Source organism: Aspergillus thermomutatus, assembly GCF_002237265.1.
Source record: "Aspergillus thermomutatus strain HMR AF 39 chromosome Unknown NODE_192, whole genome shotgun sequence".
Taxonomy (NCBI): domain Eukaryota; kingdom Fungi; phylum Ascomycota; class Eurotiomycetes; order Eurotiales; family Aspergillaceae; genus Aspergillus; species Aspergillus thermomutatus.
Genome location: NW_020798241.1, coordinates 1 through 58,774, shown reverse-complemented (window position 1 = coordinate 58,774; position 58,774 = coordinate 1). Strand labels below are relative to the sequence as shown.

Genomic DNA, 58,774 nt, shown 5'->3' with positions numbered 1-58,774 from the left:
GGTGGTTATCATCGGTCTGAGGACGGATGCTATTGTTCTAGTTATGTTTTTTTTTTTTTTCAAGCAAAAGGCGGGATACGAGGTTCGCCTTAGTTTCGGGGGCTCGGGGATTTGTATAAGGGACAGGGGGGAGGGGGAAGGTTAGTGGTTGGGTTGAGTGGTTTTGGGGCGCTAAGATGCTTTATCATTATTGCCATTAGTCTGATTCTGGTTCATGTTTGAAGGCTGTTCTGGATTGTAGAGCTCGTACCTGGTTGTGCTCTCTGTGTCGCTGCCGCTGGAATCGGGGGAGATGGAGTCCATATTGTCTGTAATCCGTGGACAGCTAGTGCGTAGGAGAGTGAGTTATTTGAGATAGATGTGAGCAGAGTACAGGAATTGATTTATTCGTTTGGTTGAGATGAGTGCTAAGCTTACAGTGCAAGACTCCAAGTGCTTACGGCCTATTTATACACCAGGAGGAACACAGTACAACGCAACATATTCCCAATGTGGAACAGATCGTATTCGTATCTTAAGGTTGTTGCTCAAAAGACAAGACAAACGGATACTCCATCGACTAGTTGTGATTTAGATGCTGGACTAGAACCGCTCCATTTGGCTACGAGTACGAGCGGAGCGACAATTCGGGCAGTTGGAGGGAGAGGGGCTACTTGCTTCTCTACATTCTTTCTGCCTGATTGTGCTCTCAGAGGATTAGACTTTGATGGATCAAGCTTAATTATTTTTGGCAAGCTGTTTAATAAGTTGTCTTGGATCTTGCTGGTTTCCCTGGAATTCGGACAGGCAGCGAGATTCATCAAGGCCCAATCGAAAAAGTGGGTAAACGAGTACGAGTCGCACGGACAATTGCACAGGAACGCCGAGTGCCAAGTCAAACGGCTCAAACTATTTTTTGGTTTGGTGAAACGGGTGGATTCAGGTGATTTTTGTTGTTGTGGCTTGGGTGAAGCCATATCCGTGCCTTTGTTTTTACTAGAGTTGCATAACCGAACCGCTAAAATCGAATCCGACCCTCACCGAACTCGCGGTGGTGCGGGTTCGGTGCCTAGCCTAGAGGCAACATGGTCCTGGGAGAATCTCCCAGACATCCTCTACACCTTTAAGCCTCCGAAGGTTGCAAAGCAGCCCGAGCCAGCCACAATGCCATACCAGATCCACGGAAAGTTCCTGCGTGAGCTTCCCATCCTCCCGGACAATATCTCATCCGATGTCGAAGAGTTCCGTGTCGAGGCTTGGATGCGTCTCGACAGGCGCGTCCGCCTCGTCGACATCACCCAGCGCATGCATCCAGAGTTTCGGATAAAGCCAAATGCGCTTCAATAGCGCGGTGTCCGGTTCCGAAAAGCATTCAACATGCTTGCTTGGGGCACAGGGAACAAGAAGACTCTTGAAACCGAGTCTGAGTTGGCAAAGGCGACGGTGGCACAGGGAATCAACCCGGGTGCTCATTCCACTCGTGGGATAACGCCGGGGTCGATCTACCCTGAAGCTGGAGAGGCAGGGGGGAGAATTGCGCTTCCCGAGAAGTACGGAAAGTGACAAACTCCGGCGACTCATGCGGCCCTACAGCCAAACAATACTGTGCTCGTGAGCGAGCGTGCCGGGGATGCCAGGGATGGTAGGCGGGTCGCCAGCTTCTAGGAGGCCATCGAGGCTTGCCTCTGGAAGGCCGTCGATATGGGGCTGGCGACCCTTCGAACCATTCTTGACTTTGGCATCGAGGCATATCTTGCCCGAGACAAGATCGTTATGGCAATGCGGGGGAAGGAGGTCTTTCATTCGGGAGCTGGTTTCAGGACGCCAGTCACTCTTGTCTTCGATAAGTATAGCAACAAGATCGGGACATAGCGAATATCAAAGACCTTGTCTTTGCTCTACCTCGCCGAGCGCCCCATATTAACATAAACATGGACTCAGTTTCTCTAGTATCCATCTCTCGTATTTACTAAAGCTCATGTTTGTCTTCAGGTGCCGCTCTAACTACCATATGGATAACCTATGCCGTTCCGCCTCCCTTCTTTCCCCTCGAAGGTGCTGTATTGACCGAAAACAGAAGAAGCAAAAGGATAACCTACTGTTTCTACTGGCTTTGTAAAAGATGATTTCGTTCCATTTACATAATGACACTTTCATCTACATATGAATAGTATGGACAATAGAACCACCTTTGGAAGTTACCTTGATATCACAGAATAATCATTCATTTCAATGAGTCTATTCATGCCTTCTATTCAAAACGTAATGTAAGTACATTTCCAGTCATCGCTCACTTCTCATTCCATAGCTAAGGTACTGATATTCAGGCTATGCTGTTCGCGCTTCCGAGCAGATCTCAAAGACGTCGTCAACTTCGTCCCAGGCATCTTAAACCTTGGAATGTTCCAGACTAATTTCGCGATGGTCTCCATATCCGAATTGTCCAGGACAATGTCCCCTTCGCCAGGATTGGCGGGTCGAAGGAAAAAGTGCTCGAAGGGTAGCGTCAGAGGGTATCCTGTCACGCGAATGGGATCATTGACTGTCTTCTGGGACATGACAACACGCTGAGTTATTTCCGCGACCTTCTTGTTTTCATCCTGTCTTGTTCCCCGTGGGATTGATTCCCAATTTTCGATAGTGACTTCTCTTTCTGTTTCGTGAACAGTAATATTAAGAGCTGTCTTCACGGCACCGCCTGCTTCCAACAGCCACCAGCGAGCGTCCTCCGCAAGCTTCGACCTGTTCTGAGAGTACGCGCATTCGATTACCACTGTAGGCCAGCGGTCAGAACGGGTTTGCGGAAGGACTGTGGGGCGGTACGACTGGTCAGGTTTCTTCGTGACCCCGTTCGATGTAATCGCGACTTGTCCCATCACTTGTAGCTCCAAGTGCAACCCATTCATGGACGCACACTTGCGAAGGAACATAGTATTGAGGGCATGATGTGCCTGCTCATGGGCTGCTGTGGTCATCCTCACAAGAAGTAGAGTAAGATCTGGAATATATTCAAAATAAGAACTGCTGAAAAGCTTTTTGCATGGATCAAGGCTTGAGAAAGTCTCTGAAAATATTTGCTCGTCCACATTAGAAATGATAATAAACTGGCTTCTACTGCCAGTCGCGTCTTCCTCGAAGGCATGATATTCACTGTCAAGGACTTTAAGGAAATGTTGTTCTCCGCAGTACTGATATTCACTGGTTGCAGGACTAACATGCAATAGCTCCTGATGGCTATTCTGCCTACCTGCTTTCACTGCCATTATGACTGAATTGCTGACTCTGATGGTATCTGCTTGTGGTAAGAGGCAGCTGAAGTCAAAGTCAGGGTGCTCCTCCCTAAAGAAATCGTTCCGGTTACTTGTTTTGTCACCCTATTGGATTATGCCCCCTGTATTTTAATGTATACATACATACTCTACAGCTACGTATGCTTCGGCTGCTAGGTAAGGTTTGGAATATGATGTCAATGTCACCGCATCTCCCAAAGTGATCTCTACACCATCAAAGTTACCGCATGCTGTAAGCAGACCTTAGCAATTTGAAACCCTGTATAAAGAGGTGTAACCTAATCCTAGTTGCGGACAACTGGGATGCCAAATTTGACTGCCTTCAGGAAATGGATCCCATGCCTCAGGAATGGAGCATATCGGTATACAAATGAGTGAATCATGCAAGGCTCACAAGGCACCCCAGCGATCATCCACTTGTCGCAGATTTTCGAACTGGTCTGCCCACTCATCGTGCATAGCCTCAATCGTGATTCCACGGTCTTTCGCAACCGCATATAGCCGGTCACAAGCAGCTCGAGCTTCGCGAAGAAGCGCCTCTGGCGCCGGAACCTCTTTCTTCCCATCCTTGTCACCCTCATAATGCAAGTCGAGGACAAATCCCAGTTTCTTCAGCCCCGGAAGATAATCCTTCGAGGCGAAGGACTCAATCCACTTCTCCCACTTGTTCGACTGACACAGGGATGCGGGACCCCGAAAGAAGAGGGTCGACAAATTCGGCGGTAACTTTGTGTATAGGTTTGGCAGATACTCCTCGTCCTCGAAGATATCTCCCACACTCAACCGCAGCGTCTGCAGATTCAGCAGATGAGGGAGGACAGCCACGAACATACTCTCTTTCGCAAAGTGGAAATCCAGCCCATGCGTAGAGCGCAGCGTCAGCGTCTTGAGATTATCAACCACATGAGGCAACGCCACCGCCAGCCGGCAGAAAGCATCCAGTGCATCGTTCTCCACAATCTCCAGCGTGTCCGTGGTGACCTGCGCAGGAGGCCGGTTCGCCGATTCCACCTGCGGGTTGGGCTTGGAGTACTTGTCTGTCATCCACTGCGCCACCAGTTCAGGGATATACGTCACCTCCATCTTTCGCTCCTCCGGTGTTCCCTCACCAACCGTGAGGGATCTCGGCGTTGCCTCCCCGCGCGCAATGGCTTCGCGATTCGCGCGCTCCAGTTCTGCGTTCGTTGGACCTTCGAATCGTAGATCAGAGGTGAAGATGAGAGCGAGATGTTTGACTCGGCCTTGGAGGACGAAGGGTGTTTGGAAAACCTGGCCCGCAGCGGAGCTGACCTCGAGCCGTTCCAGGGGCCAGTGCAGGGGCATCTCTTTATCGTTGAGCCCCTCGTCAAACCCGCTGTCCATTTCCAGGTCGCGGATGTTGGTAAAGTGCTCGCCAAGGATTGACCATTCCTTGTCCGAGGGAGTGTTTTCCTCGATCCGCAGAGAGCTGGTGTCCTGGGGGATGCTCTTGATTTGTGAGATGAGGTTGGCTTTGTGGTTGTCCAGGTCCTCGCTTTCCGGCCCTTGTACCCGCACTGTGGGGGTCGAGGATCCACCAAGATTTGGATGGTTCTGAGTAGCATCTACCGTAGCGGCGCGTAGCTGTGTGAAAGCCGGCCATTGTTTAGGCTTGCCACTGGGTTTCCTAAATGGTACTCCCATTTGTTGAGTTATCCTCGTGGAGGGAAGCGACCAAAATCGCCCCTTGAGGCAGGTGGATAGACAACGACCGTGCTACTCTGGTCAGCTTCAAAATTTCAATGGAGGGGTATAGGAACTCACCATGTTGATTTTCTGTAGTGAGCAAGGGATGAGGTGTTGCTCCCGGAGTGGTGTCGTAATTCAATATCCCATTATCGTCTTATCCTTATCTCTTATCGCTTATCTTTGTTTGTTTGCTCTGTTTGTTGTCAATGCCTGCTGCCTGAGGTGGCCTGGATTTTATGGCTCTGATTTAATGGCCTGGAGCATTTGCTGTGGTCTGTGGATGATGGATGTCACTTAACCTAAATAACTCCATTCACTTTACTTAGCTTGAATATGATGAATTATAACCTTAGTGAATGATTCTCTATCCTGATCCCCAAGGCAGAAATATGGATAAAGCCCTACAGGTGATAATATTAACTTAAGATTAGTAGATAGGGCCTACTGATGTTAATTTACTTCAACTAAAAGCTATGTATATTCTAGAGATTATACTTAGTCTACTATACTTAAGGCTTATATAATGATAGTATAGAGCTTAAAATCTAAAGTAATCTATATAGCTTCTATGCATTCACAGATTAAGAAGTATTCTACTTTAATAAGCTGCTGACATTCACCCTGGGGCATTCATTAGTCTGGGTTCTTGACTTTATATTATTCACTTATCCGTTGTTGATAGATGGAAGAATATAAACCTGCCATTGCCCATGACTTTGCTTCTTTCATCCAAAGCAAAATGTCATCTTCAGCTGAGACAGCTGTTGGGACGCCGGAGCGACTCTATAATGCGACTGCATTTCCCGTGGAGATTGAATTCATCTAGCATGCTCCATACTATTTCAAGTTTGAACCGTCTTGAAGAGATTGTGTACAAGCAGGACCTCAAACCCTGAAGGGAGTCTCCCGGGCACCCAGCTCGCACTTCTCAAATCCTCTCCTTTTCTTTTCTTTTCTTTCCTCAAGACCACAATGTGTCGAGGGCGTTTGCTTTCTTTGCTAGATACTTTCAGTGTCGCTTTAAGAAATCATATTGATTCTCGGGTTTCTTTCTTCAAAAAAAGAAGACATGGAACCAATTGTGATCTTTATTGCGCGTGCTTCCGCGGCAAACGGCATCCCTCTATGTCCAATCTTTGACCAGGCTCACGATACGGGATTCGTGTTTATACCAGCGGATTTACAGTACTTCATCCATTTCGAACTCAAGGACAGCGAGAGAGGAAAACCTTCTTCCTCGGCAAGTCCCAACAAGTCTCATGTATAGAGACCATCTGTTGAAGCAAGAAGCTGTATAGAAGCATCTCGACAAGAGCTGGAAAGCTCTGGAATTTGGTAAGTTGGGCCAGTTCATTGCTTTGGACTCAGATAACCTTCTAGGACAGACTCCACTGCAAGACAAGCACATCAGGGCCTCGAATGAATGATGCCAACGCAGATTCATGACGCTCACCAACCATGGGTCCATAACGGGAAAAGCCATTGATGTTTGACCGGAGCTATCACTTTCAATGACGCCAAACTGCTGACAAGCTAATCATATGGTTTGACGCGGACAACTTTCTTTCAAGGGCATATAATGGTTCTCGAAAGGAGCCGGATCTTATCGTCCGCCCAGGATTCAGAGATTCCCCAGTTTTGTAATTGAATCCGGATGGTCAGAAAAGTCAATGCAACGCCTACGGGATGCTGCTTTCTGAAGAATAGAGAGCCAGGTAAGATTATGTTCCTTCTACATCAAGTAATTGCACCTAACAATATGTATCATAGGTACTCTTGCAACAGTTCTAAAGGCATACTCCGTTATCTGATCCCCACTTTGATCCACGCCGGCTGTATAGAACTATAGATGGATAACTAAATGGGTTCAAGAAATGGTACCTCAGACGACATTGAGCCAGCAGGAGATGAAGTGCTCGTTGACGGCAATGGCGAGGTAAAGGCGGTTCTTCTGCTGAAATAGCAGAAGGCTGAGGGAACAGACACTGTCACAGGGAGCGCAGAGTATTACACTGGACAGAAGCGGAATGCCAGTTCTTCGCGAAAGTATACTCTATTTCCAACGCCTCCAATACAGGCACAATCCCAAGTGCTGCCTTCCACTCGACAAATTCTTTTCGGGAACAGTATGGCTCCAGGCACCAATCCAATGGCATCTCCACTTCGCTTCGACGAACTCCGGGACATTGCAAGGGACCTCTTAGCCCTCATGGGACTTGTGCCAGCATGAGTGGTCGGTCAATCTGAAAGTGCCCTCGGCGTCGGTTCGAACGTGGAACTTCCGACCAAGCACCATCTCTATGGACATTCCGAGGAAGAGAGTGCCGCGGTGCTAGAATACCTTGGGTTAGAGACGTCCATGGCCAGCCAGATCTTCGAGACCTTTGCGGGTACCTGGTGATCCTACACTCCGCCTGGCCAAGACCACTCCTGCGACAACGCTCAGGAGCCGATTGAGAGCGATTGATTAGTGAGTGCAAATGGTTCACAACAATGAGTGATTTGGTGGAACTGAAACCAAGACTGTCGCAATGCTCACTCGGCACCTACCATGTTGTGAAAGAGGGAATAAATGTGGTGTCTCCAGTATGGGCTAAGGAAATCAATATTTTCCCCATCACACTTGGTCCACATGGGAGTAACCTTCCTGATATTAGATTGTCCCTATCTGTGCTCTCGCGTCTTGACCTTGGACTTGAGGTTGAGCTCCCTAATGGACAGACAGTCATTGGAAAGCTGGAAGACTGAACTTGGGATCTGAAGCCTAAAGAGCCTACGGAAGGTCGCAAGCCCGAAGCTTAATCAACTGCACTACACGCGACCATTATTAACTCTCCTCCCAAACCTCCTGTGCCGGAACCGACTGGCGAGCCAAAGAAGTATGGAATGATGGTGGCGTTCCTTGGGGATATGCCCCAACAGAACTCGAATGCTGGGTTTAAAGGCCCGACGGCAAAGCGTTCTTGCAGACAGTGTCTGGTCCATGAAGATCAGCGACACGATCTTTCGTTTGATATTACCCGGAAGGACGGTATCATCACCATGTCCTCTACACTCAATAAGACATTTGGAATATCGCCGGCTCTCTGTCGGTCTTTGGTTTCTATGTCGATGTCGACGTGGATACACAAGTGCCAGCCTCCACTGATGAAATTCGCCTTTCGTTGGAGGTGTTTGTCTGACGACAAGCTATAAACCCTGGAGAACATTCACACTCGGAGTATAGGAAAATGCGGAAAGGCCAGAGATGATTTCCGCGAATTTGGCCTGCTTGTGTCGTTGAGATTGGGACCTCAGAGTCTCGAGCACGTTTAGCCATTGAGTATCCAAACGGTGATTACCGTCTGCTTTAAGTATCTGCAAGCGGAGACAGACGAGAAACCATTGACAATCTGCTACCATCACCACATCTAAATCTGCCTCTCACCTGTCAGTCAACGCTCATGCCAACAGAAGGATTCGGACGTTCGCTCACGTCAGTCCAAGAGCAGTCTATCACCGACCGAGAAGAGACCAGGGCATCGATTGACTATTCGGAATTACACCAGGCCTTAATCTCACAACCTTTTCTCAGCCTACTAGCTGAGAACATACAAGGCACTCTACGTTGGGTGCTCGAGTAAGATCACCAGAAAGAGCATTCAACATCGTTACGCGATTAGAAAAGGACAAAACAGACCCCAGGTTCATGCTGTCCTGTCTCAGCCTGGATGGAAAGTCATTGCTCGCGCCAGCCCCGTACTATCTTCTCATGGCAAAGGCATTCGCGAATATCTTCTGAAAGAGGCACATAGCGCCCAGGGACAGTCAGTAAGTATTGGACTGCCCTTCCTCCCCCAAGCTCCCCACCAACAGTGGTCATCATCAGCCACTACCATGGTGATGGTTATGCCATTAAAAACTCCGTATCAGCTCCCTCCTAATCTACAGGCGTCGCCCCTTTGCTCTGGCATCTACTCCTGCGGTTCTTCCTGCCATCTCCGAGCCCGGACTGCATCCAGACTGGCGGCGCCGGTACATATCAAAGTTCCAATTGAGGAAATCCGTGTTTAGGAACGTTGACTTCTGGTCGTTGGCTGATATGTTGGGGTTGTTGTTAAGCCCGCTCGGACCGGCACAACGGCGTGTCTTTGTGCCTAAACTGCCATCAAATGTTTGGCTGTGATATTGATCCCGGATTTGTTTTCTTCCCATCGGACCTTGAGTTTTTCATGCTACAAAACGCAAGTCCTATCTCCCACTGACAGCGAGGTTCTGAAAGTGGTGCCAACAGCTTTGTGCAGCTCTCCCCCCGCAGTACTCCAATGCGGGAGGCTTCCGACTTTAGGACGCCTTCAAAAAGCATCATTCGCTCCCATGGAAGAGCAAGAAGAGGGCCAGGTCGAAGCATAGATCCGAACTTCTTGCAAGTCATCGTGCCATCGGGCGGAATCTTCATCTCAGCGCTGCTGGCGACGTGACGACGTGACGACGTTTGATATCATAAACATTCTGTTCATGTAGGTTAGATTAAGCTGGGTCTTTCGACTGGAGCCGGATAGGGTCCTTTTAATCTGAGACAGTCGGCACGTTTGTCACTACGAGGTGCTTTCTCCTAACTTCCGAGCCCTTCGCATTTGAACTTGTCCGGGGGATTATGATGGAAATCGTGGCATTGGCGAAGAATGTGATTCTTCCTGCTCTGGCCCTGAGCAACAAATTTACTAGCACAGCACCTTCATACATGTCCTTTTGAGATTCTAATGAAGGAATTAGTGTTTCGATGTCTTCATCAAGAAAGAACCCAATCTGTATTCTCATTTCAAAACAGTTCATGCTCTCGTCCTTTGTTAAATAGTTATCAAAGGTGTCAAGTAGAAATACTGCTTACTTCTCAGTAAGAACTAGTGCTATATTCCACTAGATTTTTCAAGTTTTGACAAACTTCAAATGATTAGCATAACAGACCCCCTAAGGTAATACTACACAAGCAGACGTAAGATCAAGAAAACGCAGCAAGCACCCCAACCACCGCGCCAACCAAAGGCAACGCTCCCCGAACAGCATTCAACACCCCCCATCTCCTCAAAAGCGTCTCAACATCTGTCCGCGTCCCCTCGATCTCATCCTTGGATCCCACCTTAGCCTCCAGCGACCGATTCGTCCCCATCATACACGCAAGCGTAAACGGAATAATCCCCCCGGTCAACACCCCAGCAACACCATACAAGAGCCCGCTGTTCCGCGCCGTCAACAGCGACAGTGCCGTGCCCTCGCGGACGGACCAGGCCAGGTAGAAGAACACGGCTGCAGTCGCGGCCGCAATAGGCGGGTTCTGCGTCTTGCCGCACGTGTAGATGTTGGCCCAGAGCTTGGCGGCGGTGGACGGGGTGGCTTGTTTTTCGTGGAGGGATTGGAGGAGGGCGGGGGTGGTGATCATGCTCAGGGAGAGGATGTTGCCTGGTTGTGTCTGTGTTAGTGTTGGTCTTACACTCTTACTTGTGGGAGGGTGAGGGTTGGGATGGACCTGATAGCCAGGCGGCGCCTGTCAAGCCTAGGACTTGCGCTGTGCGGAATGCAGGTGGGAATGCAGGTGGGAATGCGCTCATTTTGACGGTTGTAAGTTTCTTGATGTAGAGGGATAGAATGGTTGTGGATAGGGTCTGGGAGCGGTCTTATAAAGACGGGGTTATGACGACATGGATTTTTGACTTTGGATTGATCATGGGATCACTGATATTTTATATAAGCATCCAGCCTCCTGCTGTATTTAAGCTTTCCAATAGTCGGATCATGCCATTCTTTACTCGAGGGTACTGGGTACCTATCTGAAGCAAGCAAGGCAGCCAAGGCTATTTATTAATCCTCGTCGGATTTTGCGGCTTTTGGAGTCCGAAAGTGTGGATCCAGAACAACACAGACAGAAATAGAAGTGATTTCTTCGTGATATCACATCTCGCAGGTACGATACCTGGAAACTCCTATGTTGATCGGATAGCTTAGGCCTCTTTTCGAACGATAATCAGGCATGTTGAAGAAGTGAAAGAAGATCATAATTCCAATGGGACGAAGACGGATTGTTCGATGCTGGTCGCAGCGATTTCGATTGGGATCCAGGAAACAGAAGGCTCAGCTGCCGCGACATGTTTTCGGCTCGGAGAGTTTTTCCACACGCAAAATACTTTTCAGGTTGAGCGAGTGACTGATTTAAAAGAATCTAGTACACTGCCTTTTCCCTGTCCATGAGATAGCTGCTGGAAGCACCAGAGATTGGCCTCACTCGAAGTTGTATAGACTCTAATCCCCTGGGAGAGCAGAGCTGCGCATAATCTAAGAGGCATTGTGATGCAATGCCATCTTTCCCGAGTAGCTAGATACTCCGTCCGTGGCATTGATAGTGTTCATTGTTGTCCATGTAAACATCTTCTCCCCCGTAGCGCATCTGGCAGAATTGCCTGACTACATGTCTGAATCGATCATGTTTGAGTGTGTTGGCAATCCGGCTCAAGTCAATCGTCTCTGGTAAACTCGGCTGTGAGAAGCTTGTGTTGTTGATCAGGAGAAAGACTCAAAGTGCCGAATGCTTTGAAGTGCGGAATATCCACTACTGTTTGCTCTTTGGACATTCTGACGATTGGCACAGAGTACAGTGAGAGATCCCTGGTGCCATTCACACGTTCCTTTGAAGCAAAGAGAAAGGAATATGCACCTTGCTGATCCGGGAATCCTGAAATACTCCCATCTCATTGAAGGATCCTTATTGTCTCTGATTAACCGCAGGTAGGCTTCAAAGGCGGCATTGAACCGTTCCATGTTTCTGAAGATCATCGCGTTTCCTTAGGATCCTTCTTTTTCATCAGTGTATGGACACCGCTGATCTTGTTCAGGGGGGTGCGTCGAGGCCAGAGAACATGGAATGTAAGGAATTGCTGGGGTGCGATTGAGGAACCAGACTGCGTAGCTTGTATTGTGTTGACTGTCTGATTTATTACTTCATGGTCCCTGGCTAAATAGCGCCACTGAGCTGGGTTTGTGGGGATGGACCTGAATTCAGGAATGATTGTCTCTAGGAAAGGGATCTCAAAGTTGAACAAGTACTTGGACTCTATTGTAGAAACGTATCGTGTGCTGCTAAAATTGCGAGTGCATGGAGGAGAGAATGAGATTCTGACTGTGTGCTTCAGAATTTCATCAAATTCGCTTGATTGCAGCATCACTCTCAGTCCGTCTTCAATCGCGAATCTCCTGATCCCTAGTTTGAAGGATGCTTTTAATTTCTGGATTAATGAAGGATCCACTGCCCTATTTCTTGAATTTCTCAGGCCAGCGACATGGCATTTCCTTGGTTCGTCAAGTCAGTTGATTGACAGTATCGACTGGGAAGGAGAAAAAGCCAACCGTTATGAAGTGTTAAAGGACCGTCTAAGTGCTTCTCAGAACAGGTTCCTCTTGAGCCAGTATCCACCGGTCTTGCGCATCAGAAGAGTCTCTTCAAAGACTGGTACTGAATATGGGAAAGGTCAGACATAATGGACGAGCATGAAAGCCCCAGAATCAAGTTGAGCTGAAGCACAAACTTTATGTAGCCAGTGGCCTTGGGTCCTCAGCAGGTGTCTGGTTCCTTAGTCCAAGTCCCAAGTATTGTCCCTCCCTAGGTATAGCAGTAGTTGACGTATCTAGCTTGAATCCGCTTTTGATTGGGTTTCCCGGCTCTCCTCGTTGGGCGCGATTTGCCTTAGATTCTTGTATATTCGCCAACTGATCGGTGCCCCCGCAAAGAAAAAGACATACGCCTCCGTTGATTTGCCATCAAGCTGATGGACGTTTGAATCCCGCATTGTCTTGCTGCTGTGGCATATCACCAAGGAATGACATGCATGGCGAGTAGTATTGTCGTGATCAAGAATTGGCTTTGTGAAAAAGAAGACTGTCTGGAATTTATCCAGTGTGTAGTTTTTATCAAAGTAGGAAGCAAGTTTGTTGGCATCTGTGCAGTCAGACATTCCAAATACACCATGGAGGTTTCAGTCCACTTCTTTCTCTTTCTGAACATGCTCCTAGGGATTGATTAGAGCTTAATAGAGGATAAGATAATCTAAGAGACTTACCTGCATATTCTTGAGCGATGCTGATCTTGGAAAGAGGAGTCAACGTATCCGTAGAGCCCCTCAGAGGGGTTCCTCCCTAGCTCAATTCCATATGGATTGCGCCTAAGATATCTGAAAACGGATCTGACCGTATTGGCGTCATTCTCATCTCGTTATGATGCTTCTGATTGCAAGCGGCGGGTCGGATATCGTGTCGCATTTAGGCCAATGTCTCCAATTCTCTGCACCTCCCATTCTCTCCGTCCAGGGAGTAGCTCCTGCTCGACCATGATAAAATTCTGGCACATGTTTGGACCCTTGGCCTGGTAGTTGGCTGGGACAAAGGGGTTTCGCAGCTCGCGGCCCTTCTTGACAGGATAAACTAGGTGAAATGCCTGTTTAGCCAGGTAGCCACCGTCGTGGAGCGGCTGCATGAACTAGTCCTCGTTATTGTAGCACCTTAGAATTGTATAGTGGTGCGCATACTCTCCGTGCACGCGGGAGTCGGAAGACCGGCTGTGCCTTTTTATTTTATGTCTGTGGTTGGCGTCGACGTATCCAACGATCACGCCTAGTTTCTGCATCAGATCTATGCCTTCGTGCGGCTGGTAGATGACTCCGATATCGATGGTACGGCGGAAGGATCGTATAAGATGAAAGTGTTTCCAAAGGATCTTGTCTGGATTGGATGTGAATCGTGCCAGTTTGCCGACGACGAACGAGGTATCAGGCCTAGTCTGCAGCATTGGATACATGACCGAGCCGATGCCTGCGCCATATCTCTCCTTAAGTTCTGGGTCGTGTCCTGTCCGACTTGGTGAGTTTTGCCCCCTCTTCCATAGGAGTAGCGGCAGTTTTATTCGAGTCAGGATCAAAGATGTCGACCGATCGCTAAAGACACCAGCCTGCAAGTAGAATGTGAAATGGTTCCATATCGAATTTGCTTCGATATTGGGGTACCTCCTCTGATCGATCTGCCACATTGCGTGGACTGAGAAAACGACTTGGTGGAGGCATTTCCTGAGCTACAGGTGTAGGTACCTCATCATCAACTTGTAGTTCATCTGTCTGTGCTTCTTCAACCACCTCATGGATCATCCTTATCGCATCATCATGAATGATATCCTCATCAGGAGAAAGTGTCGGCGTAGGATCATCAGGTGAAGGGAGGTTATTAAGGACTTGCTGAGCGATGGAATTTGCATCCTAGAAATATTAGTTATTAGTCGTAAGGTACCACAAATTCCCTTACTCTTGTTTCTGCTGCTATGCGAGGAGTAAAGGAATCTTCGGTTATGCTCATAGATGAAATACTCCTTGTTTCGAGTAATGGGCTGATGTATACACCCTCCTCTTGTTCAATACTAGGAATAGGCACTTCTGCGCTGAGATAGCTTCACTTGCCGTTTCTCCAGTCCATATCGATTTTCATACCCAGGTAGTATAACGCTGGGCCGATGAGAGAAGCGTCGAAAAGCTTTCCAATGGCGGCGCACACCCCTTCGGCGATTTGTTTAGTCGGACCCCGTTATCCTCCCCAGGTTGAAAAGGGTGTCCTTCCCCTTTTTATGGAGGAAACTATGTCATACCGTAATATGGAGGGCGGGCGTGTGATAATTATCTGCGTTCGCATTCAGCTTCTGTTTGATGGCTAGTAGCCAATCTTCAAAACTAGGGTCTTGCCATCTCCTAGGGGAGGGGGGTCAGGTGTCTTTGCAGACTTAGTACTGGCGGCTATGGGAGCCTGGGAACCAGTGTTTCCTAATCCGCGGGCCAGCTGAAGGGCAAATCCATCTCGTTCACGGGGTGATCTCCTCCAATTCCTTCTCGGCCTCATTGCGTGCGTGATTAGCAATCTGGAGCTGTTCGATAGTCTGGTCTTGTTCTAGGGTCATGGCTTCCTTATATCCATCAACTGTCCATTGATGAGGGTTGCGTCGTCCCGGTACTTGTCTGCTTTCGCTTCCAAATCGGTGTAGGTAGAGGGGGTAGAGGCACCTCATCGCTGAAGTCAGTAAACTGGTCTATGGTTGGATTTATGTGCAAACTTACCTTCAGCAAACAGAGGCCGGATGGCGGAAGCAGAGATCAATGGATGAGATAGGGCAAACATATAGAATTGCAGAGGATATGGAGAAGTCAGCAGTAATTGTTGATCAACCTATTTCAACTGAGACAAGGAGAGCTTGGGCAATTTGAACAGTGGTGACATACTCTTCACCAGCAAGGCAACCTAGTCAATGCTGACCTGGCGATAGATAATTATTCCATGGACCTCTATTATTAGTTTGTCAATAACCGCAAATAAAAAATATCCATAGGGCGTGACAGCTGGATAATCTTCGCTGAGTAGGTTTGCGAAAGCTGCCTCCAACCATATAGTACTCTGCTCAACAGGGCCATTCGCCGTTTTGTAAATAACAGGGAGAGACCAGCCGATGTAGTCTGGTTGAATTCCCAAAATGGCGAAAGCTGACCACCATAAACGGCAGAGTTCAGCAGGACACTGAGCGAAGCAGACAGGTATTTTCTCCATGGTCTGACAGCGGCTGTTTCGAGGGAGGCCTTGATCAATCCCTCTGAGTCTTGCCCTCACTTTCCCTGAGAGAAACAACAGGAATTAGATTGTCGCCAGGAAACCACCGGCCGAACATGAAGTACATCATGAAGGGTTTGTTCCGCCTGTGTTCGTCGCCAGCAATATAAAGTGCTCAAGCCCCTGCTAACCGCCAGTTCATATTGATACGTCATTGCGTGATGATATAGAACCTTCACCCAGTATGGGGTATGTTCAAGATTAGGATCCGTAGTTGTATCGTAGATGGAGACTTCTATCAATGGAGCATCTGTGGTGAAAGCTGCCCCACAATGATGGCAGGTGGACATGGTTCCTATGATAATGTTTGTTAGTCTGATGGTTCATGTTAAGAAGATAGAAGGAAGGATGGGAACTTTAACAGGAAATAAACGATGGAAGGTAGAAACAGAATAATGAATATCAGATAAAGCATAAGGAGTAGGAAATCTTACCTAATAGTATTATCCCTATTCAGTAGGTAGAATGAAGTGATATAGTTGAGTAGCTTGGAACCTTGAACAGGGATAGAGAGACTGATTAGTTCTGGTAACAGAGAGAAGTTAAGAAGTTGGGTTGAATCAAGAGGTAGAGAGCAATGGAAGTGTTCAGGGAAGGATATAAAGAAAAGAAGAAGAGGAGAGGGAGGAAGGGAAGAGAAGGGGGCTTTTATATTCCAGAGATATAGCAGGCAGACAAGGTAAAGGTGAATAGAAAGATAGGAGCTCACATGTCCAGATTGAAGGAGATTGAGGACGCGAGACTGAGAGCAGATCAGGCCAAGGCTGTCACAGTGTCTTGGACTATTAGGTATGATCCCATAGTAGAGAAGTTGTATTGTCGTTATCAAGCATAAAGCATTATTATAGACGAAAATATACAGGCAAATCAGCGTTAAGGGAGATCTAGAATGTCACCTAACCATAGCTATCCTGACACCTAGACTTAGAAGTATTACTTGTCAGACAGAGATGAGGGAAAGACAGCAGTATTCATGCCTTATATGGGTGAATATAAGCATTATTCACTGCTCTAGGGGCTCTACATTCACTTCCTTCTTTGAATACATTGCCTACGGCTCTAGACTCTTCTTAGTGACGTATTCCTTTGTGGTGAAGGAATGCTACATGAATAGCCCCAGATGAGGAATAAGCCTGCGGTAGTAGATCAGAAATCATTAAAGGATCCAACATGGTCTAAGAGCGGCAGTATCCTTAATGGGACTACAATTCTTTGCGATGGCTTAGACCAGATTTCATTATTCTCCGCGGGAGGCCACCGCAAAAGAAGCCAAAAAGTGGGAAAGATAATGCGGGTCCTCTTGATTCAAAGGCATTTATCTTCACTTGAGTCATGGTTAGCCTAGACTCTCGAGACTTTTACTCTGGCTTGTAGTCGAAGTATAGATTCAGAAACGTGTCCAGTTGGCGTAGGTCTGCGGATCAAGCTTCTCGGCTACAAGCATCCCCACGTTACGTTACTCCGCAGACTAGATCAAGGGAAACCAATTCTTCAGAAGCCCAACATGCCAAGAATTGTGCGTCTTTCCAATGGGATATCGCCATGATTGATAATACAATACTCAGCTAACTAAAATCGGCTATACGCGGATGACTCATACGCGCCTCAATCCAGCCAAGCAGACGAACTAGTAAGACAATAACCGCGGGGATGAAATTTCTTGATGCAAAGTGATCACTCTACTCACAAGTCAAATCAAATCAAGTCAAAGGACCAACATGGCCTGCACCCTGGTCCCCATCAACCTGCACAATCCAGCCGAGTACGCCGAGCTCCAGTCCCAGCGCGTCCAATGCGGCTGGGACGCAGACGACACCAAGATCCTCTCATGGCGTGAGAAACAGGACCAGAACCTTAAATCGTTCTTTTGGATCACACTCCCGGCCACATCTACCCCAGGAGACAACACAGACAACCGGACAGAAGAGAAACTAGCTATCCGCGCGGGCCACATCTCGCTGGACTCCTATGCTGACCCTCCAGACCCTGAGCTCGCCCGCGCTGACAAATCCGTCCTGACGATCCAGAACTTCTTCATCCGCCCGGAGTACCGGTGCAACGGTCTCGGGGGGAAAGTCATGGATCTGGTCGAGGGAATGGCGAGCCAGGAGCCGTGGGGTAGTCCGGCCTGCCGCTTTGTGACGGTCAATGCGCTGAGCAGGCGGTATTTCTACGAGGAGGGGCCCGAGGGACTTGGGCTGTGGGAGATCTTGGAGGAGAAGAAGCCGGCGATGTGCAATGTGGATTGGTATGCGCGGCGGGGGTATGTGTGTTGGAAGTCGGAGCCGCGGTATCGGGAGCGGTTGAAGAGCGGGGAGGAGATTATGATCATGGCGGATTTTTTGAGGAAGGCTGTTACTCGATAGACGGAAGCAGGTTTGGAGTCGTCTCGGGTGGATGCTATGAGCATGGTTGGGAGGTAAGTGGTGATGATTGACGATGTGAGGAGGAGATGTACATAGAGTTGATTGTCCTTGCAGTCTCAAGGAAAAGCATAATGCAATAGACCACCCCGTGCAGGAGGCAAATTTTAGAGTACTGATAGTCTGAAGTAAGCTTTGTCAAGGGTTGACCCTTAATTGAAGGAAATATGATATCACAACTGAGAGACCCCTTGCTTTCTCCGGCCACTATCAGACCATGCCTGCTTTTGACCGTTGATCTATTGATCGTGCCTAGACCGTTGAGCGCCTTACTGTATACATGATCATCTCGCCCCAAGCAGAAAATCAACAGCCCGCCCATTTGCCAGACAAGATATAAAAGGCGTCAATCATCGAGCTTTCCCCCATCATCATCAACACACTCTTCTCTCAACTCAAACAAACCTTCTCAACCCTCAAGTCCAACCCTCCAAAATGCAGTTTTCTACCATTATCTCCCTCCTCGCCGTTGCCGGCATGACCGTGGCTGCTCCCGCTGTCGACCGTACGTCTCCTCATGCCCAGCAGAGTAAAACACAACTAACATATATCAACTAGGCCGCCAAACCAATGATCTCGTCGGCGTCAATGTCGACCATACCAAAATCCCTGTCAATGTTGATGTTCCCGTGAAGAACAACGACATCGCCAACAATCTCCTCGAGGACGGCGTGAACGTCGACCATACCCTGAGCGGTCCCCTGAACGTGGGTGCGCTGGGCAACGCGGGCCAGTATGCCCCCAAGGGCGACGTGCAGCCCTTTTAGATGAAGTCGTGCAGGGAAGGTATGTAATTTGTGCTTAGTAAGTGGTCACGGCTAATGTGTGTTGACAGATCGGAGACGAGTAGATATTCAGGAATGGTGATTCGGTGCTGTAAGTAGGTCATGATGCAAGTAAAGGGTGGTCTTCTCTTCACCGTGTGATATAGTCGAGCAACAAGAAGAAATGACTTTGATTATCGGATAGAGGGAGTTGAGCACAGAATCATCCTGTAGGCCCAAACGAAGCCGGACGCTGGACAGTACAGTCCATATTCAGAAATGCTGACATCAATAATACCATATAAGCTTCAATAAAAGGGCAACCCTCAATGGACCGTTGCACATAATGATAGTACAGAAACTTGAAGCAGATCTTTGAAGCAATGCAACGTCAGACATCCCTTCATCCCAACCAGAAGTCCACACTCATCTATCCTTCTGCAGAACGCTATGATATCCTGATTCCAGCCTTATTTCGTACTACGGCCAAAATCAGTCTCATCTCAATCTCGGTCTGAAACAAACAAATTTCCAGCTTGGAATCATCTTTGCAGCATGCATTTCTCTCAGTTCTCTCTCTCCTCGCCATCACCGGCATTGCTTTGGCCGCACCAACGACCAACCGCACGTCTATGAGGGGAAATAACACACATGAAGACAGGAACTGAGTCTTCCAGACCGCTAATCTTTAGTCCAGGTGGTCTTCCGGCGTCGTTAGAAGATGACCAGTTATATATCCGGGACTTTGCTCATTGTACAAACAAACTGCAGATATCCGATAATCGACATGCCGAATCAATCTCGACTTATGCAGCATGTACGGGAAATTGCCTGGTAAGACATGCTAAAGGGTCAAATAACGATAATAACATCGTAGGCCAATCAATACCGATAATTTCCTTGTCAATTCCTTGTTGTTCATCTGCGCAGTCTTGGGTTACAACGCTAAGTGCATACTCCGCTGATAGCCATCCTCCGTCTACAATTGTTTGCTTGGCAATCGAAAAGCAGACAACTTGAATGGTAGATATCGTGCTCAAGATCTATCTCCTGAGTATTCTCCGTCGGGATTAAAATGATACAATCATCTTGGCTCGGTTGCGGGGTACATTCCTTAATATTCAAGGTATTTAAGGCAGGGTGGCCGTAGCAGGTTACCCCTGTCACCAGCTGCGATCAAAATGAAGGTATGTGCTTGTATCAAAACACCAAAAAATGCCATATGACTGACAATTTAGTGGTCAATCCTCCTTCTTCTCGGCTGCGCTGCCGCCATTGACGTCCCTCGTCAGCCATATGCTCCCACTGGAGGCGGCAAGAAACGACTGACCTTGAATGAGACGGTCGTCAAGCGAGCCATTTCCCCCTCGTCGATCTCAGTCGAGTGGATTTCCACCTCGGAGGATGGGGATTATGTCTACCAAGACGAGGATGGCAGTCTCAAAATCCAGAGCATCGTCACCAACCACACTCAAACCCTCATCCCTGCGGACGGAGTGCCAGAGGATGCCTACAGCTACTGGATCCATCCCGATCTCTCCTCAGTCCTCTGGGCCACCAACTACACCAAGCAATACCGGCACTCGTACTTTGCCGACTACTTCATCCAGGACGTGCAGTCGCTGAAACTCACGCCCCTCGCCCCGTATCAGTCAGGCGACATCCAGTACGCACAGTGGAGTCCCACCGGCGACGCCATCGCCTTTGTCCGCGGCAACGACGTTTTCGTCTGGACCAATGCCTCGACCAGCCAGATCACCACCGACGGCGGGCCGGATCTCTTCAACGGCGTTCCGGACTGGATCTACGAGGAGGAGATCCTGGGTGACCGGTCTGCGCTCTGGTTCTCACCCGACGGGGCGTACCTCGCCTTCCTGCGGTTCAATGAGACGGGGGTCCCGACCTTCACCGTGCCGTACTATATGGACAACGAGGAGATCGCGCCGCCGTACCCGCGTGAGCTGGAGCTGCGGTATCCCAAGGTGTCGCAGACGAATCCCACCGTCGAGCTGAACCTGCTGCAGCTACGCACCGGTGAGTGGGCGCCTGTCCCGATCGATGCGTTTGATGCGCAGGAGTTGATCATCGGCGAGGTGGCGTGGTTGACCGAGACGCATGATATCGTAGCTGTCAAGGCGTACAACCGCGTGCAGGACCAGCAAAAGGTCGTCGCTGTTGACGTGAGCTCGCTCAGGACCCGTATCATCAATGAACGTGACGGTACAGACGGATGGCTGGATAATCTGCTGTCCATGGCGTATATCGGGCCCATCGGCGAGTCCAAGGAAGAGTACTACATCGACATCTCGGACCAGTCAGGCTGGGCGCATCTCTGGCTGTTCCCTGTCGCCGGAGGGGAGCCCATTGCTCTGACAGAGGGCGAGTGGGAAGTGACCGCCATCCTTAGCATCGACAAGCCGCGCCGGCTGGTCTACTTTCTCTCCACGAAACACCACAGCACCGAGCGCCATCTCTACTCCGTCTCCTGGAAGACAATGGCCATCACCCCCTTAGTCGACGACGCCGTCCCCGCCGTCTGGTCCGCCTCCTTCTCCTCGCAGGGCGGATACTACATCCTCTCCTACCGCGGGCCCGACGTGCCCTACCAGGACCTCTACGCCATCAATTCCACCGCGCCCCTACGCACCATCACCAGCAACGCTGCCGTGCTCGACACCCTGAAACAATACACCCTCCCGAACATCAGCTACTTCGAACTGGCCCTCCCGAGCGGCGAAGCCCTCAACGTCATGCAGCGCCTCCCGGTCAACTTCTCCCCGAAGAAGAAATACCCCGTCCTCTTCACCCCCTACGGCGGGCCCGGCGCGCAAGAAGTCTCCAAGGCCTGGCAAGCCCTCGACTTCAAGGCCTACGTCGCCTCAGACCCAGAGCTCGAGTACATCACCTGGACAGTCGACAACCGCGGGACGGGATACAAGGGCCGGTCCTTCCGCTGCCAAGTCACTAGCCACCTCGGCGAGCTCGAAGCCGCCGACCAGGTCTTCGCTGCGCAGCAGGCCGCCAAGCTCCCCTTCGTCGACGCAGAGCACATCGCCATCTGGGGGTGGAGTTACGGCGGCTACCTGACGGGCAAAGTCATCGAGACCGACAGCGGGGCATTCTCGCTTGGTCTGCTGACGGCTCCGGTGTCGGACTGGCGGTTCTATGACTCGATGTATACGGAGCGGTATATGAAGACGCTGGAGAGCAACGGGGGAGGGTACAATGCCAGTGCGATCCGGAATGTGGTGGGCTACAAGAATGTGCGTGGCGGGGTGCTGATCCAGCATGGGACGGGTGATGATAATGTGCATTTCCAGAATGCGGCGGCGCTGGTGGACACGCTTGTTGGGGCGGGAGTGACGCCGGAGAAGCTGCAGGTGCAGTGGTTCACGGACTCGGATCATGGGATTAGGTACCATGGGGGGAATGTGTTCTTGTATCGGCAATTGTCGAAGCGGCTGTATGAGGAGAAGAAGCGGAAGGAGAAGGGGAAGGGGCATCAGTGGAGTAAGAAGTCGGTTCTGTAGTTAAGACTTATGTGGCATTACGAGTCCTTGTCTGGACCTAGACATCGGCAGCAATGAGTGTTCAATCTCACTTCTACTCACAGAGCCCAGATATGTCCAGTGCTCCATTCCTGCAGCAAGACTCGGTTGCAAGTCGGAGGCAGTAACATCATTTTCCAAGTCTTTGCGAACTGTCTAAGGTTTGATTGGCGGGTCTTGGAAAAGCCCCTGGTCTCCGACGCGTACCTGAATAGTCATCTTTCGGTATGAATTTTCGTCCAAGTAGCATCGTGGTCACTCCTGGAGGGGTTCTCCTGGGTCTTCGGGAGATGCAGGTTGAACGATGTGAGGTCCGAGCAGGACTGTTCTTGTCCTCTTTGGCCGCTATGCCACACGTAGTTCTAAAAAGGAGACTATTGACTCGACGATGAGAGAAAGGGAGTGGTGAGAAGAAAGCAAGTATACAGGTAGTAGTTGGTTGTCATTCCCAAAAGGGTAAGTGGACTAGAATGATCACCCTGTCACGTGTAGACTAATCTCAACAAGGTTAGACCAGAAGTAATATCCCAATGAGGTAATCAGCTCAACGTGACCAACCCATGTTTCCTCTTTGGGACTGAAAACATCATCCAGTCTTCGATTGACACATCCAAAAGGATTCTATGTGATGGTACATGATCTAAGTTGTTGACTGCGTTTCTTCTCGGTTCGATGGGCTCCTGAGACTTGTGCGACCATGAAGTATTCTGAGATGGTCAGCTTACAGATCTTCAACCATGTAGCGACGCGTCTGATCATCATAAGCAGTTTATGGCATCAAGCAATACAGAAACTTCTCTTGCTGATCCAACGCAGACAGCACTAATGGACCGATTTCCTTCGTCAAACTCTGTCTGCAGTTCGTCTTCTGATAGGCAGAGAAGACAAGGCAGCACTCAAAGTGGCTGAGAGGTCTGCCTGCGGACGAGGCTCCCCCGCCGTATGCGCCTCGCTCCGTGTATTTAAACCCCACGCGTCTCGCTCAAGCGACCTTGGAATGCAAATCTTAAGAAATAGAGCTCTCGTAAAATGTCTCTGTCAGTGTCAACGGCTGAGATTCTGGTATCTGACCTCCCCACCAAATCTGTCACTCTGACTCCGCTCAGAGCGACTGTTGTTCGTGAAATCCAGACTACTATCCAGGTAAGTTGCTGCCTACAGGAATTTCTAAGTTGTATGCTGATTTTTTACAGCCCGGTCAGAATGAAATCACCATCCTTGGCCTCGATCCCCAGGTTGACCCGGATTCCATTCGTGTCGACGGCTCCGGTTCAGCAACCATCACCGACATCCAAACCGACAAAGTCCCTCGCCGGGAGAATTTCGAGGATGTTTATCCTGAGGATTCCGACAATGAGCTGAGCGACGCGCTAGAAACCGACTCGGATGGAGATTTTGGCATCGATGATTCGGAACTACAGGCGGTACGAAAAGAGATTGCAGAGGTTCAGGCTACCCTCGCCAAAGCGCGCGGCAATCAATCCATGTCACTCAGCGTCTCGAATATCATGGAAGGCTACGGGAAGAAATTGAGCATGGAGAATGCGGACGCGGCGAAGTTGAATGATTTCCTTCAGCTTTATGTCCAGCAGCACTCGGTCGAATGCGAACGGCACCACAAGTCGACAGTGGAAATCCAAGAGGCTGAGAAAATCCTAGCGCGACTCAATCGGAAGCGAGCACGACTGGAAACCGCGTACAACAAAGCCAAGGAGGCAGCTCTGAAGGATGCTCGTAAGGAGCGCAGGAAACGCCTGCGGGAGCGCGAAGAAAGGAAGAAGAAACAGCAGCAGTTGCGAAATGAGCGAAGACGGTTCTGGACCGATACCGTCAGTCAGGTCGTGGTCCATCTCGACAGTCACTCGATCATGACTCCGGGATCGAGCCGACGCAGCTCGATTGTGGAAAAGGCTGGAAGTAACACCGATGTTGTAGACGTGACACTGCGTCTGACATATGTGATCCCAGGTCCGCGCTGGGTGTCTCGCTATGATCTCAGGATCAGCACTCCTTCTTCGTCCGCTCGTCTGACCTACCGCGCCGAGTTCCACAACTCGTGCTCGGAGACATGGCGGGACACCCAAGTGACCTTGTCCACCTCCCAGGCTTCCTTTTCGGGGCTCGAGGAGCGCATTCCTCAACTGCAGGGCTGGCATATCAAGTTGGATCCCAACAACGCAGGCCAGCCTTCGTGGAACAACATTCTGCGCAGCCTCGACGAGCCCGGTCAGTCGCTTCAGGCTCACGCAAGGTCACTTAAACAACAGCTTGTGGAAATGGAGAAGGCCAATCAGCGGCGGCTCGCCAACGTGCCTCAAGTACAAATGCAGGCACCGCAGGTTGCACCCGCATCACTGTTCGGACAAGCTCCACCGCGACCGGCCGCTCAGCCTACCTTGTTTGGCGCTTCAAACGCACAGCAACAGCAAATGCAAAGTCAGCAACAGCAAATGCAAAGTCAGCAACAGGCTTTGATCGAGCGGGTGACGGAGCGGGGAGAGAGATTGGATGCCCTCCCTCCGCCGGCTGGGTTCGGGATGGCCATGCGGGCACAAGGACAGATGGCAGCGGCAGCCCCATCTAGGAGCTCATACTTCAACTCCGCCGTCAACAGAGCGCTCGGCTTGAATACCGACAACGACGGAGACGATGATGAAGAGGACGAGGACGAGGATAGCCAAACCATTGCGGCAGGCAGTCTGGAGCACCAGGACTCCGTCAAACAAGACTACGGCTTGACTACGACGTATGACCTCCCCGGTCGCCGTACGCTTGTGCCGTCGAGCGTGCATCGGCGCCACGTGCTGGCCGAGCTGGACTTGAAGTCTCTGGCCCTCACCCATGTCATTATTCCCAAGATCCGCGCGGCGGCCTTTTTGCGCGCCCGCATCCAGAACACGTCCTCTGTAACCATCCTCCGCGGTCGAGCGGGGATGACGGTCGACGGCACCTTCTTGGGAACGACCAGCTTGCCCAACTGCGCGCCGAACGACTCCTTCAATATCTCCTTGGGCGTCGATCCATCTATCCTGGTGGCGTACGCGAAGCCGTCCGTCCGCCGCATTGGGGGCGGCTTCTTCAGCAAGGAGCACACAGCAGTCTTTAGACGGACATGCTGGGTGAAGAACACCAAGAGCATCGCTGTTGACCTGATTGTGTCCGACCAGGTGCCGCTGAGCGAGGACGATAAACTGCGTGTGCAGATCCTCGAGCCGAAGGGGCTGGAAAGGGAAGGCGATCCGGTGGAGATGGCGATGGAGACGAGCAAGGGCAGGGGGGCAGTAGTCTTGGGGAAGAACGGCGAGGTCAAGTGGATCTTGAAGTTGCAGCCGGGCAAGGAGATACGGTTGGCACTGGAATATGAAGCCAAGGTTCCTTCGGGCAGCCAGGTTGAGATTGTCAAATAAGCACTTCCAATTGAATTCCATAGCTAGCTAGTCTATCAGTCTATATGCGTCATGGTTTATACAAATTGACCTCAAAGTGATCACATCACCAGTCAAAGCTCCCCGGCATCCGCTGCCGACACCCTTGATCACCATTCCCCTCCGTACTTGCATCCCCTTTCTTCTCAACAGCACCATCCCCCCACCTCTCCCTCCAACACGCCAACTCCTCCCGCCACAGATCATTCACGCACGGATCACACGAGCTCCCACAGCACTCGCCCAGCCCCGGCGGCGGCGGCGGGTCATCATATTCTCGCTCCGCGGCCCGGAGAAGCTGTTTCCGGCGGGTGGTGGTCAGCCGCTTTGCGTTCTTGATGCGCGGGACGGAGGCGGGGGTGTAGAGGGGTGTTGGCTTTTTTGGCTCTGCTTCTGCGTCTGCGTCTGCGTCTCTGGGGGATGTGAGCGTGAGCGTTGAGATGAGAGAGGCGAGGGTCGTCATGTCTATGCTGTTAGCTTGGATTTGGTCAGTTTGATGCCTCCGTACCTGGATCAAGGAAGAATGATTTCCCGGTGTTAGTCAGCTTTTGTCACGATGAGGTTTTGTCGTGTCAGGTTGGGGTTGTGGGATGTAGAGAATGGATTCATGGCATGATGCGTTTAATTGTCTTCACCTGGTAGATAAGAATCTAGTATATTACTCTTAGAGACTGTTCCGGGAGTGCCCGAGTGCCTGTATTGACTGTGGAGTTGCGGAGTGTGGGGTATCACCATCAGACTTGGCTATGAGATTCAAGATGAGGATGGCTACGGGTGTTATGGAAGTGATGGTGAGTCTACTCTCGTGCGTTGCTTGAAGATATGAGCAGAGTTGAAGGGTTGAAGTGGCCTATGCTATGTAACTTACTCGACCCCAGCCAGGCTTTGGTTATGCCTGACACATAGCACAGCGGTAGACACTGGAAGAATATATAACGTGCCTAAGTTTCCTTGAATGAGTGCACATCACCTTGTCTAGTAGTAGGATCAGTCTTAGATCATATATAACCACTATCAATGCCAAATATATATTGAAAAGGTACACAGTGCCCACACCATTGACTCTATTCCCGTACTTTATTAGGAGCAGACTCTCTTTGATCTCTTAATTTTACTCACACTGGGCCATCCTAATTCCTCATGAGCATCACGTGAACCAGGCCATCAAAACAACGCTACCATTCCTCCCCCTTGCAAGGTACATCAGAAATATGCATCACTCATTCCTCAGTGCATATCCCATTACTCCTTAATCTGCTAGAGCAAACACTAGCATATGCTTGCAGCAAGAGCAGATGATGACCGCCGATCCTCGCATCAAATCAAATGAAGATGTCCCTGTATCTAGGGCGGTGACTCGGCAACTGGCAAGCTGCAAATCCTGCTCAGCCTGCCTTACCGGGATTCAGCTTCAGATTGTCCAGTCCGTGTCCATAGTCTGTGTCTGTACTTGCTGTATTTAAACAAGCTATCATTCTGCATGCATCCTGTATGCATTTATCCATTCACAAAACTCATTTTTCTATCGCTGTTACAAGCAAATAGTGGTGATGATCCACACCGCAGCACGGCTGATTCCAAATTCAAACGGAAACAAACAGCGACCTCAAAGCAATTTGCCTCTGACTGCTTGATAGAGTTCTTACAGGAGTTAAAATATTTTCATTATGGAGGACTGAATGCTGGTCCTCGGCTCGATTCTATTGTCCATACGGAGTAGATAGTAGAGTAGACGGAATGAAGAACGCCTCATTCTCTAGGATCCGGGGAAGCTCGCGCCAATCATCATATCCACCGTGGCATGTTGGACTCCATATCTACTCCGTACGGAGTAGACACCTTGTATTGAGTCCACTTTCTGTACGAGTACAGAGTACGGAGTAGACTACTGAGTGACGACTGTCAAGCTTCTCCAGATCAGTTGGTAGATTCGCTCAGTGCTACTGTGATTGATATGAATAAGGAAGAAATTGAGGAATCGGCTCCGGACGGAGTGAGTGGCCATTTTAAACTCTATATGTACAGTTTATTTGGTGATTGTAGATGATTGCTGGCGGGAAAAGTAGTACATGATATATCAAAAAGACCACCACAAATTACCTCTAAAACACACACCCCCCGACCCAACGCACACAACGCCGGACGGAGAAGCTGAAAGCAAGAAGTTTCGGTCTTGTTCCTTCATCAAGAGATGATGCCGCGATTTCTCGATTCGATTCGATATGATTCGGTCGAAAAAGCCACATCAAATCCTAGGACCACACGGGGGTCACGTTTAGACGTACTTGCACATCATGGCAACCATCAGGTCGAACAGACCAATGGCTTCGACGAAGGCGAAACCCAGAATGGCGTAGGAGAAGAGCTGGCCACGCAGAGCAGGGTTGCGGGAGACACCGAGGAGGAGGGCACCGAAGACGAGACCGATACCGATACCGGCACCACCGAGACCGATGGCGGCAGAGCCCATACCCATGTTCTGGGAGACCTGGACCATGGCGTCGGCGATTTCAGAGGAGTACTGGCGGCGGGACTGGACGTTGGCGAAGACCTGGCGAGCGTTGGCCTGGATGAGGCTAGGCTGCTGACGCTTGATGGTCTGGAAGGGGGTCATGGGGACGGCGGTCTTTCTCTGGGTGGTGAAGGTACGCTTGGGAGCCAGCTGGAGACGAGCGGCAGGGCGAGCAACCTTGGTGGTTGCGGCCATCTGGGAGGCCAGGCGAGAGGCAAAGACACGAGAGGAGGCCATTGTGATGGTTTGATGGTTTTGTGGTGGGTTTGAGATGAGGTAGTCTCAAAGAAGGCAAGATGGAGTGTGTGTAGAAGGGGGAAAGGAAAAGGGAAAAAAGAGGAAAGAAAGGAAAAGGAGATTTGGCAGAGGTTTTTGGGGGGAGGAAAAGGCGGGAGGGCAGGATGCCCAGAGACCCATCTAGGACATAAATACTTCCATGCCGAATTTTCACCAGTCGCTGTTAGTGTGTGATTGGAGCCCTAGGCTCTTAGGACTTCCTCTCTCTCTCTCTCTCTCTCTCTCCTGCGTCTCAGTCTCTCTCATCGACCAGACAACGGATGACTTATCGGGTTCGTCCGGGTCACGGCCAAGGTGGGATTGGTCCTGGTACAGCCAATTATTCAGGGTCCTTGCAGGCCGCGCAGCTCCGTAGAGTCCACCAAAGTCTAACGTAGCCATCCACTTGATCTTCTACGGTCATCATTGATTCAGATTTGCTGCTGCTATCTAACTACACACTTGTTTAGAGTCAATTGACAGAAAATCAAAACCATTGACTAAAGACAGGCAGAAAAAGGAGAGCTGAAGGGGAATGTGAAAGGCTTTTTTGCTCTTTTTTGCTCCTCTTTTTTTTTTTTTTTCTTGCAGTGGGCCAAATTATGGGTCCGATGATACGGTACGGCCCACTCGACCCAGAGCAGTCGGCCAATCAGAACTAGCGAAAATGCAGGACGCCGTGTCGGAGTCAATTAAACCGGGCCGATTCGGGCTGCGGCTCCACCAGAACCGGAGGTTGAGCGCCAGAAATGACCAGAACAGGAAGAGCCGGTCGCGCAGGAATGGAGCTGGGTGAGCCACTGGCTTCGGCTGGAGGGAAAATAGCCTCTTCTTCCGAGGGAAACTGGCAAATGTCTCACCGACTGGGTTTTTGGGGAGTTTGTTTCCGTCGTGGACCTGAGCTGTGAAAGGGAGTCCTCCTCCTCAGCTCCAGCTCCAGCGCCAGCTCCTGTCGTGACTCGTGAGAAAGGTTTCTGTCAGTGACCGGAATCGAGAGGTCGAATGCGACTCGTCCGAGGGAGCTGCACCCGTTATATATCCCCGGATGCACCAGAGGAATTCGCCCTGTTTTTGGTCCGTCCCAAGCAGGCTAGAATCGCTCCGTTGTTTTAGCCTGAAATTTCGGCGAGATAGATCACCCTGAGGTCACCACCACAGCAGTACTCCATACTACTAAGAGTCTACGTGTTCTTTGCTAGGAAGTTGATATCAATATCAATCTCTTGCCTTTCAAATAATATCTATCTACAGAGTATTTGAACATCTGATCAATTGATGCTTCGTGGTGTTGAAAGGCTGCCAAGGTCCTGCCTCACTTCTCAGCCTCAGTTTCCAGCGGTGATCAGGATCATCATGACCTGGTGATTGCATATGCAGGGTTACGTAACCCTGTTGAGCCGTCTGTTCCCTGCCAGTGCTTGAGGCATGCGCACACAGGGATGGATTCCTCATCTCCCTTAAGCTACCGACTCTGCCGATTTCCTCCGATGCTTCCCTCAACGCTTGTTTCCTTCAACCTCAAGAGTCAAGAAAGAGTACTCGGTACATCAGTAGATTGATATCCAGTTCAACAAGTCGTGGATTGTGTACACTATTTCAACGGCTAATCATTATTAATTGCTGACCTGCAATCGGACGTTATCGGAGTTGTGGTGCCTGAGGCAGCTAGGCAGCTTATTACCTGTTTGGTTCTGCGGAAGCTCTTTTCCTCTAGCCGAGGTTACCATTCACCATCAGCAGTAACAATAGGCATAGTGATACTAGGTTGGTGCTTCGAGGCAGTATTTCACGAATCTCCTGTTTTGAATTGCTTCTACAAGTCAGGATAATTTACTAGTATAAAGGAATAAGGGTCAAAGGAAGATACCGCATCAGTCTTCTAACTCTGGCATCATGCCAGCTATCTAAGGAGAATCAAAGGCTTCCTAGCATCAAGACGCGCAGACAAAGGAGTCTTAATCTAACCTAGCCTAGGGCCCTATATCAAATAGAGAATACGTAGTTGATTTTTGATCACATGATGGTTGAATTGTCTTCATAATAATGGCTGCTAAAGGTGTCTATTGAGGTCGAGGTGTGGATATATATATTTGTGCTGGAGATAGACTGACAGATAGATCATCCATATCATTGGTCAGAACAACCTATTTTGACCATTAGTCTATCAAGATGGCTTTAGCAAGCTGCAATAACTGGACCAGCAATTCAACATGACTATAAGAGCGAACAAGCCAGATAATCATGCTTCTTCTATACCAACACTAAACAACACTAGATGTCCCAGAAATATCATCTGCAGAAGTCAAAGAATTATTCTATGCTGAGACCAATCATCCAAGTCAATCTGCCGCCAACCCTCAACCTTTGACTTGTGATATGATAAGGCAGTCTTGGCTAGAGAAGTGGCATTGGAGATTCAATTTGCAGTTTATGCCTGCAAATAGTGCAACATACACTGGTGAATTCAGGACTACTAATTTCATTCTATATTTACCATCACAGTTACACATGGCGCCAATGCTTACTTATGCACTAATTGCTTGAGTTTGATTGAATCAAGGGCGAATCCTACTGGAATGCCAGGGGGAAAAACCCATCCAATGGCACACTGAACACTCTCAACATTATAATCTGGTTCCTGCTTCTGCCCAAACATCTACAAATCTCTATCCTCGCAGGAATCTCATGAACCTTATCGAAGGTCAGAACCCACTGCTGGTGAGAGAGCTCCACCGCAATATGCTTCAAGATTCCAACATGATGTTATCCAGACAGGGCTAGGATGAATACTCCCGAGTACAAGCCGCAATAACAAATCACAAGCGTCGCATTGAACTCAACCCTTACAGAATGGCAGGCGGCTCCCTTCAGAGACATGAAATAGAAAGACACCCGCAGACGTGATCTACATACCTTCTGCTGTCTACGAGTCAGTCGCTATGTTGATTGGTTATCCACTGGCTCGACTACTACTACTACTACACTGGCAGTTCGGATTCCACAGATCGATCTTGGATGCAACCTGTTCCTGTACATCACTTTGATTCGATCATCGGTGTAAATCTTGCTTTCGGTAGCAGGAGCATACGTCTCTGAGTTCATGAAAAGCAGGATATGCCAGCTGTCGACAACATTCTTTGGCGCCAAGAGTACCAGCTCGGCGCTGGCCTGAGCATCAACAACATCAACAGGTTCTCTGATAGGCCATAATCTCAGCATCAAGATACATAAACAGATACATTCAATAGTATAATAGTCCCTGTCAGACCGAGCTGGCTTCTCCGCCGCCGGCCTTTTTCCCCAACATTCTTGCACCCGTCGCCATCAGCATGACATCTGTCACTGCCGGTTTCCCTGTAGGAGGAGCTCAGGGCTCGAAAGCTTCATTACAAGACGCTCCAGGGCGATCATACGATGATGGCATGTACCATCTTGGTAATGCTCGACCGGTAGTCGTTGCAGATCCTCTCAGTGAACTCAGTAATGCAGAGACGAAGCCAATCGCAACCGCAGACGCAACCCCAAACCTGCTTGCCGCGCAGGGATGGACCGAACCTGGAATGCTTCGTGGACCAACAACAGACACCACGGTGGACATGGAACCGGCGGCTGTAAAACCCGCCGTTCTTCCTGCGGATCCGCCGCTGGATCTGCGAAAAGGGCATTTCGACGAGCCGCTTCGAATTGTTGCCAGTATGTCCACCTCGACGACCGCGTCTTCATCAACCACATCCTCGACCAGCTCTTTCACCTCGATGATCAGCACCACCCTGCATACCACCTCAATACCGACCACCACGCAGGCTCCGTCTACCACCCGCGTCTCCCATCCCACCTCCACCCCAGCCTCCGCGGCCACTCACGCGGGCACGTTGACTCGCGGCGCCCAAGCCGGCGTTGTCATCTCGGTTCTGAGCCTCGCAGCCATCCTGATCGGGGTGATCTTCTGGCGGCTGCATCGCAAGAAGCGGGCTCTGCAGATGTCCATCCGAGGGGAGAAGCTCCCTCCCCCGCCGGAGAAGCCGAATCCGGTGTACCGATTCGCGTCAAATCTCTACACAAGCAGCACATCGACGCTGGTCAACGTAGCGGAGATGTTCAAGGCGTCCAACCGGGACAAAGTACCGTCCATCAACGACGGAAGCAGCAGCATATACTCGACCAACCAGACACAAAGCAATCTGTTCACCTCGTACCGGGCCCAGCTCTGGAAGCATCGCGCGCACACCGCGGCGAGTCGCGCGCGCCTGGCCAGTTCCTCGACGGTGCACCTCATCGCGGACAAGGCCAGGTCATTACGAGGCAAAAAACCGACCCCCGACAGGCGGAGCCGCTGTTCGCACGGCTATGCCTTTGCGCAGGAGTTCCAGCACGTGCCCCCACCGCAGCCGACGCGTCTGCAAAAGATTGTCACCGATCTGTGCGCTAATGGGTCCTCGACGGTCCGAACCGTGACGGCGAGGTTCAAGGCGCAGGCTCAGCCGCAGCCAAAAGACAACGCGTCCTCGATGTGGAGCACCATGAGCAGTCGCAACCCGTACTCGGGAGACTACGATGCGCACCAGTTTCAGCCTCCTCCATGCAACATCAGCGATAGTCTGGACCTCGTCAAGGTGCGGAGTGTCTCCTCTGGCACTGTCGCCATGAGCAACCCCGCGGAGATCAGCGTCGACGCGCTGGCGGGACGTATCTCGGGCGAAGGAGAGCACCCCCACCAGGAGGCTGCCCGGGAATCAAGCCCCTCGCCGTCGCAGTCCACCACAGCTCCATCCCAAACGCCGCGCCAGCGGCAGTCACCGCCGCCGCCCGAGTTCGCGAGGGAGGCAAGCCCCGCGGAGTCTGGGCGAGCCCCGTCGCACACGCAGCTGGAGGTGCCGTCGGTGAAACTGTGGACAAAGCAGGTGTACCGGGTCGAAATGGACTTTGCACCCCGCAGCGACGGCCATCTGCACGTCAGCGACGGCCAGATGGTTCTCCTCGAGCAGATCTTCGATGATGGATGGGTAAGTTCCTCCAATCCCGTTCCCCCATGATTCTAAAACGAAAGACCACGAGTACTGACTCCGACTCCTCAGGCACTGTGCACCCTGACCGAAACCGAAACGCAAGGCCTCATCCCGCGCGCCTGTCTCTCCACCTGGCCGATCAAGGAACGCCGCCAGTATGCGTCCAGCAGCACCGCCTCGGAGCGGACCCCGAGCAGCGCGACGGGCGCCTCTCCCACAGACTCAACATCCCTCCGGTTCTACCGGCAACACTCCCGACCGGGGACTCCAAAGCCAGGCCCCGAGTCCAACCCGCCGAGCGTGAAGAAGCAGTCGATCTCGCCTTCGCTGTCGACCGTCTTCCGCCCATAGCCTTAGCCTTAATGCCCCCCTCTGATTCTTGTAGATACTTGCCGTGTAGATCTTTCACCCCCGACCCATACGGTCCTAATCAATGTTATGTACATATCAAGAACCCAGTTCGAAGCGGCTTCGTGCCGGCCTCGCAGACAGTTCGCTCGGTGGCGCCAACGCCTCGAGTTCCGCTCGTCTGGCTCCAGTCATCGAGGCGAATCTATTCTTTTCCCTTTGGCTTTGGTTCCTGGCTTTGCCTGCAAGTCTCCGCGCCCTGAGTAGCAGTACGACGAGCACGACAATGATGATCCCCGCTCCCGCCGCGCCAACCCCAAGACCCGCCCTCGCGCCCGGGGACAGGCGCGACCGCGGGTGCTCCGCAGCTGTTGTCGCCGTGGCCGAAGACGTAGCTGACGACCACGTCGCCACAGCCACTGTCGAACTCGAACTAGAACTCGAACTCGAACTCCCAGAAGTAGAGGTCGGCGAACTCCCCCCCAGCACCCCCGGCGACGCCAACGCAAACGTCCCACTCGAGCAGCAATCCCCCTGACTCAAACTACGCTCATTATCGTGACAACAGTAGCTAGTCAACGCAGCGCCAGCCCGATAGATGATTTGTTTTATTTATCCAAATGCAGGATCAATCGCATCATTATATACAAGTTTCGTCATAAACATATCTTGGGCACCAGGACCACTTGAATTAGTCCACATCGTAGTTCCGCTCTCCTCTGTTATACAAAGCCTTGATGGCAACATTCATTATATCCATGAACTTGTCACGTCCGAGGTAAACATCATCGGCATGCCAATCGTCGCGTGCCGTCAAAGACATAGCCGGCTTCGATGCGTGTGCACTGAAATACAAATGTCCCAGTAGCGAAGCAACATTCCGGAAGCCCTTGTGGTTCAAACCCGGCGGGAGAATCTCGACCATCGCAGAGCCGGATGGGAGGAAGATACCGTGCGTGAGACCGGCCCCGTGCACGCCCACCAGGATATCAGACCCCTGGACAATCCTCAGCTGCTCATGGAACGGGATGCGGGCAAAGTCAATCAGCTGAACCGTGACATGGGGAAACTGCGCTTTGACGGTTTCGAAGTACTCCTCCTGATTGATCAGCTTTCGGCTTTCCCTTCGGTCGATAAAGGTCAACACGATCTGGGGGCCCTGCCGGGGCCTGCGAAGTTCCACATGGAAGTGTGAGAGGACCCGTCGGGAAAATGTCCGGACCAACGCCGAGTCTTCGCATGAATGGATCTCCCAATCACCCTGCCAGAGGGGGTTCGACCCGCCCGCCAGGGGAACGATCAGGTTCTCGAACTCGGTGGTTGGAGGCAGATCGCTGACTCGGAGGGGTGGCCGCTGAGCAAAAATCTTCCACAGGTCAAAGTAGGGCCCATCCTCGATCTCATCCAGGATGACCACCTGTGTGTTTGCGATGTCGACGGTACTGAAGAACGGTCTGTGTGGGCTGAGGCCCGCAGTCATGCGGAGAACATCTATGGTCATGGTCATGGAAAAGATCTCCATGAGAGAATGCCAGACATTCCACGCCCCTTCTCGCTGAATGAGGATTGTGTGGTTCGAGACCACGGGAGGAACGGTATGGTCAAGCGTGCCCTGGAGGGAGACGGCCTTTTGGAACACAACGCCAGGGCCTGTCCCGTACCAATAATTGTGAAATTTTCCAAAGGGGGGTGCTCCTTCGCCGTCTACACCTCGCAATTGACAGCTCATGATATATTTCTGCTGAGCAGGATCATACACGGCTCCGTGCCCGAAGCAGAACGTGTCGATTCGGTAGTCCGACGCTGTTTGGCTATGGAAGCAAGTCAAGCCCGAGGGCGATTCTGGAGTGCAGTACTCGGTTTTCGAGTCGCGCAGCTTCTCCAGATATGTGATACCGAATCGATCTGCGCAGTAAGATGGCTGGTCGGCCAGCGCCGAATACTCAGCGGGCAGAGCAGGCGCCTGTCCTGCGCTTGGGAGAAGGCCCTCCGGATCGGAATCATTTCGAGGAGGGCCCGGTGTGGAAGCTGGCAGCGGAGAATATTGAAAGGGCGTCCTTGTAGCGAATTTGACATGCAAGAGGAAAAGAACAAAAAGCACAGCAATTACAGTGGCACAGAGCCGTAGGACCCGACGTTGGGATGTGAGGCTTAACCAGGACATGAGACTCTGGCGGCAATAAGTTCAGACGGAATCATCAGCCAAAAGAACAGGTGGACACTGAATAGGAGGTCATCATGAGAGGAAGCTGAAAGTAGCGGCTGACTCGATTTCGAACAACCATTCTGCCTAGTGCGCCAAGAAGAGATGGAGAGAGAGAGGAGGGGCTGAATTGCTGTTGGACTCTGGAGTCTTTGGACAGTGGAGCCTGTCGATAATAATCAAAAAAAGGGAGCATGCAGAGGTCCGTCAATTTTTCTGTGGCGTAGCTAGCCTTGATATGGAGATAGATGGGCAATCAGCAAGTCCCTGAGTCCCTGACGCCAACACAGCCAACTCAGAAAGGTTCATGATTGGATTAGTTCCGGCTTTCGTGGCCGCTGCTAAATCTGCTAATTAATCAGTAGCAACGGACTAGCAGCATATATCCTGGTCATTCAAGGCGAATCACGGGGAGCGATTATGCGCCGGGCATGTGGGGCTTTGCTCAGCGCCAAGGTGTGATATAGAGCTCGTGGGGGCTGATTTGAACCATTGAGATATATGAACCAAGGGCAAGAAGGGAGACTGAATCATGATTTTACGGTCTCTGAGAGAAATCGATATGGAGGTGGAAGAGGAAATAAGGTATAGGTAGGCAGGCACCCATAAAGTGTATCCAGATTCCCGGCAAGCTGGGCTAATAAGCTTATTAATACTGTAGTACGGAGTACACTCCGTAGATATTGAGTATCGAATCTTAACTACAAGTAGCGGGGATCTAGATCTCAATATGAGTGCTATAATCCCGTATCCTCACTAGGTCTACTCTGTAAAGGGCTTAATAAAGAGTAATCTGACCCTGTCTATGCGAGTGGCATCTTTAATAATTATGCAACAGACAGGGTTCCCTGAGCTTTGTAGTGCTGATGGCACAGACATGGTAAGAAGTGACTCAAGAGCATACAACTGAGATATTATCTTAGGTAGGCTATGGTCTGTGGCCTAGGTATGGAGCAAGCCAGACCTAATAGCCCATTCGCTATTGTTATTGCGGGCCGCCAGTGCAAACTGTAACCTGAAAAGTACAAGCACAAGCACCATGGCGCCGGCGATCAAAACTCATGGCAGCTTGGGCCAATCATAGACTATGCACATGGCGGCGCAGTCAACTCGCGTCCTGGCGGTAAAACTGGAAAAGGTAAGTCGTTGGGCAGAGTATTATTATTAATAGACACAAAGTACGGCGTACTCCTTAATCAAACACTGGCCGAGTGGATTGGCTAGAAGTGTAATAGCACAATATACCCCGGCCATATTGGTTCTTAGGCGCTTTCCTGGCCATCTTCCTCGAACAAAAGGAAATTGGGCGACGTTGGCTCGGACCCTAGAAACAGTAAGACAGCCTCGTGGCAGAACTCAAATTCTTCCTTTCTTATGCTCCATGTCTACCTGTGTTATGTGTAACTATTCAAAACCAATCTGAGGATGATTGAGATGCCGGATGATCGAATATCGTTTTCTGCTGCTCCTGTGAGCTTCCGTTTGCTCTCGTTTCTTCTCTTCCTGCTTCTAATGGTCTCCTCCTCTGGCGCTGATTGCGTCCCATCCCCGTTCAGTGTGGGGGTTGGCAATGTGTCTCTCACCAACAACCAAGTCGCACGCGGGCTCGAGATCTCTGTAGGGACACCTGCTCAGCCGTTTGCCTTCCTTCCGCAGTGGTAATCCCCTCCTTAACAGAATGGCACTCGTGAAAGTACAATGTCTATATCTAACACGTTCCAGGTCACTGAACAACACATTCGTCTATCCCACAGACTGGGACTGCGGGACCAACTGGGCTGAAGCAGGCTGCATGACCTTCCGCGGAGGATTGTTCGATAAATCAAAGTCAACTTCTGTGGGAGCGACTTCTACAGACTCTTATCCGACAGACAGTTCGCCATATCCCTCTCTAGAAATGTTCAGTGATACCCTAACCCTCACATCCAGCATCAATGTGACCAAATTTCCCATTGGAATGCCAAAGTCAGACTGGGGAGAGCAAGGATACCATCCGCAGGCGGCTATAGGACTGGGCCGCAATTCCACCTTGTTGAATGCACTCGTCAGTACGGGCAAGATCGCCTCAAGATCCTGGGCCATGTTTTGGGGCCGTCAAGGGGCGACAGCAGACGCACAGATGGACGGCAACTTTGTGTTTGGTGGCTACGACCGCGCCAAGGTCTCTGGGGCCAACTTCACCCAGGGCTTAGTCTATTCTAACCCGGCGTGCAGCACTGGTATGCTCGTAACCATCACCGATATTTCACTGAACTGGAGCAATGGTACGACCACAAGTCTTTATGACGGGACCCAATCGACCGCCATGTCGGCCTGCATTGTTCCGGATTACCCCGTCCTGATGACCATCCCTTATGAGCCATATTTCAAACGATTCTCGAGCGTGACGGGGGACAACATTTTCTCCTTCGGCCGCTCATTCGGCATCAATTACTATGGGATGCTGTATCCTTCGGGTGAAAGCCCGTGAGTTCGCCCCACTATGAATTCGAATGCGGATGAGGAGAATATGCTCACCAGAAATTGCAGATACTCTGGCGATCTATCCATCACCCTTAGCTCAGGCTTGACAGCGCGCATTGCGAACAATCAGCTCGTCATTCCCGAGCTCACCATCGACGAAACTTCCGGAGCAATTTTGGCCAACGCGTCCGCTCCCGAGCTTGTACTCAACTCCATGCAACAAGTAAACGCCGACGATTTGCCCCAGCTAGGCCGCCAATTTCTCAGTAGTGCCTACGTAATGGTCAATCAGGACGCGGGCCAGTTCACCCTGTGGGCAGCCAAGCCCACAACCGAGGAAGATCTTGTCGCCGTCAATACGGACAATCGCGTCTATGATTCCTTTTGCGCGCCAGGAGTGACCAATCTCATCACTTCCACCCAATCCACCAGCAACCCGGATGCCACCAAGTCGGCCGCGCCTGACAGCAACACTGGACAGTCTCAGAAGACCGAGGGTGCAAGCACCGGGCTATCCTCTGGGGCGATTGCGGGCATTGTAGTGGGGGGAGTGGCTGGTGCAGCCTTGGTCGCTGCTGCTATACTCTTTGCAATCATTAGAAGAAGAAGAAGACAGACGAAACTGTCACCTGAGACTGCGGAGGCGCCTGCAGAGCTCTTCGCCCCGAAGGTGATTGATCAGACACCTCGTGCCCCCCAGGAGCTCCCCGGGCACGTGCCAAATGGAAGTACTGAGAGGTGGGAACTGGAATGAGGAACGGAAGTAAATATTGCCTCAACTCTATGATTCTTTCTGCATATAACCCCTGTATAATAAGGCACTTTTTTACCCGTGCAAGGGCTTGCTATTTGCCCATAGTTGAACGTTTTAGCTGGTGTCTCCGATGGCTTGCCAGGCCGTAATGCAGCTGTTTCAGGCTTCTTACAGATAGAAAGCTTCCCAGACTATCTGGACACTCAACCTTTCGATCATTTCTGAGCAGCTTAGATCCTTGTCCGAGTCCCTCCATTTGCGCCATTTGCTGTGACGAGACACCAATGTATTCCATTGAGTCCGGAAATGGAGAACTCATCCAACATGAGAGGTACGTTTGCGGCCCCGGCCTGGCAAGAACGAGACAATTGTGTTCCAGATAGGTTCAGTCCTTCACTTCATCCGGTTCAGCAAGCTTAAGGAAGTTTATTTTCCTTTTTCCACCGACTTCAAAAGGACGAACGTTCGGTACCACTCATCTCCAGGTTGTGACAGGGTCTTCCACTTGTATTCGCCGAGCCGATGCTCGGCTCGGCCACGAAGTACAGCTGAATGGCTATCGACTGGATGAACACATGTCACCATTGCCACAGATATCAGATACATAAAAGACTTGCATTTCACCGTACGGCAGTGCAATCTCAACCCAAGCAAGTCAATCACGCCTGACGTCCATCAAAATGGCCCCTTCACGACAAGTAGTCAGCGTCGAGTATATCGACCGAATTGCGATTGTCACGCTTGACAACCCCGACAAGCTCAATGCCTTGAACCAAGACGATTATTACAGGCTGGCGACGGTGCTCCGCGAGATTGCCGGACACGAAGAGGTAGTGATCACCATCCTGATCGGCAAAGGCCGGTTCTTCTCTGCGTAAGCATTCCTCCACCCATTGGAAGCTCAGATATCAGTCTAACACTCCTTCAATCGTCCCCGTAACAGCGGCGCGGACGTAACCCGACCCCCTCCGGACCTTCACGGCATGGATCCTCGCCAGTACTGGATGCGCGCATTGGTCCTCAACAACATCGACCTGGCAGAGGCATTCTATTCGCACCCGAAGATCCTAGTGACCGCGCTGAACGGGCCCGTCATCGGCCTCTCTGCGGCGATGATTGCGCATTCGGACTTCATCATCGCGAGTCTTAGTGCCTATCTGCTCACCCCATTCGCATAGCTAGGTCTGGTCACCGAGGGCGGATCGAGCTTCACGTTCATTCCCCGTCTAGGGATCAGCAAGGCTAAAGAGGCCTTGCTGGGGGGCCGGAAAATGTCGGTGGAAGAACTCCTGCAGACCAGATTCGTGAGTAGGATCTTGGATGGTCAGGGCGACGACGCGAGGTTCAGGCAGCTGGTACTGAAGGAAGTCGAGAGCCGCTTTGGAAGACCCCTGATCGATTCGAGCATGCTGGATATCAAGAGGATACTCCGTGAGCCTGGGGACCGTGAATTCCATTCTCAGGCTGTCCAGGAATTGTTTTCCGGGTTGAAGAAGTTTATGCAAGGCATTCCCCAGGGAGTTCATGAAAATCGCTACTGGCCAGAAAAGACATCGTCTCTGAATTGCACAACTGGGATCATTCCAAGCTTCTACCGGTCTCGGACAGGTTATTCTGGTGACTTAGTCAAATGCTTAGAGGAAACAGTCCCCGATCTAATCAGTCCTGAATGTCAGTTCTGGATCTCAAAACTTCTTTACGCTGCCTCGTATGTAGATGTATTCATAACATGTGATGCATCTTCAAATACATTCCCGCGTACCTCGTGGTTTGCATTTGCGGTAGAGAACCGGAGAGCCGTAATCCCGCTACGATTGACCAAGGAAATGTAATGAACCTAGCATATCCAACGGGTCCAAGGATGTAATCAAGTCTTCAAGCGTACGAGGATTCTGAGCCGCATTCAAGGAGTGATCGGTTTCGCTCGTCTTGTCAAGCGAATGCTCTTCTCTTCTCACTCCGCTCCCTTCGGATTGCCTTCTGGCTCCAGCGCCCAGTTGGCTCGACTCGGTCGATGGCTTGACGATCAACCGACTCTGCGGCAAGAGAAGATCGAGATTTAGTCGTCTGCGCTTCGGGAAGTGACGTTCCCATCGTTGAGGCGCATTGGCGGCCTGGGTCTCTGATGGGTTCTTGCATCTCGCGAGCGCCTCTTCCAGCGAGGACTCAAACCACTTGGTCGACAGATAGATGAGCTCCGCCCCTTCTTTGATGGGCCGTGCTATCGGCCAAGTCTCTGAAACTTGCTCGAGGAATTGTAGGCACCTTTCAATATTCCGTTTCCACTGCAACACAAGGGTGGGACTGGCGGAAATACGCTGGCTTTTGGCCGCGGCCAGGACGGTTAGAACACTGCAGATCCTGCCATCCGAGGTCAGAAGAGTCTTTTGCAGTGAAAAAGCGATTGGTACAAGGCAACAGCTCTTTACACCTTTTCGTTGATAGCGTTGATTGACTCAAATACCGTCATGCGTGGTTTGAAACAAAGTGAATGCTAAGCGCAAATGCATTCTGTCACTTACACGGACGGGGGAACATGGTTGACCTGGCCATGAGCTGCTATAGTTTCCAAAATGAACAGAATCGTCGAGGCAGCCTCTAGAGCCACGGCGGCTGAAGCCGTGGGCCGAGCTCTTGTGGGAACCAAAGCATGAAGCTGGCACACCATAGTACTATGAAATGCAACCCAAGTCAAGACAGTCCCTAGCAGCAGGTCCGTTTATAGCCAGAAGGGCCGAGTACTTACTAGTACACTGACTGTAAGATGCCCGGCCAGAACTGATGGCACAATGGGGACCATTGCATCTCCTCGGGGCAGGCCAGCATCCAGAGACAGAGATCATACTCCCATTGTGCGAATTCAGCGGCACTGAGCAAGCAAGAATCATTCCTCCTGCGAATAACCAGGTCCATCATCTCGCATAACCGGACGTATTGGAGAAAGAACGACACTCCAAAGGTATCCGCATTTGACTGGTCATCGACGAAATCATCTGCCGTGAGGGACTGTACGTTGGTGAATTCCAGCTGTATACTGACGGGTCTGCCGTAGGCACCGGCCATCGCGCGGTCCCGGGTAAATAGAGTTCACCATATTCGTCGCCAGAGTCGTTTCTCCGGTTGTGATAGACAAAGCTCGTCGCTAAGGTTGAGGATCAGATAAAGTCGCGGATCAGAGCAATATCAAGGACTTCAAAACGAGAAAGATCTCTACCAACCTGATATCCATCTTGAGATCTTGTGCTACTGCAATTGCCAGTCTAGTCCAGTAGAAGAGTCCATTCTCGGTCAGGTCTTGAGGAGTTTAGCAAGTGCACCTCCAGGCGGCGACGGCATATTACCTTCTATCCCGTCCCAGTACCAGCTCATCAAGACCAATGACTGAACGATCGTTAGTTTATCCCTCTCGAAGCCAGCATCGTAAAGAGCCTTGGCCCGTCTGAAAATTTGCTTCGAGTCTATGGCTGTCGACCTCTTCGGTACTGCCCTTGAGCCGGCGAGGAAGATGCACTGCAACAGAAGCAGCGATGGCGGGTGGCCTGGATCACTATACCGAGACCAAAATGCATTCTGATCTATGACAGGTAGCAACGGGGCGATCCAGGTGAAAAAGGCACCGAGCAACTCATCCTGGACTTGTTGAGGAGGCAGATCAAACGCGCCCTTCAATAGGAGAGCATAAACCTCATCGTCTTCCAAAACGTCCAAATTTGCTTGGTACTTGCTCATTTCTGTTGAGTTTGAATATAATTGATCTGAAGACTACATATACGATAGAGCAGAATGAAGGGAGAGGTACTGATGATTCCGTGTTTGTGGGGGAGCATTGAAACTTGACTACGTATGGAGTAGTAGGGCCTGTGGGCCTGTGGGCCTATGGCTGCTAGTGCGAGTTATTCTTGGATCATGACTGTGGCTCATATTCTTTGAATGGATATTTTGACAGCGAATAACCCACATGAATGCAGAGTCATTAGCTAGGCGAGAGGAGATCGATCTTTAAGCCGAGCCGAGCATCGGCTCGGCACATACAAGTAGAAGACCCTGTCACAATCTTGAGATGAGTGGTACCGAACCAGAGCAAGTACGAAACCTCTACTAGGTGTCGCAGAATGGAAAGCCAAGAAAAGTAGATCCTGAATAGCCTCCTTTGTCCTGGAGGTTTCTCAATCCAACCAAAACTAAGAGAAAGAGGAAGACAACACTCTTAGCTAGCACCTTGCCACACTTGCAGATTGTTTGAATCCGTATGTACACAGTATTCATTATGTGTCTCCCTACATTCCATGGCCAAGGTCCTAGCAACCTGATCATCTGTCGGCCACACAGGCTTTCCATTTCTCTTCAATATCGGATCCAACTTTACACCAGCGTGGGTAGACTTTGCTAACTCCCATATGTCTCTTCCGGGGGTATAACCGGGCCCTCCCCCACTTTGCCAAGGAACAGACGCCAAAGATTCACAACAATAGTCAAAGGTCGCTGTGCATTATCAAGGAGTCCGGCAACTCCCCAAGCCATCATTCGAGTTGACACTGATCTGTGTCATGAGGAAAAGTATATCGTTGTGCTCGAACCTTTCGAGTTTGTTGGTGATCAGCTCCTCGTGTTTCGTCCCTACCCGCACCGCGTCTTGGACATTCCCACGTTCCAGATCCTTCACTGCTACATGTGGTAAAATGGAGTCCATAGTCCCCGGTGGCATCACCGACACCCTTCCTCATGTTGAGTATATACCCATCGACGAGGTGGAGAAACTCGAGCGATACCGTCCGGGAGGGTACCATCCAATATCCATCGGAGCGTGGCTGAATGACCAATACCGCATCATACATAAGCTTGGCTTCGGCGCATACTCAACCGTATGGTTGGCAAGAGACCAGGAAGCCGAGAAATATGTTGCCATCAAGATCACCGTCGCAGCAGGTGATCCAGTGGACTCGCAAGAAAGCAACATCCTCCGTCGACTAGGCGTCGCAGGGGCCGCAAACATCCCTCGCATATTGGATGAGTTCTCCATTTCCGGACCCAATGGAGTCCATCGGTGTTTCGTCACAGCACCTGGAATGATGAGCCTAGCCGAAGCCAAAGATGCCTCATCTGTTCGGCTCTTCCAGCTGCCTGTAGCCAGAGCCATCGCTGCCCAACTCGTCCAAGCGGTGGCGTTTCTGCACTCGCAAGGTATTGTCCATGCGGGTAAGTAACTGAATCTGGTTCCTCAATCTCTGCTTTTTCAGATACGCTAAGACTTCGCCAGATCTTCATGCTGGTAACGTCTTGGTCCGTCTTCCCGAGAGCATGGACGCGCTCTCACCAGAGCAATTGTATGAAGAATGTGGACGCCCTCACACCGAGCCCGTTGTACGTCTAGATCAGCGCCCACTCCCTGGTGGTGTCCCCGCCATGTTGTTGTGCCGATCTGGCTAGGGAAAGCGAGCGAGTGTATTTCTCTGTCAGAAGCTCAAATAATCGTCACTGACTATGGAGGGTCCTTTATGCCGGCTACTACAATGCGGCATTACTCTAATACTCCGGACCTTTTGGTGCCTCCGGAGGTTCACTTTGAACCTCAAGAATCGCTTTTGTTTCCTGCTGATATATGGACGCTTGCGTGTACTATCTGGGAGATTATAGGCCAGCGGCCGCTGTTTGAGGGGTTTAATCCCTCCGCCGACTGGGTGATTAGAGAACATGTTGATGCCCTGGGCAAGCTGCCTCTGCAGTGGTGGTTGAAATGGGATTCCCGTATGAGATGGTTCAACGAGGATGGGACCAGACACAGCGGTGCAAATCCAAGGCACTGGGAGCAACGATTCAACGATTCAGTGCAGGAGCCAAGGCAAGAGTTCAAGATGACAGAGGTGGGAGAGGTGGAGAAAGTCGCCTTGTTCGCCATGTTGAGGGCTATGCTTGCATTTCTGCCCGAGAAGAGGCCAACTGCGGCCGAGGTTATGGAATGTGAATGGATGCAGAAATGGGCTCTTCCTGAGCTTGCCAAAGTGCAAACGAATCGATAGGAGAAACGGTGCCTTGTAGATGGGTATAGGTGCTGGGCTTACTTCCTTGGCATAGAAACAAGGACATTACTGCTAGGCTAGAGATACAGCTTCAATCTACTTGGAAGATGATTAAACATGCAAAAGACTATAGATCTAACCGTATACTTCCTGCTGGATCAAAAGACTCGAGTATATCCCAAAGATTGTCATGGCTGACGCTCTTCTTTTGTCTGTCCTGCTCAGTCCTGTCTCAATATAGAGATCTGCCTTAGAACGGGGCTGATCCGAAGAGAGAAGGTGGCATGGTAAATAACTTCAACTCCTGCATTTCAGGTACACTAGCTATTGATCCTTCTCGCACAGAAAACAGGGACAGCTCTATTGGTGCTTTGAATATAAGATCGTGTGTTTGTGCTTCCTGTCTGGACGGAACCGTTTGCTAGTGGAGGGTAGCCCAAGTCCATGTCCAATGCTTTACGCCAATTGAATCATCTTTCTTTGCCATCGTCAGAATGTGTCAGAAATCAGAATAAGCTTTTTGGTGTGTCTCCAGCAAGGAATCTCCATTGCTTTGATGAATGATTGTTATTTCCCCACACTGGGTGATGTCATGGCGACATCCTCGTCCCTGACTTTTGTCTCCTATAAATGAATGCTACAGACATCGACTGGTAACATGCTCGATAAACGGTCAACCATTCTGACTATCCTCCTCATGCCGGATGCTCCAGCTTATCCTCCAGCCCGCGCGCTGCACAATTTCTCCCCTCAATGGTTCCTCATCCCCCAAGGGACCGGCATCATCTCGGTCATCCTTCACCAACTCGACTACCAGTTTGATGGACTGCGTATCATCGCCAAGATTGTCTGGATCTACACCATAGCTCTCCTCGGCATCGCTCTCTTGCTGTACCTCCTGCGACTCACCCGCTACCCCAAATACGTCGCCTACGAGCTGCGACATGACCTCATCGAGACCTCGTGCCTGGCCAGCATCGCCATCACATACACAACCATCATCCAGATGGCCTCGCTGCAGTACGGAGCCAGCCACGGCGTCGCAGTCGGCGTCTACGCGCTCTGGTGGATCGACGTCTTCCTCTCCACCCTCGCCATCATCGCCATCCCCTACACGCAACTCAAGCTGCAGCCCAGCGCCACCGAGCACGTCCCCCCAGCCATCCTGCTCCCCCTCATCGCCGCGCTGACCTGCGCCGCAGGCGGAGGCGCAATCTGCAGCTCGGCCGCCCTCAGCGCTCGTCTGCAAGTCCCGCTCATCATCGTCTCGTACCTGCTCGTCGGCGCGGGCATCACCCTCGCCGTCGGCTACGACGCCGTCATCCTCTTCCAGCACTTCTCCGACTCGCATCTGCCCGTGCAGAAGGTGTGGCAGGACATGATCCTGTGCGGGACGTTCGGGCAGGGCGGCTTCGCGCTGCAGATCCTCGGGGCCGCGGTGCAGAAGAGTTTCCCTGCGTATGCGCGCGGCACGCTGTTGACGGCGCAGGCGGCCGGCCCGATTGCCGCGGTGAGCCAGTTTGCGGCGGTGTTGTCGTGGGGGTTTGGCACGTTTGGTGGTGTTTTGCGATCATCAGTATTCTGCATACGGTGGCGACGCAGCCGGGGGGGTTCAGGAAGACGACGTTTAGTATGGGGGCTTGGTCGTTGGTGTTCCCTTGGGTAAGTCTTCCTTCGCTTTCGCTCTGGCCGAGGTTTATTGACAGGACAGGGGATATATACGAACTGTGCGGTGCACTTTGGGAAAATCATGGATTCGCCGGCGTTTTCGGTGTGGTCGACGGCGCTGCTGCTGATGCTGGTTATCATTGCGGTTGTCTTGACTCTGTTGACCATCAAGGGAATCATTACTGGGAAGGTCCTGGGATTGGAGCATGGGTGGAGAGAGAGAGCGCATCAAGATAAGGAAGCTTGACGTGCATCGTTTGTGTATATCAATCTATAGCCAAATTCATGCCAGAGTCCATGTCACCATATCCTCGGTTTAACATAAATACACCAGACCATCTGGACACCAACACCATCTCTCACCCAGTTAATACTCCTACAGTATGTATCCATCTGACTCGGTCTCTCCGAAGGCGACGCGCACGTCATCCGTAACGCGGGGAGGGCAGCGAGGCTTTGCAGTCTGGTGATTTCGCAGCGGTTGCTGGGACTCAAGACGTGGCTCTCATTCACCATGTACATGGCCTCTGCCTTGTTTCTCGGTACTTGCTGATGGTGTAGACGGATTACGGGATGCTCACGTTCACCGTGAGGATATCCGACGGAAGACAAGGGAGGAGCTTGGGGAGGATGCTGCTGCTGATGCTGCGGGGTTGAGTTTCTGCCGTTTAGGGATTGGAGGGAGTAAGCTCGTCCACGGGACTGACGGGGTATGTGTATGAGGTGGATCGCTTGGAGATCGAGGATATGAGGGATTTAGGAGTGCCAGTGATTCGAGGCTATGAGGGATTTGGGAGTGATGGCGGCCTATCAATCAAGCGACTTTTCTACCTAGCTGTCTATCTACTAGTTCGTACTACCTATATCTACTGCTCCTAGCTCCCCTCACCCCCTATTACCGACAAGAACAACATATATACTTGGGCCCGCAGTTAAGCCTGTACACTGTCGACCTTCCCTCCCACCCGACGGAAGTACACCCTCTTGGCGAACTTCCACAGCTCCACGCCCAGGAAGAACAGCACCGCCTCGACAAAGACAATCCCCCATTCCCACGAGATGCCCGTATGCTTGAACACCACGTGGTTCAGGACGGGGATATACAGGATCGGGAAGGTCGTCACGAACCCGGCGACAATCGACCAGAAGAGGAACTGGTTCCGCCAGACATCGTACATCCACTGCGTCAGGTACCTGGTCGAGCCCGGCTGCATGCGGAAGAACGACCGGCGCATGTCGACCATCTCCCAGGCGAGGAAGAGCGCGAACCACGTCAGGCAGACGAAGGTGGTCGCGCGCGCGCGGAACACCAGGTCGCAGGCGGCCGAGTAGTCGCGGTTACAGCCGCGGGCGAGATCGCCGTCGCCGAAGCCCCAGACCACGACCGAGAAGGACGCGAGGCAGAGCGCCGCCGTCCACAGGCCGTACACGAGGATGTCGACGAGGACCTCCCAGGTGAAGATGCCCTGCTTGGTCTGCGGCGGGCGGGCCATGATGTCCGGCGCGGCGACCTCCATGCCCAGCCCCATGTCCGGCATGCCCGAGGTGATCATGATGATCCAGAGGATCTCGACGGGGGCGAGCGGGAAGACGGACTGGCCGTCGCGGTCCTTGAAGGTGAGGCCGATGAGCAGGGTGCACGCCTGCGCGATGTTCTCGGAGAGCAGGTGCAGGACGAATTTCTGGATGTTGTCGAAGATGCGCCGGCCCTCCTCGATGGCGTTGAGGATCGAGGCGAAGTTGTCGTCCGTCAGGATGATGTCCGAGGCGTCCTTGGCGACGTCCGAGCCCGCCTGGCCCATCGCGATGCCCACGTCCGCGTGCTTGAGCGAGGGGGAGTCGTTGACGCCGTCGCCGGTCATCGCCGCGAACTGGCCGCGCCGGTGCAGCGCGTCGATCATCCGCACTTTGGTCTGCGGGGCGCAGCGCGCGATGACGAGCGGCAGCGTCGGGAGCGCGTCGATCTCGCGGTCCGTGAGCTTGTCGAACTGCCCCGCCGTCATGACCATGGCGTCGGCCACGTCTGCGGCCACCGTGCCCAGATCCGCGGGGAGGATCCCCACCTGCTGGGCGATGGCCTTGGCCGTGCCCGGGTGGTCGCCCGTCACCATGTGCACGGCGATGCCGGCCTGGTAGCACTCGCGGATGGCGCCGGCGGTTTCCGGGCGCGGGGGGTCGTACAGGCCGATCAGGCCGAGGAAGCACAGGTCGCGCTCGATCTCGTCGCGCTGCAGGTCGGCCCCTTCGAGCAGCCGGCCCTCCTCGGTGTAGGGTTTGTGGGCCAGAGCCAGCACGCGCAGCCCCAGCTTGGCCAGCTCCTCCATGTTCTGCAGGATGTCCGCGCGGTGGTCGTCCGTCAGGGGGATCGGGGTGGACGAGTCCGCGTCCCAGATGACGGTTGTGCAGGCGTCGAGGATCCGCTCGACCGCGCCCTTGGTGAAGACCATGCTGCGTTCGGTCTGGTCCTCCCACCGGGTGAAGACGACCGACATCTTCTTGACGGTCGAGTCGAAGGGGAACTCGGCCTTTTGGTGCCAGACGGGACGATCGCCCTTGGTCCACCGGTCGCGGTTCCAGTTGAACCGCGCGGCGAAGACCTGGATGGCGATCTCCGTGGGCTCGCCGCGCGCGTGCCACTCGCCTTCCTCGGAGTGGTAGACGTGCGACAGGTTGGCCATGGCGGCGACGTTGAGGAATTCTCCCAGCCGGGGGTTACCGGTGGCAGATGCTTCGAGGTCGTCGATGGCCGCACCCTCCTTCTCCTCGTCAAAGCGCACCGGGGGCACGGGGGTGAACGTGACGTCCCCAACAGTCGGGTTGAACGGCTCGTTGGAGGTGCCAACCGAGTACGTGCCGGCGGACGGGATCCACGCCTTCTTGACGACCATCTTGCCCTGCGTCAGCGTGCCCGTCTTGTCGGAACAGATGTCCGTGACGGCGCCCAGGGCCTCGAGGGAGTCGAGCTTGCGCACGATGACATTCCGCTCGACCATGCGTTTGGTTCCCACGGCCATGGTGATGGTCAACACGACGACCAGACACGCCGGAATCATACTCAGCCCCGTGCCCACCGCGTACAGAATCACCTCGTTGCTGTCGGAGAATTTGTTCGCCGCCATCACCACAATGGCAAACAGCACCGCGATGCCAAACAGCAGGATCGCCAGCTTCGACAGCTTCCGCTGCAAGGGCGTCCCCACATTGACACCCAGGAACCGGCCCACCGCGTCGGTCCCGGTCAGCGTCCAGGCCTGCACATACCAGCGTTTCTTGGTCTCGCCGTTGGGGCCCCGCTTGACGGGTCGGCGGCGGCGGTCTCCCGCGCGCAGGGCCGCAGCAATAGACCCAATCTCCGTGGCCATGCCGGTCGCAATGACGACGCCGCGGGCACGGCCGCGGGTGACGGTGCTGGAGCTGTAGGCGAGGTTGAGCCGGTCGCCGGGGCCGGTGTCTTCTTTGAAGGTGGCGTCGCAGTCTTTCTGGACGGGGAGGGATTCACCGGTAAGAAGGGCTTCATCTGTCTCGAAGTTGACTGCTTCGACCAGACTTTGTGCTTCATGTCAGCTTCATTCACAACAAGGTGTTCGGGGGGAGGAGGGGTACCGAATATCCGCCGGGACAGTATCCCCGGTGCGCAACTCGACCATATCCCCAGGCACAATGTCCGCACTGGGGACGGAAAACGTCTGTCCCCCACGGGAGACCGTCCCCGTGGGCGAGCTGAGCGAATGCAAGGACTCCATGGTCTTCTCGGCGGCATACTCCTGGAAAAAGCCGACGACGATGTTGAGGACGATCACGGCGCAGATGACGCCGCCTTCGATCCACGACTGGATGCCAAAGCTGACCGCCATGGCCAGGATCAGGACCTAGAATTGGATCAGACAAGTTCGTTTGCAAGGGGTCTGCTCAGAAGCAAAGTGGGTCCCTTAACTAGCATCATTGCGTTGGCCACCTGCCGGACAAGGATCTTGACCACGGAGACACCCTCGCCTTCGTCAAGTTTATTGGGACCGTACGTCTGGAGACGACGGGCAGCCTCGTCGGGGGTGAGACCCTCATCGAGTTGAGTGGCAAGTTCCCTGAGCACAACCTCGTAGGGAAGTGTATGAGCTGGTTGGGAGAGGGGGGCCTGGCCGGAGCCGGAGCCAGAGCTGGAGCCGGGAATATCGCCTTTCTCCATACCGAGTCACTCGATTGATTCTACTGGGAGAAAAGATGAGCTGAGTGGGAAGCAGCAGAGGGAAGAACGACTTTTATAAACGTGGGAACCCCCACCACGACGAAAACTCAGCTCAAGAGGCCCCTTGGCGCCGAGAGTCGGGCATTGGCACTGGCATTGGCACTGGCCTTGCCATGGGTGCCAACGACGTCACAAACTGCCCGCATCGTCGCATCCAGCGAGTCTCCACGAGCCCATTCCCCACCGCATGCGACCAGAGCGTCGCACGTGTTCTGGGGAGCCAATCTGGGATGGCGCCAAGACAATTCCTCCGGTTGCCAAGAAAGCGGACGCTGGTGGAGGACGACTGGGCGTTGCCCGTTCTTTTCAGCAGATGGAAACTGTATACAATGACTCATTCTCAATTGGACTGCATGGCCACGCTGTATGCATACTCCATACAGACTTGAATCAAGGCAAGACAGAAGCAGGTATACCTGATGAGACTCGTCCATTCATAATCATATCATATCAATCCGTCAATCATGACGCCATGGTATCCTATCATATCCTATCATATCCTATCCATATCCATCAGATCATCCCCTCGAACTCGCAACCTCATCAACGGTATCTACTCCATCAGCATCAACTCAAAAGCTCGCTCGACCGAGAAACGTACACCGACTTTCCACGTCCTTGCCCACACCCATCCCCATCCTCACAGGAGTACTCTCCCTATGAAAGATCCCCAGATTCTTCATCCGCACCGACCGCATATACCGCTCCTGGTCATGCGAGGGCTGGAATCGGCGCTCGTAGGCTTCGGCGGGGTAGAGTTGGCGGGTGAGAGCGGCGCCCAGCGAGACGGCGGCTAGACAGGCGACGATGACGATGACGATGATGGCGGCGGTTGTGAGGCCCATCTGGTAGAAGTCTCGCCTAGGTCGGAGTAGTAGTAATAGATGACAGGGTGGGTACTTTAGAGCCAAGAAGTGAGTGTGACCGTGGGGTAGGTCAATGTTGATATTGCGGATATAACAAGTATGGTCTCAATCTCAGATAATACATGATGAAGATGATGAAGCGAGGTGGAAGCTGGCTAAATTTCTGTTGCTTCCACCCAACGCATCCTTGTCTTCGGAAGTGATAGGAAACAGATAGTATACTATTTATGGCTCTGATGTGTCTTTCTGATGATGGAGATATTCAATTGCCATTGGCCATGTGTTGTGTGAGTGGGCTGTTTCAGCTAGAGACTAGCCAATGGAAGATTCTGGCAAGGCTGTGTGATTGGTCAATCACTTTATTGTCCATGGATTATGCTTGGTTTATACAGAATATGTATTCACAACTATATGCAGTTAAGACATAATATTCTGCTAGAGGTAGCTTAATCATATTAGAGGCATGTCTGGCTTTAGAAACATATCATGATTTACAAATAAATAAACTATTCCATATAAATCTAATCCAGTGTAGATGCAGCTTCTATAGGGATGAAGACCTAATCCACAACTACGTGAAAAATCTAGCCCACTGAGCTCTCTGTGCCTCTGGCAATACTTACATACATCAGGACAGTCCACCCTTTAATGCAAAGTCTGCTGTCCCTACTTCCTAACAGCTTATCCTTCTATTCTCCAATCCATATCATCTGTCTTGCCATCTAAGCTTTCAAGGACCATCATGCCTCAGGCACAAATTCAGATGGTATAACTCGTGCTGACAATGGCATTATCACTAAACTGACTGACCTCTTCCCTTCCTACGGGTAAAAACCAAATGCAACGGCCCCATGTACAGCACAAAGTTGTCCTGCGCCTGCTGCACAAATGCCCGTCCGTCCTCCCCGGGGGCAAATCCCACATCAAAGGTGGTTATCAGTTTGACGAGTGTAGTGCGCAGATTCAGCAATGCCAGTGGTCGGCCGATACAGTTATATGGACCTATCGCTGTCAGTATCAGTACATCGGGATCACAGAGGGATAAGTACCGGTGGTAAACGGCGCAAAGGCCAAGCGATCCTTGATCAGGTCCGGGTCCTTGTACCATCGCTCGGGGATGAACTCGTCCGGCCGCACATAGCATAGCTCAGCTGTGCTACAGATTAGCATCTCGTCTGGCACCATTTCCCTACAGACTTACATCTCCCCATCGCATATTGCGGGCAAAACACCGTCGTCTCGCCGGGGATATGCACCCCCTCCACCTGAATGCCCTCCGCGGGCGTCTTCCGCCACAACGCCCCCGGCACAGGCGGATACATCCTCAACGCCTCATTAATCACCCCGTTCAGATGCCCAAAAAGCGCAACGTCCGACCCAAGCACCTCCCCCGCCCCATCAACAAACGGCTCGACCTCCGCCCGCAGTCGCCGGATCTGCTCCGGATGCCGCACGAGCTCGTACAGGATCGCGCACAGCGTTACGGCGGTGGTATCGCTGCCCGCGACGATGATCAGCCGCGCATCGCCGTCGAGCATCAGCTTCTCGGCCGGGGTGGGCTCCCTCCCGTCCAGCGGGGCCAGCAGCGAGGCGCTGATATCCGGTATCTGCACCTTCATGCGCATGCGCGCGTTGAGCCGCTCGCTGCAGAAGGCCAGGAAGCGCCACCAGTCCCTCGTCAGCCCCGGGATTTTGAGTAAAACGAGGAACAGCCACGGCGGCAGGAAAAGCCCGACTTGGTTCATGGCGGAGGTCAGCAGGGTGATGGCCCAGTGTTCCCGGCCGGTCTGCAGGCAGTCGAACCCCCGGCCAAAGGAGAGGTCGCCCATGACGTCGAAGCTGTACAGGTAGAACCACCTGCTCACGTCGACGGACTGCAAGGCGGTTAGCTGCGCGATGAGCTGCTGCTGGTAGATCCGGACCCGCTGCTCGTACCCGCGGATCATCTTGTCGCTGAATGCGGGGCTCCAGGTTCGTCGCCGGGCGTTGTGCTCTTTGACGTTACGGCAGTTCTGCAGGGGCCGGGACGGATAGGCCATGTCGTACCAGGGGGCTTTTGTGCATTGGGATTGCGGGCCGTAGATGGCGGGGATGGCGGACGGATAGATTATGGAGAGGTCTGACGGGCCGGTGCGCACAATCGGGCCATATCTTCTGTGTAAGGCCTGGAGGGTGATATGTGTTTTGTGCTTTGGGGAGATGGACCAGAAACTTGAGATACGGGCGAGGAAAGGGCCGGGGAAGGAGTGCAGCGGGTGGAGGAGGAGACGGTATATCAGAAGGCTGATATAAAGGCTGGCAAGATAGACCAGGACATAGCTGTAGTGGAAGAATACGGTGACGACGGTGGTGGAGATGACAAAGAGGAGGAGATAGGTGAGGCCGTAGAGATGATGCTCGCCATGTCGAAAGTAAAAGACATGGCTGAGGATGCCGACAATAGCGATGAAAAAGTATGGAGCCATGATCTACTGTGACATGGGAGGGGCCAAGAACGGCATTTATACCCAGCGATCAGCGCTGACTGTGCTGACGGTAACATTCCAATCCAGACGGTGTTTCTATTTTAGCCACTGTACTTGCATATACGGCTGACAGATGATTCGATCTTCATTGAAGTGGCCCGTCACACTGCTTATGCAAGGTGATGGAATTGTCCAGCTCATCACATCCCATGCGCCACACCGTAGCCTCTTCAACTGATCAGTTCCACCCTATGTACAGTTTACAGAGCAGCAATGATGGCATTATACGCCGCCTTGGGCTGGTAGTAGCTGTTGAACAACAGCGGAGACGAGCTGGAGCGCCACGAGTCCTTGTCCGACACCCCCCAGACGGTGATTCCCACACACTGCTGGACACCCAAGCATGCATTGACAACCTGTCTTGTTAGTTTCAATCTACAGGAAACGGGTGGTCACAAGACATACATTAACGTAATCCTGGGAGCTCGCACCCGCGATATCCAGCTCGGTAATAGCGACCTCAGAGACGCCGGAGGAGGCGAGGGCAGACAATGCTGTACACGGGGTCAGCGTTACGAAGACACAACCCAGAGAGTAGACTTATCCTTTGACGCTAGAAGAAGCACCGGCACCCAGATGGCTTTGAGAGCCTTTTCATCAGAGTCAGTATGCATTATCACGCTGGCAATGCGACGCAAAGCTTACCGATTCCGTCAATAGGAATGCCCGCAGCCAACCACTTCTTGACGTGACTCGCCATCCCCTGCGTTTTGGCGTAGCTGGCCGTGTCGAGACTTAAAAGGTCAGATAGACGGCACCGAGTCCAGCGGAAACAAACGCTTACTTGTAGTCGTTGATGTACAGCTTCGCAGAGGGATCCACGGAGCGCGCCGTCTCAAAGGCAATCCGCACAAAGTCCTCGCCGAGGACCCGGTAGAAGACGCTGTCGCGGAGGGAGCCGTCCTCGTTGAAGATTTCGTTGACGACGTCCTTTTTGCGTTATTAGCTGGGCTTCGTGTGGGATGGATGAGGACTTACCCAGGCGTAGATCTGGCCCTTGTACCGGGTCATCACGGTGGTGATGTGGTTTTTCAGCACCGAGGTCAGGGTGTTTTTGTCGGTGATGGACGACACCCAGGAGGGGAGTTGGGAGTGCCAGACTACATTGTCAGCTGTATCTTTGAGAGAGCTGATACATTGAAATACCTAAGGTGTGTCCGCGGACCTTTTTGCCATTCTGTTTGGCATAGTTGACCTATTCAACTTAGCACATGTACTCGACATAGGGAGGACAGCAAGCATACTAGATAATCAGCACCGGCAAAGTTGAAGTTTCCCCGCGATGCTACACAGATCAGTGAGAGTCAACCAGCAGTGACAGCGGACCTACGCTCAGTAGCATCCCACTTCATGCTGTTCTCCGGCGTCAACTGGCCAAAGTCGGCGCGCACAATGGCCTCGTTCTGCGAGTTCTGGAGCAGACCTTGGTCGCTGCAGGTGCCAAAGTACTTTTTGCCATGGGCTGTAAAGGCCTGGTTGATGCTGGCCGCCGAGACGAGGGAGGTAAAGAGAATGCTGCTGAGGAGCTTGCTGAGGACAACCATTTTGGATGCTTGATCGAGTTCGGATCAGGTTCTTGAGTGCTTGAAGTGTGTTGCTGAGAGACTGAAGTCTTCCGAGAGCCGGTATTTATAGTCGAGACCCTGACCTGGCACGATACTATCGAGACTACAGTTGCTCCACAGGATTAAGGCATGTTGTCCGTTTAGGCTATATTCAGTATTCATCCCTAAGACAAAATCAATCTATGTGAAGAATTACTGCAGAAAGTGTCACTCTGCGACTGGGCTTGTTTCAGCCAAGTGTTGCTTTAATATCCGCGTGTCGATCCCCCCGCCGGTAGTAGTCCTCTATCCAGACCACGGCAATTGATGCCAGCCATTTTGCCGACGAGAAGAGTTCAGCCTGAGAGAATATTCCTCTGCCTGTATAGATCGAGCAATTGCCTCTTTTGTCACGGCTTGGATCTCCTAAAGACCACCCTGCCAACCACTGGTAATCCGTTTAACCTGATTAACCACAGCCGCCATCTGCACCCCTACAGGCACCATCACCATCAGTATCAGAAGACAGGCCGGAAAGGATCAACTCACCAGTCCTCTGATCCGCATCCTGGCCATACCATCCCACCCAATCCCAGCACCCATTCGGGTTCGAAAGCAGCGTTCCCCCCCAGATCACACGCAGCGAATAATCCACCGTCGCCTGCGGAAACAGCACCAGCATGTCGTTCGCATCCGCCCACCGCGTGTACCCCGTGTTCACAATGAACTTCTCCCCGATCAGCCCCTGGCTCTGCAGACACCCATGCATCGCAACATGCAGCTTGCACCGTCCGCCGGACTGGCACGCCGCAGGCACATACAGATAGCCTGTATCACCCATGCCAGCTGCCCCGTACCCGCCGCTCTGCGCGAATGAGACCACCGACCCGGACAGTGTGCCCTCGGTGCGGGGGCGCAGGGATCCGTACAGCCAGTTCAGCACGCCGCCGGCGCCGTCGTAGCCGCAGTTGCTGATGTAGGGGGAGGTCGCCATGCTGCAGGGGTTGTTGCCCGAGGTGTCGAGGTCTGTCGGGAAGGTGTGTGCTGCGCCCTGGGTGGTGATGAAGGTGATGTTGCTGGGGTTGGCGAATTGGGCGAGCTGGCTCTGCAGCTGGGTCATGACGTTTGGGCCGACGGTGGTATCTGCCGTGCCGACCTGGAGGTAGATTCTGCGGTGGGCGAGGTTGGACAGAGGGGCAATCTTGCTGCCGCTCCAGGTCTTCATGTTGGCTGTTGGGAGGGAGATGAAGGGGCGGTTGTTATACATGCAGTTCAAGTACTGATTCTGTGAGATGAGGTCATGGAGGGACGGGCAGAAATGCATACGTATTGATTGCGGGCGCAGTCGTAGGGTCCTCCTGCGAACACGCCAAACCCCATGGGGAAGACATCAGAGTATGCGACTCCCAGCTGGGCAGAGATGAAGCCGCCGCTGGAGAGCCCAGAGACGGAGACGGAGCCAGGGTCGACGTTGTAGGCGCCGAGAGTGGCAGCAGAGACAGCGGTTGCGATGAGGATCAAATAGGCAGACAACATTTTAGCCATGCAGTTGAACCGGTCGAGAGGCGAGGTGCACAGAGGGAGTGGCTTTATGTCATCTTATAACTACTGCCCGCATCCACGTTGTGGGAATTGAAGCTGAAGCAGTCATCGGATCGATGCTCTATATGGATAGGCTACAATGCGGGGTCACGGATCCGATCCTCTTGGTGTATAGTGTGTAAAGATGCTGTCGGATCCGATGGTATGGCTTGGACAATCCTTGATGAAGATATGCTCTTAATTCTTCAGTATGCAGGCGCTGTCTGTTCATGGTGGTACCTCGGCTGCCTAGACTCGATACGACGTCGTATTCTGCAAATGCGGGGTGATCATCCTCGCTTCCTCCACCTCATGTACTCACATCCAAAATGCACGATCGGATCCGTCGCAGACAATTCTCCAGCTGCGATGCCTGTCGTAGATCGCGTGTCGCATGCGACGCCAGGCGAGGACAGTCCCCCGAGGACACCAGCATTCCTTGTTCGCGATGTGCGAAACGGAACCGGCCGTGTAGCTTCGAGGTATGCTCTCTGCCAAAAGAGAACATCATGGTCTGACGGGAGCAGTGGATGAAAAGAGCTGCCACTCCAGATAGAAATGAAGACACGCAGCCACCGGTTGGCACGACTCCCGACATCGAAAACTGGCTCCGGGCCATGTACGAGAACGTCTTTGAAGCAGTCTTTGGCTCCTGGCTAGGGAGCTACAGCTGTCCATTTGCGTAAGTATATGCCAGCAACAAAACATGTCACACGTCTGACGAACTAGATTCGGCGAGCATGGATACCAACGCCCCACGGATCTCTCGCTGTCTGTTAGCATTTCCTCCCTCTGTCGACAGTTCGACCGCCTCGTCAAAGACCTCGAGGCCCAAGGAGCTCCTCCCACCCCTACAGACTCATCCAAGGAGACCCAGATCGACCAAACCCTCAACCAGGCCATCCACGCCTTCTCCGCACGCTGGCTTCCTCTAACAGACCCCAACCAGCCCGCCCCCACCCATCTCATC

General features: G+C 52.1%; 22 protein-coding genes across 22 annotated transcripts; 12 read left to right on the top strand and 10 right to left on the bottom strand.

Annotated features, from left to right (window-relative positions):
* Positions 1-1,143: 1,143 nt before the first annotated feature.
* CDV56_106237 (uncharacterized protein) lies at positions 1,144-1,542 on the top strand (the record flags this gene model as incomplete). The annotated part of the gene is made up of 2 exons (XM_026759856.1): positions 1,144-1,266; positions 1,327-1,542. 2 exons carry the CDS (start codon positions 1,144-1,146, stop codon positions 1,540-1,542), a joined length of 339 nt encoding a protein of 112 aa, XP_026612044.1.
* Positions 1,543-2,276: 734 nt separating this feature from the next.
* On the bottom strand, positions 2,277-2,954 carry CDV56_106149 (uncharacterized protein; the record flags this gene model as incomplete). The annotated part of the gene is made up of 1 exon (XM_026759768.1): positions 2,277-2,954. The coding sequence occupies one exon, from the start codon at positions 2,952-2,954 to the stop codon at positions 2,277-2,279; it is 678 nt and encodes a 225-aa protein (XP_026612043.1).
* Positions 2,955-3,659: 705 nt separating this feature from the next.
* On the bottom strand, positions 3,660-4,931 carry CDV56_106024 (uncharacterized protein; the record flags this gene model as incomplete). The annotated part of the gene is made up of 1 exon (XM_026759643.1): positions 3,660-4,931. One exon carries the CDS (start codon positions 4,929-4,931, stop codon positions 3,660-3,662), a length of 1,272 nt encoding a protein of 423 aa, XP_026612042.1.
* A 5,026-nt stretch (positions 4,932-9,957) lies between these two features.
* On the bottom strand, positions 9,958-10,564 carry CDV56_105620 (DUF1772 domain-containing protein; the record flags this gene model as incomplete). The annotated part of the gene is made up of 2 exons (XM_026759239.1): positions 9,958-10,415; positions 10,483-10,564. The coding sequence occupies 2 exons, from the start codon at positions 10,562-10,564 to the stop codon at positions 9,958-9,960; spliced, it is 540 nt and encodes a 179-aa protein (XP_026612041.1).
* A 6,792-nt stretch (positions 10,565-17,356) lies between these two features.
* On the top strand, positions 17,357-18,004 carry CDV56_105045 (uncharacterized protein; the record flags this gene model as incomplete). Its single annotated transcript, XM_026758664.1, has 1 exon — positions 17,357-18,004. One exon carries the CDS (start codon positions 17,357-17,359, stop codon positions 18,002-18,004), a length of 648 nt encoding a protein of 215 aa, XP_026612040.1.
* A 492-nt stretch (positions 18,005-18,496) lies between these two features.
* ScwA lies at positions 18,497-18,828 on the top strand (the record flags this gene model as incomplete). Its single annotated transcript, XM_026758596.1, has 2 exons — positions 18,497-18,566; positions 18,620-18,828. 2 exons carry the CDS (start codon positions 18,497-18,499, stop codon positions 18,826-18,828), a joined length of 279 nt encoding a protein of 92 aa, XP_026612039.1.
* Positions 18,829-20,006: 1,178 nt separating this feature from the next.
* Positions 20,007-22,355, top strand: dppIV (prolyl dipeptidyl peptidase DppIV; the record flags this gene model as incomplete). The annotated part of the gene is made up of 2 exons (XM_026758290.1): positions 20,007-20,012; positions 20,064-22,355. 2 exons carry the CDS (start codon positions 20,007-20,009, stop codon positions 22,353-22,355), a joined length of 2,298 nt encoding a protein of 765 aa, XP_026612038.1.
* A 1,047-nt stretch (positions 22,356-23,402) lies between these two features.
* On the top strand, positions 23,403-25,780 carry CDV56_104372 (uncharacterized protein; the record flags this gene model as incomplete). Its single annotated transcript, XM_026757991.1, has 2 exons — positions 23,403-23,516; positions 23,567-25,780. 2 exons carry the CDS (start codon positions 23,403-23,405, stop codon positions 25,778-25,780), a joined length of 2,328 nt encoding a protein of 775 aa, XP_026612037.1.
* Positions 25,781-25,865: 85 nt separating this feature from the next.
* On the bottom strand, positions 25,866-26,261 carry CDV56_104327 (uncharacterized protein; the record flags this gene model as incomplete). The annotated part of the gene is made up of 1 exon (XM_026757946.1): positions 25,866-26,261. One exon carries the CDS (start codon positions 26,259-26,261, stop codon positions 25,866-25,868), a length of 396 nt encoding a protein of 131 aa, XP_026612036.1.
* A 1,812-nt stretch (positions 26,262-28,073) lies between these two features.
* Positions 28,074-28,547, bottom strand: ATP9 (ATP synthase subunit C family protein; the record flags this gene model as incomplete). The annotated part of the gene is made up of 1 exon (XM_026757713.1): positions 28,074-28,547. The coding sequence occupies one exon, from the start codon at positions 28,545-28,547 to the stop codon at positions 28,074-28,076; it is 474 nt and encodes a 157-aa protein (XP_026612035.1).
* A 3,368-nt stretch (positions 28,548-31,915) lies between these two features.
* CDV56_103547 (uncharacterized protein) lies at positions 31,916-33,943 on the top strand (the record flags this gene model as incomplete). Its single annotated transcript, XM_026757166.1, has 2 exons — positions 31,916-33,589; positions 33,662-33,943. 2 exons carry the CDS (start codon positions 31,916-31,918, stop codon positions 33,941-33,943), a joined length of 1,956 nt encoding a protein of 651 aa, XP_026612034.1.
* Positions 33,944-34,025: 82 nt separating this feature from the next.
* Positions 34,026-34,478, top strand: CDV56_103479 (uncharacterized protein; the record flags this gene model as incomplete). Its single annotated transcript, XM_026757098.1, has 1 exon — positions 34,026-34,478. One exon carries the CDS (start codon positions 34,026-34,028, stop codon positions 34,476-34,478), a length of 453 nt encoding a protein of 150 aa, XP_026612033.1.
* A 153-nt stretch (positions 34,479-34,631) lies between these two features.
* CDV56_103317 (DUF563 domain protein) lies at positions 34,632-36,104 on the bottom strand (the record flags this gene model as incomplete). The annotated part of the gene is made up of 1 exon (XM_026756936.1): positions 34,632-36,104. One exon carries the CDS (start codon positions 36,102-36,104, stop codon positions 34,632-34,634), a length of 1,473 nt encoding a protein of 490 aa, XP_026612032.1.
* Positions 36,105-37,577: 1,473 nt separating this feature from the next.
* Positions 37,578-39,360, top strand: ap3 (putative aspartic-type endopeptidase; the record flags this gene model as incomplete). The annotated part of the gene is made up of 3 exons (XM_026756569.1): positions 37,578-37,801; positions 37,866-38,609; positions 38,673-39,360. 3 exons carry the CDS (start codon positions 37,578-37,580, stop codon positions 39,358-39,360), a joined length of 1,656 nt encoding a protein of 551 aa, XP_026612031.1.
* Positions 39,361-40,040: 680 nt separating this feature from the next.
* CDV56_102802 (enoyl-CoA hydratase/isomerase family protein) lies at positions 40,041-40,538 on the top strand (the record flags this gene model as incomplete). The annotated part of the gene is made up of 2 exons (XM_026756421.1): positions 40,041-40,234; positions 40,304-40,538. 2 exons carry the CDS (start codon positions 40,041-40,043, stop codon positions 40,536-40,538), a joined length of 429 nt encoding a protein of 142 aa, XP_026612030.1.
* Positions 40,539-40,586: 48 nt separating this feature from the next.
* Positions 40,587-43,089, bottom strand: CDV56_102475 (fungal specific transcription factor domain-containing protein; the record flags this gene model as incomplete). The annotated part of the gene is made up of 6 exons (XM_026756094.1): positions 40,587-40,897; positions 41,246-41,721; positions 41,883-42,032; positions 42,107-42,403; positions 42,579-42,654; positions 42,702-43,089. The coding sequence occupies 6 exons, from the start codon at positions 43,087-43,089 to the stop codon at positions 40,587-40,589; spliced, it is 1,698 nt and encodes a 565-aa protein (XP_026612029.1).
* Positions 43,090-44,039: 950 nt separating this feature from the next.
* On the top strand, positions 44,040-45,377 carry CDV56_102177 (uncharacterized protein; the record flags this gene model as incomplete). The annotated part of the gene is made up of 3 exons (XM_026755796.1): positions 44,040-44,556; positions 44,618-44,684; positions 44,732-45,377. The coding sequence occupies 3 exons, from the start codon at positions 44,040-44,042 to the stop codon at positions 45,375-45,377; spliced, it is 1,230 nt and encodes a 409-aa protein (XP_026612028.1).
* Positions 45,378-46,035: 658 nt separating this feature from the next.
* Positions 46,036-47,292, top strand: CDV56_101912 (putative malic acid transport protein; the record flags this gene model as incomplete). Its single annotated transcript, XM_026755531.1, has 3 exons — positions 46,036-46,895; positions 46,955-47,039; positions 47,089-47,292. The coding sequence occupies 3 exons, from the start codon at positions 46,036-46,038 to the stop codon at positions 47,290-47,292; spliced, it is 1,149 nt and encodes a 382-aa protein (XP_026612027.1).
* Positions 47,293-47,977: 685 nt separating this feature from the next.
* On the bottom strand, positions 47,978-54,619 carry CDV56_100830 (uncharacterized protein; the record flags this gene model as incomplete). The annotated part of the gene is made up of 7 exons (XM_026754449.1): positions 47,978-50,591; positions 50,649-50,914; positions 50,980-51,158; positions 51,890-52,149; positions 53,012-53,156; positions 53,204-53,305; positions 53,356-54,619. 7 exons carry the CDS (start codon positions 54,617-54,619, stop codon positions 47,978-47,980), a joined length of 4,830 nt encoding a protein of 1,609 aa, XP_026612026.1.
* Positions 54,620-54,879: 260 nt separating this feature from the next.
* Positions 54,880-56,223, bottom strand: CDV56_100565 (endo-1,4-beta-xylanase; the record flags this gene model as incomplete). The annotated part of the gene is made up of 8 exons (XM_026754184.1): positions 54,880-55,035; positions 55,085-55,173; positions 55,325-55,413; positions 55,464-55,609; positions 55,658-55,779; positions 55,826-55,874; positions 55,924-55,964; positions 56,010-56,223. The coding sequence occupies 8 exons, from the start codon at positions 56,221-56,223 to the stop codon at positions 54,880-54,882; spliced, it is 906 nt and encodes a 301-aa protein (XP_026612025.1).
* A 426-nt stretch (positions 56,224-56,649) lies between these two features.
* CDV56_100325 (uncharacterized protein) lies at positions 56,650-57,768 on the bottom strand (the record flags this gene model as incomplete). The annotated part of the gene is made up of 3 exons (XM_026753944.1): positions 56,650-56,717; positions 56,773-57,502; positions 57,550-57,768. 3 exons carry the CDS (start codon positions 57,766-57,768, stop codon positions 56,650-56,652), a joined length of 1,017 nt encoding a protein of 338 aa, XP_026612024.1.
* A 315-nt stretch (positions 57,769-58,083) lies between these two features.
* CDV56_100084 (uncharacterized protein) lies at positions 58,084-58,486 on the top strand (the record flags this gene model as incomplete). The annotated part of the gene is made up of 2 exons (XM_026753703.1): positions 58,084-58,286; positions 58,361-58,486. Coding segments are annotated over 2 exons (329 nt in total), but the record flags the coding sequence as incomplete, so codon positions are not given.
* Positions 58,487-58,774: the final 288 nt, after the last annotated feature.